At 42.7% G+C, this 70,441-nt stretch overlaps 2 protein-coding genes across 7 annotated transcripts; both read left to right on the forward strand.

Annotated features, from left to right (window-relative positions):
- Positions 1-4,540: 4,540 nt before the first annotated feature.
- Positions 4,541-36,610, forward strand: SHC4 (SHC adaptor protein 4). Of its 3 annotated transcripts, none has more exons than XR_003993285.1 (12): positions 4,718-5,918; positions 12,940-13,010; positions 20,013-20,076; positions 20,955-21,074; positions 22,707-22,760; positions 25,996-26,047; positions 27,335-27,461; positions 29,907-30,084; positions 31,443-31,503; positions 32,884-33,067; positions 34,398-34,651; positions 35,382-36,610. XR_003993285.1 is itself a non-coding variant. In XM_030498254.1 (12 exons), the coding sequence occupies exons 1-12, from the start codon at positions 5,340-5,342 to the stop codon at positions 35,535-35,537; spliced, it is 1,896 nt and encodes a 631-aa protein (XP_030354114.1). In that variant the 5' UTR covers positions 4,718-5,339; the 3' UTR covers positions 35,538-36,610. The 3 variants fall into 3 exon arrangements, 2 of the variants coding, with proteins under 2 accessions (XP_030354115.1, XP_030354114.1); XM_030498254.1 differs by having other exon boundaries at positions 32,884-33,063; XM_030498255.1 differs by lacking the exon at positions 32,884-33,067 and having other exon boundaries at positions 4,541-5,918.
- A 2,714-nt stretch (positions 36,611-39,324) lies between these two features.
- Positions 39,325-65,448, forward strand: CEP152 (centrosomal protein 152). 4 transcript variants are annotated; one of them, XM_030498057.1, is made up of 27 exons: positions 39,325-39,560; positions 40,798-40,917; positions 42,981-43,081; positions 43,322-43,388; positions 43,608-43,952; positions 44,501-44,669; positions 45,172-45,312; positions 46,221-46,360; positions 46,657-46,857; positions 48,299-48,446; positions 49,128-49,219; positions 50,022-50,185; positions 50,762-50,969; positions 51,847-51,960; positions 52,086-52,216; positions 52,402-52,530; positions 52,675-52,810; positions 54,028-54,207; positions 54,749-55,018; positions 55,507-55,638; positions 55,875-56,522; positions 58,100-58,274; positions 62,363-62,444; positions 62,541-62,647; positions 63,415-63,571; positions 63,826-63,929; positions 64,170-65,448. In XM_030498057.1, the coding sequence occupies exons 2-27, from the start codon at positions 40,831-40,833 to the stop codon at positions 65,171-65,173; spliced, it is 5,232 nt and encodes a 1,743-aa protein (XP_030353917.1). In that variant the 5' UTR covers positions 39,325-39,560; positions 40,798-40,830; the 3' UTR covers positions 65,174-65,448. The 4 variants fall into 4 exon arrangements, with proteins under 4 accessions (XP_030353917.1, XP_030353919.1, XP_030353918.1 ...); XM_030498059.1 differs by lacking the exon at positions 54,749-55,018; XM_030498058.1 differs by lacking the exon at positions 54,749-55,018 and having other exon boundaries at positions 39,460-39,560; positions 43,608-43,949; positions 44,495-44,669.
- The last annotated feature ends 4,993 nt before the right edge of the window (positions 65,449-70,441 follow it).

Below are 70,441 nucleotides of genomic sequence, written 5' to 3' on the forward strand. Positions count from 1 at the left end.
CCTTTGTGGTACAACAGATATCAAATGATGCTGGGTTTTGCTCATGACCGCTTGGCCTCCTTGCAGGCAGTGCTGAGGCAAGCCAGCAAGTGCTGCTGAATGTATTTTTAGGCTTTTAGTGTGCAGCTTTCAGAAAGCAGCGGTTAGGGTAATATGTTGTTTTGTAACGGCTTGCAGCAGCTCTGACTAGCTCTGATGTGGTTGAGGCTGGTTGAGCCTCATCCTTGTTGAGGCTCAGAGGCTGGTATCATCCACCTCACAGGAGGGACAGCTGGGGCACGGGTCTCCCATGCTGTGCCCTCCTCCAGTGTTCAGCTTTTGCTGCTTCTTAAGTGCTGAGATCACCTGAGGCACATGGGGTTTACCTTTAATGACTGCTTTTCCTCAGAGGTGCAAGGACTGGCGTTGTGCTGGCTGTCGAGCAACCTTCTGGCTCTGAATTTTGGGCCCTTGCTCAGGAGTTTCCAGCTCATTGCTCTTCCCCTGTGCCATGGGGCTCTCCTGGTGGAAAAGGCAAAGCCCAGCAGTATTTGAAGGAGAAGGTGGCCACATTGCCGGGCAAATAGGAGACAAAAGGAAAGGCATGCAGCATGTCTAGCCTAGCATGCCATGCTGGGTCCTTCTATGCCCATGCTCAGCTGCAGGGATGGGCCCTTTGCCCAGGCGCAGCCCTGCCTTCTGCTGCCTTGTCCCAGCACAGTTCTGCTGTCCAGTAGCTGCAGGTTTGGACAAAGCAATGTTGTGAATGGTTAAACTGGGCTGAGCAAAACACAGCATGGTGCCAAGAAGGAACATTGCAACTTGTCTGTAAGTCACACTGGGACTTGTTTCCTGGGATTCGCGCTGCTGGATGCTTCAGAGGTAGAACAGGAGAAAAGCGGTGTTAGTCTGATCTCTGACTCTGCTTTTCTGTCCAGAGTCGTGCTTTTGTCCTTCTCAAACCCATTAGCTCTCAGCTCTGTGTCTTCAGCCCATGCAACCCCCCTCTGACTCTCCTGCAAAGTAGTTGGGCTGCAGTTGTCAAAATACACTTGGTTTTAACTTGTTCAGAACAAGGGAAAGGTACCTGCAGGACATAAACCAGTGAGAATGAGTCAGAATGTGGGAAAATAATTTCTCTCAGTTGAAATGAAGCAGTGGCTGTGCATGACTTCCGTTAGTGCAAAGCAGCGTGCTCCAGCGCTTCCCGTAGGTACCTGCCACCACGCTGCTGGTTACGGGGCTTTCCTGCTGTTCTGTAGCACTTTGCTGATTTCTGCCAGCATCAGCGAGGCATGTCAATGAGGAAGGAAAGGCAGATCAGCTCGGTGCACCTCAGCACAAATTAACGCTGCTGTTGCTATTTATACAGGAAAAAATTCCCCTGTTTACTCTGTGTTTTAACAGAAAGGCCGAGCTCTGTCGTGCTGGTTGCAAGCAGCACAAGGAGCTTCCTCTGGGCTCCTGCAGCAGTGCAACTGCTTCTCGGGTGTGCTCCGGGTGGGCGACAGCTCTGCTCCCTGTGCTGCCCACGCACGCTCCTTGTGCGAGACGGATGAGCTGGCTGCTCTCTTCTAAATTGGTCCCCAATTTGCCTTGAGCTCTCCAGTTGCCAGCGAGCACCACGCGTGTGTCCCTGCATCTGCTTTCTCTGGCCCCTGTGCTGCAAAGGGAGGGTGGTACAGCAGTGTTAACTGTCTCCTAGACCTGTGGTCTCACAGCCCCAGATCTGAAGTGGTGTCACTCCCAAGGGTGCCTGGGGGCTCCTGGGGCTGGCACCACACCTTCCTCCACAAAGGTTCCCTGTGGTGGTACTGCAGACATGGCTGTTGCTACCTCACCTCCTTCTCTGTAGCTCTTTTAGAGGGGTGTTAGAGCTGGCTGCAGCAGGCTAACTGCTTGCTTCTGTTCATGTGTAATGGTGCTGCCCTGTCAGTGTGGTTACACCTGCCAAAGCTCCTGTCCCCTGTGACAACACATGACTGGGGTCACATCAGTTTTTCACGCAGCACCTTTGAAGCTGAGAGACTGTTTGGGGCTGTAAACAGGGTATGATGGAGGGTTTGGTGTGATGGGTCTGGTAACACAGTGACTGAGGGAGGTTTCAGTTTGTAACTGTGCACAAGAAGGGCGTTCCTACGTAGCCTGAGAAAACGGGCATGGCACAGCCCTTCAGCAGCACACACCGTCACATGTCAGCACCATGTGAGGGGCAGAATGACTTTTCCCTGTGTCTTGCTGGTGCAGCGGTGGCCAGGCGGGCAGCAAGTGGGGGCAGCTCCCTGAGCACTGAGGGCAACCGGGAACTCGAGCTGTGAGCAAGAAACACAGGCTCCTTTTAGGCAGCACGCAAGCCTGTAGGCTCGGTTTCGCCAGTGCTTAAAGGGGCTTTGTTCTCTGTGCTGGTCAAAGGCCAATTTCCCAGTATCTTAAACAGAAATCTTGTTTTTAGCCTCGAGAAGAAAGCTCTTTAATTTACAAAGGCATGGCATTTTTCTTTTCCCTCCTCCCCCTCCCCACAATGGCTACTATTCCTTGGACAATGCTGCTCTTTGCTGGGTTCTGTTCTCGAGCTTGTATTTCTTGATCGCTGCTGAAAACAGAGCTTGTCACAATTGCATTTTTCTCTGGAACTTGCTGTAAAACACCAGCTATTCTTCACCTCCCACACTGTAATCATGCTTGCCAGTGCTTGTGAGCCGAGGAGTGCTGGTTAATGTACCGGCCTTCCCTGCCTCTCTAGAGAAGCCCCTCGGCGCCTGGGGAGGGCAACAACTCTTCAGCCATGGGGCAGCGGGTGCTGCTGCCCTGCAGGGCTCCAGACACAGCCCTTGGGTGCTTAGGGAAGGACAGGCTGATGCAGAACTGTTTCTTTTTCTTAAAAATGTTCCCTTTCACCACATCACTGGTTTAAAGCCAGTCCTGTTAACCCTTTTCACCTGCCAGCTCTCTTAGATGCAGTGGGCCACAGAGAGGATTGCATCTTCCACAGGGCTTCAAGCGACCTGTCTGCCCCTTTTCTCACTCACACAGGTAAGGACAGCTCAAATTGCCTCCTGAGGAATGAGCAGCTGGCAGAAGGGCTCAGGAGATGACAACAGGCCAGAGGCAGCCCACGGCCTGAGCTAAGGTATGGGGGGGCATCGTAGCCACCACGCCACCCTTTCCTGGTGCCGTCATCTCTACCAAGGGCCAGCTGTAAGGCAGGAAAACCCTCACTGTGTGCTAGAGAAGAGAAGGTGGGAAGGACACTAAGGCTGGTCTCACAGGAAGGGCAGATTTGGTTTGTCTGGTTGCATGTTTTTCATGGCAGCAAAAAGAGAAACCAGGGATGTCCTCCAAGACAGGAGCCTGGGGCATTAGCATCTCCCTGAGCACTGCTCCTCATAGTCCCCTTCATGGCAAACACAGCTCGCACCCCCTCCAGTCCCTCCTCGTCACCAGTGAGGGCACCATGGCCTCTCCCTTCCATCCTGGAGGCTTCTTCCAGCCCTGTTGATGTCATGTTCTAGCATGGTATCAAAATGAAAGAGTTAAGAAAAATGTTAATGCTTGGAGAATTTCTGTGCTTTATGTACAATCAATAGCGCTGCTAATCACTTCTGAACATTTTCTATCCTTTTGTGCTCAAAGCTGTTGTTAAAGCTTCATGAGAAATTAGTCACTCCTTGTAACTTGTGCCTGGTCCAGGTTTTGCCTTCGGGTTTGAGCCCAAAAGTGTTCATTCAAAAGCAGCCGCTTCCACTCTGAGTCAGATTTCACTAGCAGGGTTGGGGTGATGGTGTCCCTACTTTACTGCAGAAACTGTTACATTTTCTAGGATTAACATCAGCTTTCATGAAAGAGGAAAGAAAAAAAAAGAGAAAAGCAGTGTCTGTGCTGATCTCTCTCCAGCTCTCTCTGCCCATGGCTTCTCCTCCGGCCCCAGCAGGGCCTCTCCTCAGCCACCAGTAGCCCCTCTCAGCACTGAGTGTGAGGAGAGAACGAGGCCAGCCTCGTTGTGAGCATGAGGAAGGTGAACTTGGTATTTAAAAGCTACCGTGAGGAGAGACCTCAGCAGAGGGTGTGAAGGGAGGCTGATGTGCCGGTTCTCCCCTCCTGGCTAGACTCCCTTGCTCCTGCATTTCATTTCCCACCATGCTGCCCAAGGCGTTGAAGCCCCTCATGGAGCCGGGTAACTCGTGCTGAAGGCCCAGATGTTTTCAGTGAGTGAAATCAACCCGGGTCGCTTCTTTCGCTGCCTGAGGTAAGTGCAGAGCCAGAGGCGGGCTTTTACCGCCGGAGCCGAGCTGCAGAGCGGGGGGCACTGGGACCAGCCTGTCCCTGCCGTGGTGCCGCAGGGCACCGCAGCCTTTGGCTCCGGCAGCGGCGGAGGAGGATGAAGGGGGGGGGGGCCGGGCCCCGCCGCCGAGAGGGGTTTGTGCGGGAATTGCGGCACCACCGGAGGGTCCCGCTCCCCTCCCACCCCCCACTTCGCCCCGCTCCCCGCGCGCCCAGGGCGCGTGAGCCGGCGGCGGGCGGCGATTGGCTGCGAGGCGCACCCCGGGGGCCGCCGGGCCGCGGCCGCCCGCCGAGCGCCATTCACGGCGTTGCCCGCCTGCACGCGCCGAGCCTCATTCACAAAAAACTTCATTCATAAAAGCGGTGGCGGGGCCCGCCGCGGCGGGGGCGGCTCGGGCGCTGCTGCGGCCCCGCGGCGCTGCGGGCACCGCGCCGGAGGCGAGGGGCGCTCCGCTGGGTCTGGATCGTGGTGCTGAAGGACTTTCCAGCAGGAATGAGCGAGGCTGACGCCGCCGGCGCTGCTCCCTGTTCATCTTAAAATAGCGGGTCTGCTCCCGGCGGCGGGCGGGAGCGGCGCGGCGCGGGGATGCTCTTCGCCTCTGGGGCAGCCGGCGGTGGGAATGCCGAGAGCCGAGCACCTTACGGGGCTCTTCCCGGTCTGTGTTTGAGCTTGTAGCTCGCTCTTCTTCTGCTTTGTGTGGAATATGCTTGAGCTTCTGCTGCAGCCAGGACTCCGCGCTTAACGATGCTCCAACTGTGAGTCTTCAGAGCTAGGTGGGATTTAGTGCCTGGCGTGAGGCAGGAATGAAGGCAAGTTTGGATAGCGGCTCTTCGGCTTAAGCTGCTGTACCACTGATGTGCTTTCCTGTGTGCTGCTTTTATTACTGTTTGCAAAATACCAGGTGTCCACGCAGTTTTAAGCCTTGTCCATTGAGAAAAATAAACCACTCGAGAGGGAGTCAGTAACAACATCCAGTAGGTTTCTGGTTTTAAAATTGTTTGACTTGCCTGATTTCCGTATAATTTATCTACAAGAGCCAATTTATGCAAGACTATCCAGCTACAGAACTGCCAAGGCTATGAGAGAACGCAGCCAGCAGAGCCTCGGTGGACACGTCCTGTATGTAGGGTTATTCCGACATCCAGGAATGCTGCACAGGGCTAAGTACAGCCGGTTCAGGAATGACTCGATAACATCCCTTGATGAAGGTACACAAAATACGTCTTTAAATATTAAAGGTTCTTCCTCCTCTTCCCATTCTTCGTCACCTAATTTACTTGCAGAAGATGTCTCCTTGGGGCCACAGGACACCTGCAGCACCCTGTGCACGCTGATCCCCCGCATGGCTAACATTAAACTTGCCAACCCATCAAATCTGCCGGGGCTGAAAAGCTTCTGTCTGGGAATGAAAGAGGTGCCACGGATTAAGCTCACGGAGTGTGTTACCATCCCGAGCAGCCCAACCTCGCCTGAGATCAGCTGCCTGTCGGCCTCCTACCCACAGCCTGACCTGGACAAGCTGGCCCTAATCCCAAAGGCAGCGGGTGACTGTGCCGTGCGGGGAGCAGAGGAGGCCGCTCCCATGGGCAGGCAGGACAGGAGCCTTGCACAGAGCCGTGAGAGCGTGGCGGAGCCGGGAACGACCTACAGCGTGCGGGTGAGTACTTCTCACAGGGTTTCCATTTTCTGACAGGGCAAACTGCTCAGGTGGCTGCAGGGTGACCTCCGAGTTCCCAATCCTGCAATCGGTGCCCCAGACCACTGACTTCTCCCATGTATTTCCTGTTTCCTGGCATAGGTAGGGCTGTGGTGTCGAAATGGAGGGAGTTAAAAGGACCACAGCCACTCCCAGAGGTAATACAACATCCATTTCCAAAAGACTATCTTTAGACTCTCTGAGGAGTACAACTGAGCTGCAGTTCAAACAGGGGTTACTCTGGCCTGAAATACATATTGGAGGGAGAAAGAGGTCCATGAAAAGGGCCTCCCATCCCTCACAGAGCAGCTCCCAGGCACTAGGTGCAGGCTGGTCCATGCCACTGTCATATTTGTCATGGAGGGTGTGGGAGACGTGCTGGAACCACTGCTGCTGCTCGCAGCACCTCTCCCCCACACCTCCTGCCCTGGGAGGTGAGCGGGCAGGATCCAAAAGCTGCCCTCCTCTGATGCTGCAGGGCTGATTTCCTTGGTAATGATGATGTACAGAAACCCCTGTGTGTTTCTGCAGAAGACACCCTGAAATAGCCTTTCCTCGTATTTGTCATGTTGTGAGCTGGGGTTGATGGGTATCATCTTCTAATTAGCAGTCAGTGGCCGAGAGGAGACTGTGCTTTTGCTCCCTCCAGCCCTGCCACACCTGGCAGCTTTCTCATTTTCTTTTCCTCTTCTTTTCTGTGGCCGGACGTCACCATTTGCTAGCCATTGCTTCCTTCTCTATGCTCTGAAACTCTGACCCTGTACGTTTTAGTGCTTACACTTCATCTGTCAAAAGCACTCCCAGACAAAACCCGCCTGCTGCTTACATGGAGGGAACCAGTGCAGACCATGGGGAAATGGCAGAGAAACCAGTCTAAACCTGCTCCAGAAATACTCATGTAATGGCTGGGCTGGCCAAGAGCTCCTGTAGCTCTCATAGCCCTTGTGCCTATCCCTGACATACAAGGAGGATTGCAGGAGCAAGCTGTATGGGAGGTTAACCAGCATCTGTTCCTCCTGGTGGGCTGCAGGCAGAGTGCTAAGAGTATGTGTGCGTGTAAGCTCTGTTCATTGTAAGAGAGGTATCAAAATGTGCCAGAAGGAGTAAAAGAGCTATAAGCCTTGCAAAATCTGTGTCTCCTTTGTGAGGTTTTGCAAGAAGGAAAGTCTAAAGAGAGGTGCAAGGCCAAGAAGAATCAATAAATCCCTTTCCAAATGCAGCAGAGGGCAGGCAAGCCAGAGGGGAGAAGAATAACATGGGGAAATAGCCGTGTTCACCTTTCCTCAGGCAGGAATGAGGTGCCTGCCTGGCATCCAGCAGTGATAGCACAGCTAGTTTGATGGGATGTTGGCTGAGAGGTGACGGTGTCCCAGCACGGCACCAGCCGCTGTGAGTGGAGCCACAGGAAGCCTTGAACATTCACCTGGGATGCAGCAGGTGGAGGGAGGAGATGCACGATATGTGTATGTTCTCTTTTCTTTAAATTCTAGTACTAATGTGAGCAGTTGAGGTTTTGACACCAGCAAGCTGCTAATACAGATGAATGAGCATGTAGGCTGTGGCTTAAAGTGGCAGTGCAGGGGCCACCGCAGCTCCAGGTGCTGCGCTCTCAGCCAGCTCGCAGAAGGCCTGTGCTGGTAGATGGTGTCGTGATGCCTAGTGCCTGCTGCCCAACGCAGTGCGGCTCATGAGGAAGGCTTTGAGGTACCTATAGAGATTCAAATACTGGAATGCTAATGCTAGAGGCACGCTTAAAGGATTCAGTTTCTGACAAGGGGAAGAGATGATGAAGCTTTGCGGGAATTTCCCAGGTTTCTGTAGTGGCTCAGCACGGACAGCAAGAGGCACTGAGGTGTCACCCACCGGGGAGCATGTGAGCAAGAAAGGCAGAAGAAAGAGCAAAAAAACCCGACTTGACAGGAAGGTTGTGTGAAGTGGGGAAGGGCTCATCACCTCCTGCTGCTCCCCAGGTTTTATTTCATAGAATCACAGAATGGTTTAGGTTGGAAAGGACCTCAAAGCTCATCCAGTTCCAAACCCCTGCCAGGGCAGGGACACCTTCCACTAGAACAGATTGCTTCAAGCCCCGTTCCACCTGGCCTTGAACACTGCCAGGGATGGGGCAGCCACAGCTTCTCTGGGCACCCTGTGCCAGCGCCTCAGCACCCTCATGATGAGTTTTCAGTATGGTTTTCTGCTGATCTTTCTGGAAATCAGCCCATTTCACAGGGAATGTCTCTGAAAGGGGTTGGGGGGTGGGGTGTCACTGGCAGGAGCCTCCCAACACAACAGGGAAATGTTTCCCTGGATCTTTCCTGCATCTTCCCTTTACTGTTGCTCCCGCGAGAGCCAGCCCCAGGAGAGCTGCAGGAGCATTGCTGATGTGTCCTGGCCAATCTCGGTGTTTTTTTTTGACTTCTAATTATAAGTAGATTGGTAAATAAGCAGCCTGGGGGTTTGGGGGCTTCAGCATCAGAGCATGGGCAGGATGCTCATTTCCGCAGGGACCATGAGCTTCTCTGAGTGAAGCCTCAGAAGGGCTGGGAAGCAGCCAGGGGCGCAGGGCTGCAGCGTGGCAGGAGTGCAGTGCAGGGGAATAGTCTTGCCCGAAGGCAAAGAGTGGCTGAGACACTGACAGGCTGGACAGTTGTGGGAGCTGCTCTCAATCCTTACCCCAGTTCTCCCAATCCTTATGCCCTCGCCTGTGCCATTTGGAGACATCTCCTATCCATGTGAAACTTCTTGTGCCCTGTTAAGGTATGGGTTTGTTGGGATCTCCACAGAGACTGTTTTAGGAGGAAAGTCAGGTCTATGTTACACAGACTGCTGCTGCCAGAGATCTTTGGCCTTAAAAGTTTAATTGGAGTCTGAAGAGGATTTGGCATTTATGTGGAGAGGATCCACAGTTATTTTAGAGGCAATAGTATGGTGAAGTAATGAAATGCCTTAGGGCAGAAGCTGTCCCCTACAGGCTGGGGTGAGGCAGGGATTGTCTTTCTGGGGTTGGTGTGAGAAGAGGTGATGCCGGGGGGAATCAGCTTTGGCTGTGTGTGACTGTGGTGACAGGGCACCTGTGTCACAGCCGTGTGTCGCCTGGAGGAAGCCAAGACACACATCAGCAGCTGCTCCCCAGGGTGCCCATGAGAATAACAGAGAGCCCAAGTATTAATACTTCAGTAGGATCCTGGGCAGCTCTGATCCCCACACTGTTACCTTTCAAGACAAACTGTATGCAGTTTGCTGCAGGATTTACAAGATGGATATTTACCTTGTCCTTGTTCACTTTCTACCTGCTACATGCCTTCCCACAATGCTGCCCATCTGGCACTCTGGTTGTCTCTAAACAGTGCCCATAGTAGCCACAGCACTTGTGTCTCCTGCTGGTGCTCATTATGGCTGTGACAAGCCTGAGGAATATTCCAAGAGGCACTTGCACTGTGTTCAGTTCTGGGCCCCTCACTACAAGATAGACACTGAGGTGCTGGAGCGGGTCCAGAGAAGGGCAATGAAGCTGGTGAAGGGTCTGGAGCACAAGTCTCATGAGGAGCAGCTGAGGGAACTGGGGTTGTTTATTCTGCAGAACAGGAGGCTCAGGTGAGACCTTGTTGCTCTCTACAACTACCTGAAAGGAGGCTGTAGCGAGGTGGGTGTTGGTCTCCCAAGTAACATGCGACAGGAGAAGAAGAAATAGCCTCGAGTTGCACCAGGGGAGGTTTAGATTGGATATCAGGAAATTTTTTTCATGGACATTGTTGTCAAGCATTGGAACAGGCTGCCCAGGGAAGAGCTGGAGTCACCATGCCTGGAGGTATTTTAAGACATGTGAAAAATTAGGTAGATGTGGCACTTAGGCACATGGTTTAGTGCTAGACTTGGCAGTTCTGGGCTAATGGTCGGACTAAACGATCTTAAAGGTCTTTTCCAACCTAAATGATTCTATGATTCCTGTGGGTGAATCACTGACTGTCATTAAAGCTGGAGCCACTAACTGTGTTATGGCAGGGAATGAAATGAGACGTGGGTCTGGATTAGAGGGTGCCTGAAAAGCTTATTCACATGAGCCCTGCCTTCACATCTCCTCCCACACAGTCCCTCATCCTGTTTGCAGTCACTCTCCATCACCTCTTGTAAATAGATGTGAAAAGACGTGTGCATCTTCAGCAACCACTCTGCTCTCTCCCATGTGGGGAAACAGCAGCCAGCCCCACATCACCCTCTGGATACAAACACCAAGAGGCGAAGCAGACCCTGGTGCCGATGCTCTCCCCAGCCCTGTGCAGGGAGATGGGACAATTTTGCGCATGTCGCAGTTAGAGCAGCAGTTCCTTTTCCAGCAGGGGCCAGTGAGTCTCTTCTTTCCCTCTTGAGAGCTGTTGCTTGCCCTGGCAAGAGCTTTCCATCCTGCTGCCAGCAGATCAGTGGGTCCAGCATCCGCTTTCATTGGCGATGTCAAGTTTTCAGCACTCAGCTTGTTTCAGTGCTGGCATTTTATTTTATTATAGTTCACTGAATTGCTGAATTCTGCAGTTGTATCTGTGCTTGTTGTCCTGGGCAGGTTACAGCACACTTGTGCCTGTGTCCAGCTTCCCCCAGCAGCTCAGTTAAGCCAAGTTGTGCTCCCTCTTTGGAAGATGAAGCCTCCTCCTTGGACACCACCTCTGAACCCTCGATATCTCTATCACCACGCTACAAAGACACCCACTGGACAGCCTGGGCTGGGGCAAGGGCTGTGCGCTGCTGTGGCTTCCTCTCCTGGAGTGCTTGGGCACAGGAGAAGTCTCTGAGGCGGGCGTTGTCCTTGTCTGCTGCCTTCCTCTTTCTTTCCTACACCACTTGTCAGACTCGGCTATGGAGGGGTTTTTCTTTTCCTTGTTTATTTGTTAATTATTTTTTCTTCCTTGGAGACTGTCTTTTGTTTTTTTGAACAGGCTTCTGGTACCCCATTGTCCTTTTATGTGCTCCATGGGTTTCTCTGCAGCTCTGTGACCCTGACTTCCTCTGCCTCAGTCCCGCAGGTCCCTCTGCCCTGGGCTCTGCTGGTTCTCTGTACCCTCCTGCTGAGATGTGAAGGTTCAGCCATTACTAACTGTGCTAGTCTGGATAACCAACAGCAGCTAAAATAAATGAGGGATGCAGCGAGGTGCCATGTTAATGCACTTCCCTACTCAGGCTTTTAAAGACAAAAAAAAAGGCCTTTTGTGAATCATTGATAAGTTCAGCTTCACTCAGGGTCACTTATGCAAAAACCTAATATTGATTTTTCATCTTTGCTTAGAGTAGCTTCCCACGCATCTGTTCAGGATGCAATGGGGACTCACTTATCAGCATATGACTCACCTACTCCTCTGAATCTTTCTTTTTTCAAGGATAGAGGAGCAGCCAACCAGCTTACAGGATGCTTGACCTTATCCCATAGGATCAGAGGTCACCACTCTGCTGCAAGCTGAGGCTCTAGACATATTTTGCACATTTGCTTTTTTCCCGTTAAGCAGGAATATCTTTAACAAGTAAGATAGCTCTCAAAGTCATTAAATGTTCATTAGGGAAGCAGTTCTGCTAACCCTTCAGATTCTTATTGATGTCCTTCCAGGTCTCTGACCTAATTCTGGAGTTCTCCCAGGGGTTACATTGCTATCTGGAAGGAAACCAAAATAGGGATAATACAATTGTTGTGGAATCCCTGCTTGACTGCACACATAATGTTCTCTTTTTAACATACACATTCGTTTCTGAGTGTCTCCAAAGCTGAAAGAGATACATAAATCCATCCCCCTCTGAATGGCCTAGCAGAAAAATCAATTCACAGGCAAAGTGAGGCAGAGGAGGTAAATACGGTACCTTTCTTCTGTCTATTCAGAACAAGAGGACAGAGCATGCATGTCCCTGCCTGGGATTTCCAGGTTGTCTGCTGTATCCTAGAGGCTTGAATTCCTGCGGGAGAAGGCTGCACAGGCAGCCTGTCACTGCAGCCTATGGGCACTGTGTGAGCACTGTAGGATGCTCCTGACATCCCTTTTCCCTCTGGGAGAATTCACTGTGGAAGAGGGGGATGCAGAGAGACCCAGACCTCTGCCAGGCTTGTGAAATGGGGAGATGTCTGAATGCTTCAACAGCAAAGAGATGGATGTCAACAGATATGCTGAAGGAATTAGGAATATGTTTTGGGAGAGGTAAACTCAGTGGATAGACATATCCTAGCACACTTCATTGAAATGGAAGTGTTCCATAGGTTAGTATATAACATCAAAGGAGTCTATGGGCTGACATGCCATCACATGCTTGATGTTTCTGAAAATTAGCCTTATGGAAATCCTAAACGAGTACAGAAAAAGCCTTCAGCTCTGTCCCATCCAATAGAAATGTGGGAGTCAGCCTCTAATTTCAAGCAGGTCAGTTAATAGTGCAGGCTCTTAAGAGCTGTTGCTATGAGCTGGAATTGCAGCTCTACCTCCTTCATCTTCTGCAGAGGTTATTTGTCATCAGACGTGCAGCAGCATGGAGCCAGTGGTTTTCCTCATGCCGAGTAATGCCTCCCACTGCGCTGAAGGGACATTCAACTGTTCTGCACAGGGGCTCTGAGTGCATTGGTCCTGTGGGGCTTCCAGAGCCCCTCTGCCCCAGGGGAATTTCCCTCTAATGTGCATGTATTCCTTCCAGCTCAGTGCCACAGGCTAATCACTGAGAATAAGCAGAATTGGAAAAAAGAATGATTGGATTTTGTGTCCCCAGAGGGCTTTACCTTTTTTTTGGTGCTTTGTTGTTGAAACCACTGGTATCTTTATTGCTCTTCTCTACACTTTTCACTAAATAAATCTATTTAGGAAGCAGCTTTAGGATGACTGATTTGATTTTCCATTTAGACTGTGGTTCTGCATATACTTAGTGGACTGAAATCACATTTGTTTCCTTCTGTGAGCCTCCTCTTACCTGTGTGCTAGATATTAACAAAGCCCTCCTTTCTCTCTGTCTCTGTTCTACCTAGTACATGGGCTGCATTGAAGTGCTGCAGTCAATGAGGTCCCTGGACTTTGGCACACGAACGCAAGTCACCAGGTAGGTGGTATCGAACTGAAATTCAGCCCAAGAGTGAATAAGCCGAGTGTATAAAGCCAAGGGTGCATGCCAAGCTCTGAGACACTTTGAATAGGAGTTTGCATGTTTTGTTTTGCTTTTTTTCCCAAGCGATGATTTGAATTACTGGATCATTACAATAGGCTATTTGCACAATAGGCTATTGCACTGGAAAAGGAATTGTTTCAGCCACAGACCTCATTTCTCTCTCAGTTCTTGTTCTGGATGCAGAGACCTGCAGCCGCAGGTCAGTACAGACATCCCCAGCCAGTTGGGTACTGGCAGCAGCCAGTCCACGCACGTGGGCTCAGCGCTGCCCGCGCAGCTCACCAAAGGCACAGGGTAGCCAAGGCAGCGAGCCTGGGTGCTCACAAGCCTCCCTGCCACTCTGCTTCACACCTGATACAGAAAGTGCCATTGGTCCCTCAACGCAGCAAGGTCCTCTAGTGAGTTTTTATCAGATGTATGACATTGCTTGATCCCATCTGCACCAAGGTCAGCCTCAGCTGGAATTGGAGTCATAAGGAAAACATGTTGAAATACAGCCATTGCTGCAGGCCTAAGTTTCCAGCCTTCAAATCAGAAAAAGATGAATGTTTCACTCTCAGATACAACTGAATGTGGTTTAAATGTGAAATATTTTGTGGTCTTTAGAGAAGTTTGTAACTTCTGTTTCACGTTGCTGCTGGCTGCTGGGTGTAGATGATCAATATATGCATCCATGGGGCCGCTGAAATGTCCACTCAGGAGCAGAAAAGCCCAGTTTTATTTTTATGTTTATCCTTGTAAGTCTGTCAGTGCAGGAGTGTTTAAGTTTTCAAAATAAGCACCCTCTTTCCATCTCGTAGTGCTGCGTGCTGCTGGGATGTACTCACAGTCCAGCAGCCAGGACTAGTGCTCTGTTGGGCAGCCCCAGCAACCACCCGGCACCCCACTACCTCCAAAGGCTTTTTGGAGGGGTGGGTGGGTGCAGAGTATTTTGGCCTGGCTTTAGACATGTTCCCTCCTCCCCTCAGCTATTTTTCTGGCATGGGTCATGCTGAGGATGCCAGGAGTGTGGTTGAGGCTTCCTGCGCCTGCCCGACTCTTCCTTCCTGCTGGTGGATGATTTACAGATGCTCTTTTGCTTCCTCAAGTGTTTGTATCAAAGAAATCATGGAGAAAGGAAAGGAACATGAAGAGATAAGTGTTACTTTGCTACCTATTGGCTCCCAGACTTACCAGCTAAAAGGAAGAAACTGAAAAAAATTGGTTCCTTAAATGCGTGTATACCGCACTCGAAAGCTGCCCGATTTGTTTTGTATTTAAAATCAGTGGTTGTTGACATTTACAATCAGCATAAGCACACACTCACCCAGTTCCTGCATGTGTATATGGAGAAGTGCCTGAGATACAAATATATTTCCCCCAGCCTGGTTGTTTACCGATCAAAAAGAGTCATGTAGTACACTTAGCCCAAAGCAGTCAGCCTGGAGCATTCAGACAAAGCCACTGTTTTCTTCAACAGCCTCAGCCAAGGAGCGAGGTGATCTCCTGATTGCAAGACACAGAAGTATGTATGTATGTATTGGATGGTTTGTCTGGAAAATAATGAGTATGAATTACTGTGTGACAAGGGCTTGACACCTTAAATTTGGCCCAAATAGCAAGGTTTTGTTAACCAGAGCTATGAGAAAACTTAACAATGGAAATATTTCCATCATCTAAAAAATATGCCCGTGCTGACCTTAATGGGCTGTTTTGTGCATGAGAAATTCAAAACTTAAACTGTTTGCAAACTGAATGCTGAAGTGCTGAGCTCATGCATGCAAACTTTAAAGTTTGATCGATTGCAAGCTGACTGGAGCAAAGATAACATTGATTATTCCCCTATTGTTCTCCCAGGGGAGTAAGTTTATAGACGGCATGCACAATGCACCAACCACGGAGTTATTGGAAATGATCCCATTTTAATCATCTTTGTTACTTGTACAGGGGGTAAAAAATATTTTTACTCCAATGGTATTTAATTAAACAAAGAGGCATCTTCTGTTTTAAAGGGATGTAGAAAGGGTCTCTAATGATGTCTGCTCCCTGCCTTGCTTTATGTGTATGTGCATTCTTAGTCTCCTGATCTCTAAAATTAAGATATTATTTACCTACCTCATATGAATGTTGGAAAGATCAACAAACTCCTGTTTGCCAAAGTGCCGTGAGTAAGGAGTCAAAAGAGATGAGCATGGAGGATTTATTTTCTGGTTTCTTGCTGGACTTCCATGTTCAGTTGCTTACCAGGCACAGGGGTGGGGAAGGCAGAAAATGGCCTCTCCAGTGCAATGAATGACCATGGGGTGCAGAGATACTGTATGGCCATCAGGCTGAATGACTGCAGCATAGCAAGGGAAGGGCCAGGCACTGAGGTGCTTTTTATCCTCAGCCGTCGTGGCTGTGAGGTGAGGAGGCTGGCAGAGGCGATTTCACTGCAGCAGTTTTCCCTTCCAACTCTCTGCCATTGCCTGCCTGTGACCCAACTCACATGCTCTTAGGACATCCCTCTCATTTTGCAGAAATTTGTGATTCCAAATTCCACGTAGATGACAAGAGTAACACCTAGAAATAACAATAAGGGTAACAGGCTCCTCTGCTTGAAAGGCTTTGTATTTTTCTTTTTTTAATGGTCTCCCATAAATGTGGTGTCCTTCTTGTTCTCGGTACAAAATGTATTTGGGCTTGTTCTGTGGCAGGTCCTGCCTTTGCTGGACCCTAATGTGCACTTCCCTTGTCCAGCCCTTCAACTCTTTTCCTCTTACACTTCTCCCGCTTCTGTTAAATCAAGCTTATTATTAGTCACTGTATTTGGGCATTTATGGGAAAAGGGATTCTGTATCTCAAATCAGGGCATAAACTTGAAAATGGTCGGGCACTGAGGGGCAAAGGGCATCTGAAACGTGCTGCTGGGGTGGGCTGGTGGAAGAAGGCTGACTTTGTTTGGAAGATTAATTTCAACTTTGTTGAGCCACACAATCCCTTTCTGTTAAACAGTGTAGGCAGAGTCCTAGATGCTTAAAAGCAAATCTTCAACAGCATGCTTACTTGCTTACATCAGCCCATCTCTCTTCTTTTACTCTCATTTGAGGGAACAATAAACAAAGTGGCTCACTGTTACTGCCAGTGCGGCACCCTCCCGCATGTGCACGCTTGGGGAGGGAGGAGCAGGGAGGAGTGTCGGCCGCAGGTTTCACGCCAGAGGTGCAGACCCAGAGTAAACCTGTAAACTGCACAGCTGAGCTCATCTGAAGACATGGATGCCCAAAATGGGGCTGTCCTTGTCGCTCCCTCCTGCCCCAGAGCTTCCTGATCCCTTGCCAAGCAGCCGCAGCCTGGCTGGGTGGCTGCTGCTAGCCAGTGGGCAGAGGGAGCAGCGCCCTGTGGGGCTCAGGGGCTGCACCAGGTTATTTTGGCAGAAAGCGAGAATTCCATGTGCTGTTGGCTCCCACAGCACTCCGCCATGTAGGGGCTGTGACACTGTCCTGCTTCAGTACATCTTGCCTAGGAGCTGGGGAGCTGCTTACAGCTGTGTGCTCAGGAATCTCAGTGTCCCAGTCGAAAAGAGGTGGTCCTGCTTCCCCACCCCACGTACTCGATTCCATAGAGGTGTGCTCAGGGACTCTGCCAGCCTGGATCCTTACTGAACTGGTGCCCAGCAGAATAACCCCTGGGAAAATCCCCCTGCAATGGATAGACATCTGCTGGGGGCAGGAGTGGGACCTCTGGCTCTGCAGTAGGTCTGCTGCTGGTGACAGCCCAGGGACCAATGTGCTTCAGAGGAATATTCGTCAGGATGGTGAAGAGAACTCTTCCATTCACTACGGAAAGTGAAAACTGTGTCAATGAAACAATGGCTAGTTTATGTAATCATGTGGGCACTGCAGGATGGACTGACAGGGACTCTACTTCAAATGGCAGAAGATGCCTGAGGAGCCGAGGAGCAGGATTTTCTTCACCTTAAACTACAAGAACAGTTTAAATTCCTCACAGCTCTCCCGATTTCATTGTGTGGCTCCCAGGGTTGAGAAGAGCTGCTGCAGAGTATGCAAGTGGAGTTATCTCATTCAGCATGATTTAAAAGAAAAACAAATGAAAATCCAAAGTGTTTTGTTTTGGGATGAATGACGAGAAGAGAAAGAAAAAGCGGCAATATGACTGGAATAACAAGGCCACTTTTTCTGCTACTGCCTCAGATTTGGAAGATATCAAAGGGACAAGCAAATGCCAGAACCCATAAGGTTGCCCATTCATCCAGGAATAAGGCTATGTCAGCCTTGCACAGGTAAATGCCATGCTGCAGATCTAAAAGCAGAGGCTTGCCTGAGCAAACTGTTTGAAAATGAATGCTGTAAGAATGAATTAATAGAGGTTTTCCAGCAAGAAAGCACAGATACAGTAAATCCTATTCCCATTCATTGTAGACGTATCCAGAGTTTCTTTTCTTCCTAATGTAACCAGTTTCTAATTCAGGTCTGCCTGCCCTGTGGAAATGACTGGAGAAGTGTTCAGTTGTAGCAGCAAGGTGTTACCAAACTGCTGCTTTTCACACCTTTAAAATAATAGCTGAGAAGGTTTGTTAGATCACCTGGAAAACCAGGCAGAGGTATTTTGCAAGAAATGTCTGTGAGAAGATGATTTCCCCTACCAAAAAGAAGTAACAGAAACTAGTAAGTAGAAATGATTTGCCTACTTTTTGGTTTCTGTTTGGAGCACAAGTGCTTCAGAGCGTCATGAAGTGGGCAGTCACTGGCTTGTACAAGAATGGGCTCCAATGCTGGCAACTTTACCTGCAACTCCTTATTCTACATGGGCTGCCTGAAGTGTGTGAGAATTCATTTAACACCAAAACAGATGACTTCCCTGTTTTTCCAATTTATTCTGTATCTGGTTTTCGTTCTAGGTAGAGCTAGACTTAAAGGCTCCAAGTAGTCTTAATGTCTTGGCTCTGATTTTAATTTCCTTTAATATTGAATGAGAAGATGAGCTCTCATTTTCCAAGCTGATTATTGGAATCTGCAAGATCATCCTGCAGGATGCCTTTCCCATTTTAATTTTTTTTTTTTTTTTTTAAGTTCTGGCCTTTCTGCTGGTAACAGCAAAAAAACCAACCCGGGAGCTAAACAATAAGGATATCAGGAATTCGCTTCAAAAGTGGATTTTCAGCTGTGTAGGGGGAATTGTTTTGCTTTAGAAGGCTGTGTTTCTGACCCATCTTGTGTAGGTCACCATAAGTCTCCTCTTCTTCCCTGCTTTTTCACTCAGAACATATTAATTAGATTTGTATTATTTTACCATGGGTTTGGTCTCCATTCATTTGACAGTCTCCAGGTTGAATTTCTCAGGATGTTGTCTGAGAGGAAGACTTGATGTAGCATCGCTGATCTTCAGTGCTTTAAGCGCATAGCCCATCAGCATAGCAATGTCCGTGGTACGCTGAGCAGGGGGCAGCAGCGATGCTGTGGTTCACTGGCACTGTGCTGGCTTTACTTGCTGTCTGATCTGCTCCCTGGGCACGATGCAGGGTCCTGGGCAGACCACACTCCTCACTGGGACACCTCTGCTTCATGAGACATACCTGGCTGGAGCATCTCATTGTTGTGCAGTCTCCTGATAATTTTCAGCCCTTCTGAACCAAACCTTCTCAGGAGATGAAGCCCAGTGACATGTTCCTCCCATGCACATGCCAGGGCTGAAAACAGACAAACTTTCCTAACCAGCTTGTTTCTTCATTAGCTCTTTAGATAATAATCCAATAGCATTAACAAATAATTAAACTAGCTAGTCCCATTCCCGTTAAGAACAAAACAAAATCCCAGCCCTTGAAAGCCCAAATCTGAATTCAGCTGTGGGAGAAAGGCTGAGGTTATGGCCTCAAAATGGGAACCAAAGCCTGAGAGGGTGACTGGGTGATGGTGGTGCAGCTCACTGCAGCAGAGGGCCAGGGCAGAGGCAGAGATCCCATGGGAGCTGTGGCTCAGACCGGGATGTCCAGGCAAGGTTAAGGAAACTTGCTAAGCACATCCCAGCCCAGTAAGTCGCCGTTTTTCCATTGACTTCAAAACAATAAGTATCACTCAGGGAAAGCTTGTGATTGCCAGCAAAAGGTGTTTTTACAGCTCTTGTGCTAACCTCGATCAGAGCAGTCAAGTGCTCCACTGTATGTCCAAACCAGTCACCTGCCTAAGAATATATCAGAATTTTCTTTGTTCAAGCGTGGAAAATAGGTGCAGTGGGTCACTGTATTATACTAAGTGTGATTTTGCTGTCTTTGATATATATCAATAAACACTGTGTGCTTTATGCCATACCTTTCTGCTTCCCTAACTGAGAGATGCCTAGAGAGAATAGCGGGTGGCTGGCAAGGTTTGGGAAATACCTGCCAGAGATGGAAAGATGTGAACTGAGACCTCAGACTTGAAAAAGAACTGCAGAACCTCATTACACTGCCTTTTTTCCCCCTCTTTTTTTTTTTCTTTAAGAAAGAGGAACCCCAGACACCAGAAGGGCAATCAGGACACCCAGCTGAGCACACTCAGCACACCCCAGCTGCTCTAAATAAGAAGGATTAAGGGAGGGAGGGGATCCTCCCTGCTAAGCAAGAGGCCTATCAACTGTACTGAGAAAAAGGATTTGAAGGCATTAGGTTGTTTGAGTTTCTTGTGCTTAGTTGATGGGTTTTTTAAAGAGCAAATTGTCACTAGGTGAAACTGATGTGTTTTATGAAGAAAAATAATCAACCCAAACCAGGCTGCTGAATCACTGTATTTTGTTAAATAGGTTGTTTTTTCTTTAACAGTGGGAGGAAAGAAGAAAGAAATACAGCTGTGAAAGGCCTTCCAGAAGATTAAAGCGTTTATTAAGTGGGACGATAACAATAAATTGCAGAGTTGCTGGCCCTGTTACAGATGATGCATGTGAAATGATCCAACAGTTTGTGCTGTATTTTTCTATTTGCAGGGAAGCAATAAGCCGGCTGTGCGAAGCTGTATCAGGTACAAATGGAGCTATAAAAAAGCGGAAGGTAAATACTGTTTTAGCTGAGCATTAAATTTTCTCTATCTGCTTTTGATAAGTTGGATACATGATTCCCTAACAGGCTTCAGTCCATGCTGGAGTTAGTGCACGTTAATCCATCTGAACTGAGTGTAACATGAAAGCATTTGTAGCAGGGTGTTTAGCCTGCTTGGTTTGGGGCTGAGGCCATGTCCTCTCTTATTTTCTTCAGGATTAGTGCTTTGCCCAGAGTTCCTGCTCCTACCAGCCTTTGCAGTGCTCAGTGCCTTACAGGTTTTAGGTTCTGGCTGGTAAAATGTCAGAGGGTTTGTTTAGCAAAAGGGAGCTCATTCACTGGAGGATTTCCTGATTGTTAGTTATATATATAAAAAACACAAGTGAAACGGCAGTGTTTAGTGGGCAGATCGCTTATTAAATAACTGGGATGTAATGAGGGCCAACGTCAATGGCTGCTTTTGGGTCATGTCCAATGGAACTTATTGATCCCCTTCTGTAACTGGGGGGCCCGGGAGGAATGAACTTGCTGCTGAAAAATGAATACATGAGAGATTTTCTTGATTTACTCAGAAACGCTTTATGCCCAGGAAATGAAGCGGAGTTCAGCAGGAAAATTACATGTTCTGAATTACAGAGCCAGCTATAATATTTGGCTCACTTGGATTTTGTTTAAAACCTTTTTTCCCCATTATTGACATAAACCCATGCCTACAAGTATTGTATTCAAAGCTGATATTTGTTAGAAAATCTATTTGCATTTGATCAAGCTGTTATCCTTGCTCCACTGAATTTCTCAATAAGATATCGTAAAAACTACTTGAGTTTGATATGTTTCTGCCCCTGACAGACTTGGCTGATGGCCTCTTTCTTTTCTTTCTTTGTTCATAGCCTCCAGTGAAGTTTCTATCTTCTGTACTTGGCAAAAGTAACCTTCAGTTTTCTGGTGTGAATATAAAGCTGACCATTTCAACAAGCAGCCTCACTTTGATTAATGTTGACACGCAGCAGGTAGGATACATATAAATCTGTGTCCTTTTCTCCATACTCCTGTATTCTCCTTTCACAGCATCTGAAGAAAAGGCTGGGTACTTTGAAGGGAAAGCATCATCCTTTAGTTGTCTTGTGCTAGTAAAGCTGAATTACATGATGCCTCTGAATTTAAAAATGCGAGCACTTTGGAGGAATTGGACATGCAGCACATGCCCTTTTTGTTTATGATGGTGTCTTCCATAGGGAGGGATCCTTAAGCACTTGGCAAACTGTTTCTCAGTGAGTGTCTCTGTATGGTACCTAATAAAAAAGCACCAGTCCTGACAAGCTTCTGTAAAAGTCCTAGAGAAAAAAATTGTGATATAAATAATGAGTCAGAGCTTGGCTTTGGTGTCGTTCAAAGCTATTTTACAGCTGGGTAATATATGTACACAAGCAGTTATACTATGCAAAGTCTCTGGGCTCCTTAGAGATGTGTTCCTGAGAGCCTGGATCTGCCCTGGAACTGGGGCGTGCTCCCTTCTTGGCAGATGAGCTGAGGAGCTTTGTCCTGCCCACCTAATTCCTCTGTCAGCTGTTGGCTTCAGCTTCTAGCACAGCCTTGCCTGGGGCCAGCAGGGTTTCACTCCAAGTTGGAGCAGAGGACCATCAGGGAGGTAGTTGTGGCTCACTGGCTCTGAGGAATCACTGCACTGAGCTGATGCCATGCTGAAAGTTAAGCCGTTCTTGGGGGTTTGCCTGCAGCACAGAGGTCTTCTTGGACCCTGTGCTAGGAGGGGTAAGTTTATGGCACCAGGTTTCCCTTCCTTTCAGGTACAGCAGCAAAGGGCTTCCCCACAGCAGTTGAAACTGGGCTTGGCAGCTAAAGTATGAACCTTTTATCCAGTTCCTGCTTGTAGCAGGACTAAAAGCTGTCTGGACAGATCTCCTTCCAAACACACTGATGTGTCCGGTCACCACACACATGGGCATGCAAGGCACTGTCTTGAAATTCTTACTAGGTCTTTCATTACTAGACCTTTGCAAATGGAAAATTCTATTTATTCTATTCCTGTGCCGGCACCACGTTTCATTGTGTTTACACCTGCATAATCTATGGCACTTGATTTTATAATAAAGAACAGTTTGTCTCCAGAGATGAAGTAATGTTTGAAAACAAGAAAAGTTGATGCTTGATTTGGCTAGTGAAATTTCTACCAGACAACAGTTTGGTGCTAATGGTGAGAGAGGATATGATCAGAGTTTCAGTGGGGTCTGTTTGTAAAACTCCACCATTATATACCAAAGCATTTAAATAAAATTGTAGGTAATTTTTAAATGAATTAATATCTGAAGACTTTGTAAATGCATCCAGTGTCTCCAGTTATTTCCCTTTCAAGGTCTCATTGAGCTTCATACAGACCCGGTTAGAAGTTGGTTGAATTAATTCTAAAACCCCTTTAAGGAAGATTAGTCAGGGATTACTAAGCATGAATGGGTAGTCTCAAAAATATTCCTATTTTTATCTCCTTCCTTCACAAATGATATGTGCATGTATTAATGGATTGGGTTGTCATGAACTTAATTGCTTGCTCAATGAAGATATATGCTCTGCTGTTTGCTAAGTGTGTGGCACATGAGCATGTTTAACTAGTTTGTCATGCTTTTCAGATTATTGCCAACCATCACATGCAGTCCATCTCATTTGCTTCTGGAGGTGACCCAGTAAGTATTGATTTATAAGATATACTTCTGCAGGTATAATGAAATTATTATGAGACTAAAAGTACCTGCAAATGCTTCGCTTCATCACTTCCTATCCACAAGCACTAACAGAGTACACCACTCTTCTGGATCATGACCAGTAATACAAGAAAACCGAGGAAGTGAGACTGGAAAGGAGACATGGAATAGAGACTTAGTGGATCTTTGATAGATTCATAGTTAATTTTCCTGTTGCCAATCAGTGAGCTTCTGTTCATTCAAAAGCCCTCAGACTTGAGGATCTAAAAATAAGAACACATGAACATAGGAATTGCATCAGTTTGGTGGTCCCTATAATCCAATACCTGTCACAAAAGCAGTCAGCACTGGTACCTCTAGATTTTTAGATGAATTTTGAGTCAAACAGCTTCTATGAGACAGATGCGACATAACCTCGTTCTTCCTGCAGATGTGTTCTTCTCCTACTCATGAAGTCATTAATGTTTTCAATAAGAGGTTTTCTATTCTCTTCCAAACTCTTTATTGCAATGATTGTAAGCAGGCAATTTGTCATCCATACACATGCCCTATTCCCTCTTCAAATCTAAGCAAGCTCAGCCCTGCCAGCACTCTGAATTTCACACTCCATGTGGTACGAGAACAGTATTTCTTTAATCAGTATTTCTTTAATCAGTTTTGAATTTTCTGCCCTTCAATTTTGCTAAATGTCTCCCTGTTCTTGTGTTATGAAACATGGAAAAGAGAAGGCTCTGGATCATGCTCTTGGTAACACTGGGGTGGAAACCAGATCCAGCTTTGATTGGAAAATGACATATTTGCCCCTTTGAATTTAGGAGCAGGCAAGGGAAAAGAGCTGGGAACTGGCCCTGTGTGGCTGATGGATCTCTAGAGGGCCATGTGGGTGATGTAAGGAGCCCAGTTGCTCTGCTCTGCTCAGAGAGATGCTGCTCAAGCTGCCTGTGAACTGGAGCGTTCTGGAGCTGGGCTGGGAAGTGGGGAGGCAGCACGTGTGCAGGCTCTGCGCTGTCAGTCCTCTACCCAGAAAGGAGGCACAGCACAGGGCTGGTGCTGAAGTGCTACATCCTTAAAGATCACTTTTAAAGCTTAAGGCATTTTGAAAGTCTAAGAAGTTCGAATTTCACCTTTAGATGCCTGTGCTGTCCTAATACACCACACTACGATACAGCCCTTGGGCTTTGCAGGCCCTTCATGATGTGGATTTCCAGGTAGCTCCAACTGCTGAGACACTGTCGTGCTGAGCATCGGTGTGCTTCATTTCCAAATTCCAGTTCTCTTGATAGTTAAACAATTTAAATATGTCCTTAAGATGACTTGGTTTTGAAGTACGTGCCATGTCCTAGATTCTGGCTGTCTAGTTTGTCTTTATATAACATTTCCAGCTTGGAAAATTCAGGGATGTGTTTTCAGACCTCTGCTCAGCAGGTGGGATGACTAATTCTCCAGGGCTTGTTTACCTTTTTTTAGTAGTTTTTATATTGTTATCCTGCACTGGTTCTATTTAGTGATTCTATCAGATCTCATGGGCTACACAGGGCTGGGTTTGGTCAGTGCTTAAATCGCAGGACAGCCAGGAGATGTGCTTGCACTTAGATGTGCTGCAGGAAATGGGCTTGCTGGTGTGGCTGGTGATACTTTTCTCACTGGGAGAATATATAATAAAACGGAGGTCTGGCTCAGCAGTGGTAACTATAAATCTAGTGGCACTTCATGTAAGGGGCAATTTTGGTGGCTTGTTCAGGTAATTTTCCTAAGATTCTCTTTACATTTAAAATGGAGGAGAGTTTCCACAGGACACATCTCTCCACCTGCCCTTGCATTCAGGGTTTAAGCGCAGTTCAGTGTTGCTCTGCATTGTTAAGAAGCAGCACTATTCTGCCCAAGGATAAAGCTTATTCTGGCTTTATTTTAAAGCCTAGTCATCCATGCATGTACATAAACATTACAAAGGTACAAAAATAGCAGATACTGCTCCAGTTACTTTAGTTTCTAGTCGCTGCCTAGATCTAATTTATTTTGAAAGTGTATCCTATAACATTTATAAACTTTATGAAAAACCTGAAAGGAAAAGAAGGGAAATTGAGTTCACTAAACACATAAGAAATATTTAGTTTAAATGATATTAACTTTGGAGATTTAAAAAAAAATATGTAGGACAAGTTCTGCTGGCCCTAAGACCTGCCTCTCCTATCATTCATTGTGAATTATTAAATGATTGTTCTTGTGCATCTTGCAAATGGGGGCCTTGTTTCCTGCCAGCTGATTGCATCTTCCCTCAAGAGAGCCATGCCTTTAAGCTGTGAATTGCAATTTCCTCATCCCGCCTTAAAGATCCAAAATAACAAAATGCATCTTTAATAATTAAAAGAATGTTATTCATTACCTCACCATTTTTACTATAACACTGAATTATCAAGCAACTATTGCAGTATGACTAGAAATGTTAATTCTTCTATCCCAGTTCCCTTTTCAGTTTGACTAGGAAAAAAATGAGGATTATTTCAATGTTGGCTGGAAGGAGAATCTGAAACAGACAACTGATTATACTGAGGTGGTCTGATCTCAGCAGAAGCCTTGAGATCCAGAGTAATTTAACCTGAACGTAGCCAGCCTAAAATCAGTCAGTAGCAATTGAGATCAGGAAGCTATTGTATTCTGCAATATTCTAAAGATCAACTTCTCTCTAAGATGCCTTAAAAACTCAATCTTCATTCTACAAATCAGGAATATTCGAACTTGTCCTTTGCAGTATTTTAGCACTGTTTTATCTTCCACTGATATTGATAAGGAGTAAAGGCTTAGTCTTAGTGACTGGCAGTCATGCAGCTCTAATGCATTACACAGGAGGGGCTTGGAGCTCCATGGGAGCAGTGGAAGAGAGCAGCACTGCCTGCTTATGAGGCACCAGTTCTGTTTCTACTCCTCTTGCAGAGTTTGGAATTGAATACACAGCTTATTGAAGACCCAAAGAGTGCCAGATACTCTAATGCGTTTATTTCAAGAAAAAGATTCCAGGTCAATTACTGTGTCCATAGCTACTGGTGTGTCACCGATGTTTCCCTTAGCCCACTTTGCTAGTACCTCCAGTTGTTCTCCCTGAAAGAAGCATGCTTTTTAAAGCTAAAAATATTTGTCTTTATACTCAGTTGCTTTGCTGTGTTTGTAGGGTTGTTCATAATGATAATTTTAAAGACATATGTTGTCTTCTTTCCTAAAGGATACAACAGACTACGTTGCATACGTAGCAAAAGATCCTGTTAATCAGAGAGGTATGGAGACAATTTTCAGATTGTTATACATGTTTATATGATTGCTTTACCTCTACCAAAGAATTGTTTGAATTTTAAAATAAGAAAGCTACTGAACAGTTCAATGTTCTGTACAACTTCTGACTTTCCTGTATGGATATGGGTGATGGTATGCAGGCTGTGGCTTTAAATGCCATATTCTTTGTGCAACTAAGTGAGAATCTGCACGTCAGGCTAAAGCTGTACTAGCTGCTGGCTCCATGCAGGGGTAGGAGCCCTCCCAAACTGGCTTTGCCTGGCAAGGAAGGGCAGAAGAAGGGCAGAGCCTGGCAAGTTACTCTGGGGCAACTTCCAGATGTGTGAAGGGTAGCAAATGAGCCTCCTTATCTAACCCAGACTTCTGGGTGTGTTGCAGGAAGGCAGAGTGGGGTATATGCTCAGGTGCATCAGAGCTTCTCGATATAAAATCCCTTTCCTTCACTCTCATTATTTGCCTACAGTACAAGAAAAACTGGCCTTTGGCTGCTTTCATGCCAAACAGTTCTCAGAGCAACACTGCCAATGGCTATGAAGTTGGTAGTGGCACTTCACAGGAGACCTCACTCTGAGGTGCTGTGGATGGCTCAGAAGATCGGGATGTTTTCTGGAGAAGCTGGGCCTTACAGTCTGGTCTGCCACCTCTCTGTACCTCCATCACTGCTGTTTGGAAAAACTTAGGGCAATCTGTGAGTTCACCAGTAAGTGCCGGTATTGATGCTGGGATGCGCAGAACTCGTGTTGCCTGGCAGCCTGCAGGCAGGGCTGGCAGCTGGCCCAGCACCATCCCTGAGTGCTATCTCATGGTGGCTCTGCAGAGGGGAGAGCCCATCCTGGGCAGAGGGCACTTGCTACTGGAGCGAGTTTCCTGAGGTGGTGTGTGAGAACAAGGACTGGTGAAAGGAGTATGGTCTTGCCCTGAGAGAGCTCTTGTGTTTTCCTGCTGTTTCACATGAAAACTGCACGCTGGCAGGGCTGCTTCTCTCCCCGGCTTCTGCTTACTGTCAGGTAGGGACAGAAAAAGAGATACAGGAGCACCCCATGCAGGAAGCATAAATGGAGAGTTTCCTTTATTGAAATATAAGTTGATACTATGATAAAAGAATGCTTAGAGCAATTTTCTTACCAAAAATCTCAGTCTATGTAATGTCCTAAAGCTATCTAGTTGTGTAATTTCATGCCCAGCTTTTCTGCTGTAAGCAAAATAGCTTATGTCTCTCTTTTCTGGTATAAAGTGTATTTACTTAATTAAAGTAACATGTCTCTTTGCAGCATGCCACATACTGGAATGTCCCAATGGGATGGCGCAGGAGGTGATAAACACCATAGGGCAGGCTTTTGAGCTCCGGTTCAGACAGTACCTGAAGAACCCCTCTAGCCTGGTTACGTCTAATGAAAGGTCAGCACTTTCTCAGTCACTTAACTGGGGGTTTCATTCTCTTTAGTACTTTTCAGGAAAACAACATACTCCAGAAAGTGATCCATAAATAAGATGCTTTGGATATGCTTTCTGGATATATGCTAATTGTAATATGTGCTGTATGTACAGAGTATAATAGATTAAAATTAGCTTATTCCAGTAAACTCCACTGATGTCTGTGACATCTGTAGAGGTGCGTAACAGATAATTTAGCTGTATTGTTCCTTAGCTAAAACAGCCCTCTCTTAAGTCATGCAAGTAAGCTGAACAAATGTTCAAATTACTCTTCCCAAGTAAGTTCAACTCTGTAAGTTCAGCGTAAACACACACAGAGGTCAGCCCTGATCCATGCCAAGTTTAAACATGCTGTATTTCTGGAAAGTGTGTGGTGGTGGAATAAAGCCATTGTAATTCACCTTTCTGCTATTCTGCTTGTGTCCTGGCAGTGGCCTCTCATTCCACCAGGCGTGACTTAGATCAGCCTCGTGTGCTGAAATAAACACAGCCACTGCTTAGCATTTCAACAAATGAAGCCCTGTCCTCTGCACATCGCTCAAAATATAGTGCCTAGATTAATTTCAGGAGCACAATTTCCCATTTCATTTACCCTTTTTCTGTTGCACCGGGGATGCAATTCTTGCTCTAATTTATAGCTCTCCTCATAGGTTAGCTATGCCTATTTTTCTCTGTCTTGTCTTTACTGTAACACCAAATTTGATTGCTTGCCACCTCCCACAAGTAGGTAAAACAGTAATGCTGCTTAACTGCATCCTGAACACCGGGAGTCACTGTGCAGGCGGTGTCCCTGGTACAGTGCCTAACGCAAGATAGCAGAACTGGTTTTATTGCATAACAGCAGCCCCAGCTCCAGTTTATATTTATTTCATTCTACAGAGTGGTTCTTGCCATTCCACTGCTAATACTGGTCTGTTTTCCCTAGGGACAATAAGCAGAGGAAAAGCCTTTCTGATGAAAGTGTGCTAGGTTATGCCACAAGTAAATCAGAGTGAGGAGAAATGGAACAGGCTAATTAAATTCCCTCCTTCAGCCTAACCTGTAGCCAGCCTCAGAGAACGGTCCTCAGGCAGAGAAGTTGAATATTGCTGTGTGAATGAGTCACTCCCTTCCAAACTACTATGAATCACATAATCAAATACTTGCACTGCATATCACATAATCAACTACTTGAACTTTATCTCTTTCCTGCTTGAGGCCTTTTATCCAATTATATTCTGAATTAAGATTTGAGATGAGTTTTTTATTTCGGGACCGGAGACAGTACAGGAAGCACCTAGTTGTTTTGCAGTGTATCAGCTGTACATTTAAACTATCATCATTCTGGTTTAGCTCAAGAAAAACATTGGGTGCTCTCCTTCATGTTTTCTTCCAGCTGAAACAGAACAGTTATATTGATTATGGTTATTAAAATCAGGGTACATTCAGGAAAACTACTTTTTTTTTTTTTTTTTTTCTGGTAGCAATATTTGATTTTCTGAAACAGTTGCAGGCTTTTCTAACTAAATGCCATGAGGTTTTCATTTTCTCTTGTAAGTGTTGCCTCCCCCTCACCCTGGATTTATAGAACTGAGACAAGAAGCCAGAGGAATTAGTTTTATGGTCTACATTTTGGACACCTTAATGAACAATGCTTTGGCACGCTTCTCTTAAAGTTTCAGTAGGTGGCTCTTATATTTTCAAGTCAAAGAAAAGGGATTTGGGCTGCCTGTTGCTAAGAAAATGAGTGTACCTCCCTGCACCCGAAACTCCAGTGACTGCTGGAGCGGGTCCAGAGAAGGGCAACAGAGCTGGTGAAGGGTCTGGAGCACAAAGCTGATAAGGAATGGCTGAGGGAACTGGGCATGTTTAGTGTGGAGAAGAGAAGGCTCAGGGGGGACCTTATTGCTCTAACTGCCTGAAAGGAAGATGGAAAGAGCAGGTGGCTGGCCTCCTCTCCCAAGTAACAAGTGATAGAACAAGAGGAAATGGCCTCAAGCTGCAGCAGGGGAGGTTTAGACTGGGTATTACGAAAATTTTCTTTACCAAGAGAGTGATCAAGCATTGGAACAGGCTGCCTGGGGCAGTGGTAGAATCACCATCCCAGGAAGTGTTCAAAAACCATGTAGACGAGGCCCTTAGTTACATGGTTTGCTGGTGGACTTGGCAGTCCTGGGGTGAAGGTTGGACTTGATGTTCTTAAAGGTCTTTTCCAACCTAGTTGATTCTATGATTCCATTTTTAATTCAGGAAGAAGTAACTGGAAAAATAAATCTCTGAAATTTCAGGCCCAAAGCCCTTTACAGCCTCCATATGGCTGATCTGTGTATTGTGCGACGTGCAAACACTGGGGACATTTGCCTACACTAGAAAGCAGTTGATTACATCAGTCACCTTTCTCCCTTTCCCCTCCCCCCCATATTTTTTCAGCGAGGCAGCAAATGCTAATGGATCAGCTGGGAATTCGCAGGAGAGGGAGGATCGTGAATATTACAACGAAATTCCAGGGAAAGAGCCTCCCACCGGTGGAGTATTAGACATGCGAATGAAAGTGCAAACAGAGCAAAGGGCTAACTGTCTTACACAGTGCAAAAAGCACTACTGCTTGGTAAGTACATCATCTTCTGGGATAACTGTTCACTGCCTGTTATGGGAATGAATAATAAAGTGTTACTGTGGTGTAAAGCATGGCATTAACATCAGAACCAGGTCCTGATTATCCTGGGAAAAGGTTTTTTAGGCTAGATTTAATGATGCTTAGTACATAATTGAATCCCAAAGCACTTTCTGAATATTAACTCGTTTGTCCTTAGAGTACTTTTAGGAGACCAAGTAATATTCCCTTGTTCTCTTGTTAGCTGTGAGAAGAAAATAGATACAGATTAAAATGGCTTGTCTGAGAGAACATCTGCAATATCTGGGACCTCCTGGCTCCTAATTCTGAGATCTGATAAATATTTCATCCTGTCCATTATGCTCTACAACCTATACATACAACATTAACTGATTGCAATGTATATACAACATTAATTACCCTTGAAGTATTTCAAGAGGCTCTGTTAAATCAGTCACAGCAGCAAAAGATGCATATATCTGTGGCTCTTGACTGGAATAGTGGGGAATAAAACCCAAGAAATCAGGGAGTAAAACCAGCTGAGTTCACGCTGACTGCACAGACTTCAAAGCCTGCTGTACGAGTTCTTGGAAACACCGGCATTTCCCCACTCAGGGAAGGAGGCAGCACTGCTTTGCTCAGAGGGAGTGCACTCGGATGCACCCGCTGGAATCCAGTTGGTGCTGTCTAAAAATTTGCTGCTCCCAAGTGTTATCTGTGTCGGGCAACAACTGCTCCCAGGTTCCCATGTGTTCCTGTGCTACATTTCCATCCACTTACTGCTTTGTTAACCTCAACCATATACCTCATCTTGGCTCTGGGCCTGCTGGTCTCCAACAGTTCTCTAAAAAGATGTTTGATGATACCCCAGGTTTGTATGTGAAGCTTGCCAGAGTTGTTGCAAGGGGTTACCCTGCAAATGATTTTTTTTCACAGGGTGTTACTTTCTTGTTTTTCCTCTCAGTTCTGATGACCTTTCAGTGCTGCACAGACAACTCGGGCACCATTTCACTTTCAAATCATGATGCTTGTACTTATTTCTCGTTGCTTTTATTGCAAGAAACATTTATAAGAAAATCTGAACTGTATTACCTAGAAGTTATACTGCATATACTAAATCTTAGATATAAAACTGGGCAGTTAACAGTCTTTGTGAGGTTGGAGTATGTCCAGTCATGATGCCCTATAGAAAGAAGAGTATCAGCACGAAATATTATTTGAGGAGATAGGAAGTTTTTGGTGAAGATACATTTAGTTACCTGTATTCCCATTAACAGGTGCATGGATGTTTTAAGTTACCTGACATTTCTAAGGGATTACTTTATGTGACTGTTTTTACAATTTTTGTACAGACAGGCAGCCCAACATTCATCAATATATATGAAAATTGTCCAGAAGAAAACAAAACTGTGGGTATGTACTCTCTTTTCATTCTCATGCATATGCAGAATTAACCAAGGCAGACTGCCCGCAAGAGTTACCCCTTGGCTTTTGATACAATGGAGAAAAGTGTTCTACTTAGTGGGCCATTTCTAGTTCCTTAGATGAAGGGTAGACAAAAAAGCCTTACAGCTTTTCTAAAGGCCACTAATCTGTCTTCATGTCTGCTGGCAGACTTACTCGGTTTACTTGTCATGATACTGTACAGTAGCTCTTTGTTTTTTATTCTTTCATACTCTTTGGTGTTTTATTCCCTTTCATACCATTTGAAAAAGAAAGATACTTCATTGCTTATCAGTCTCTGAAAATACCCCTTCCCCTACAAATGCTCAATGAGACCCAAATTATCAGCATTGAGTTGTTGTTCCAATGGAGCCCATGCCCTTGGTTCCAGAGTCACTGGCTTCTCAGTGTGACTGGGCCCTTCCCCTGCCTTGGGCAGCTTTGTGCCTGAGATCAATTTGCCTTTAGCAATATCTGCTCTCTGGGACTCCAGGAGATCATCAGCCTGCATCTTTTTCTGGACTTCCTTTGCTACAGCTGATGCCCTGAGCACATTTCCTCAGCTCATCTCTTTCACTGCATAATGAGGTCCTTTTTGAATTCCCACCTGCACTGCTCTTAAAGTGATCCATTACACTCTCTGCAGGGGATAGTTCAGTTTCTTGTGTTATTTCTGATTTAAGGAAAGGAGAATCAAATGAATTCTACAAAGACAGGGTGAATAAATAAAAGAATGAATGAATAGATCTATGAATAAAACATTTGCTAGAGCAAAACTATGTGTGCTATTTGGCTAGCTGAAGTGCTATTATTTTCATACCCTGCAGGGGATATTCTGTTAGCCTGTTCCTGGGCTTGGATCCTAACCTGACAGATGTGGCTTTGGCTCTCTAGACAGAGCCACAAAGTGCCAACCTCCTCCATCTTCCCTGCTCCACCAGAATAACAAGAGAGAGAATTGTTCAGCTTCCCAGAAGCTTTTTTTGTGGTGCAGAGGGGAAGGAAAGGGTTTTGCAACAAACAGCATATATGGCTTATGTCTCTGTGAAGTCATATGTATTAATTTCTTTTCAGTCAGCAGGGGGTTTACTGCTGACATTGATTGAAGCAGAACTGAATCAGTGTGTAATGCTTTTGAAAACTTCATTCTAGCTCATTTTGGAGAGCGTACCTTGTGCCTTCTAGCCATATGGAAAAACTAGTTCATCTGCCAATTTTTCTTTTCCTTCTGAATGACTTTAGTGGATGTATAAGAACAACAATGTTCCTATTTCAGCTTTTATAGTTATTTTAACTTGATTTAAAAAAAAAAAAAAAAGGAAATCTGTGCATACTATATACTAATTGCAGGTAACTGTGTTGAAAGATCACAGAAGACAAAAAAAGAGGCAACATTATTGAAGCCTGCCTACAAAACAGATCTTTTTGATGATCCGTGTTACATCAACACTCAGACCCTGCAGTCTGCAGTCTGTACAGCCCGCGGTACAGCAACAATACAGACCCATGGGAGCCCACTGCGTCAGGCCAGCAGGTCCCATTGCAATACCATATCTTTTCTCAGATTTGAAAAGAGGGGGTCTTGTTATCTGTGTCTTCTGTAGTTGACTTATGACAATAAATAGTGTTACACACACAATAATGAGCAAGTCTTTAGGGTGATATAAAAGCTTGTGACTGCACTATACCTCAGGGTATATGCTCAAGATCTTAACCACTTTAAGGCAGAAGTGGCCTCAGATGCCTTTGCTTCACAGGCAGTAGCACACAAAGTCAAAGTGGGATCATTATGACCATGTTTTCTCAGTTTTTGCATACGTGACCTTTGAATCTCTTCCAATAATTTCTAAGTCAAGCTGTTTGATCAGTAGTAAGTATTAAATGTATGTCAAATTAAGTCTTGATTTACAGACTCAAAGTGGTGGATATCCATTAAATGACTATATAGTTGTACTGGTTGTCCTCATTGAAAATACTTCATTTATTAGCTTTGTCTTTTATGGTTTCCCATTGGCTGTTTTCTCTGTCAGATTTGGCTCCACATAAGAAAGTGGGCAAAGGACTGGACAGAACTGCAGTAAAGGAAATCTGTGACCATTGAGATATTTCCAACCCGGGGCTGTATTATGCTCTAAAAGGAACTGGCTATATCCTGAGAAGTCTTAGGTTGCACAATTCCATTGAAGAAATGGTATCCTCTTATTTTCCTTAGAAAAATCCTGCCTGTGAATCATTTGCAGTCTGACTGGCTATATCCCAAACCACCCAGTTTTGTTAGTACATTCAGTAATTGTTCGTTTTTTCACAGCAGATGCATCATACTGTAATCCTTCCCTTCTGGCTACGTTGGCCATGTTGTCTTACATTCCTGCACATAGCTGGAGCCACTCAAAATGACACTCGCAATGATCCATGACAATCTCTTCAGAGCTTGTTAAGGAAGAAGGAAAAACTGGATCTTTAAAAAAAAAAAAAACAACCAAAAACCAACAAACCAAACAGTGGCTAAACCCCATCAAATATCTTGTTTTTATAGGGAAGATTTGACTTTTTAATACACCCAAAGAAATACAAACCCAAAACAGTAGAGCATCAGACAAATTCCTGTTTCCAATCCCTGTTGCCTAGCGACCCAAAGCTTTCCCATCTAAGGTACGAGAGGAGATGGTGTGATAATTTTACCTAATGCACTGGAGGCTTGTGAGCATTCATATGTGCATAACGTTACACTCTGTAAGACTGGTTTGAGCACAGCTTCAAGACTGCTGAATATTTTAAAAGCTAATAAGAAATACTGTCTTGCATCCTTTTAGGGTGAAGTTCTAGGTGGAGTGTCCAATACATTCCCTTTCATTTAATTTTAGAGTTACCGGAAGCTGTTCAGCAGAGTGCCACAAGCAACACAGCTGGTCTCTGTGTTCTGCCACAAATAAAGCAGCAGCTAAAGAATGAAGACTGTTACCATGGCAAATTAAACAGGAAAGCAGCAGAGAGCCTCTTAGTCAACGATGGGGATTTTCTGGTGCGAGAGAGCACAACGTCACCTGGCCAGTATGTCCTCAGTGGACTTCAGGGAGGGCAAGCAAAGCATCTGCTTTTGGTGGACCCTGAGGGCAAGGTATGAACATCTCATATGCTGAAATGTCAGGGCTGCTCAGATATTTCAGTCAAAATGAATGCATGGGTGCATTCCAGGAAGTGGAACTGATTGGATTTCATCCAGGTTAATTTAAATTTAGCCAGTGATTTCAGCAGGTCTGAAAGTTAAATTCAAGAACTTACAAGCACCAAAGTACCATGGAAATAGAAGTGAGGTACTTAAATGTTGTTAGTCCAGGTGCTGATAATTAGTGTATACACTTAATACATCCTTTGAGTTGTTATTATATTGCTAGAAAAATAACCCTAACATTAAGTAATGAATTTGATCAGTAACACACTTCTGGATACAGAAAAGGTAGAGCTGGTCACTTCAGTTCTACTGGATTCTGCTCAGGGCTAGAAGAGCACTCTTGAGTGACATCTCAGAGGAGAGAGTAAATCAGAAAATTAATCCTCAGTGGGATTTAGGGAAAAATATCTCTCTTATGGAGGTGGAGAGGAGCTTATTTCATTCCCCTTAGCAGAATCAGCCTGGTTCTACATTCAGTGTTTTTAACTTGGCCCTCTGTTTTTCATGTCAGCTAACGGTAGGTCAAAGGATAAGTCTGAACTGTTGTGTACAGCCTAATGATCCCGCTCTGGTGAGTTCAGTGGCTTTAATGCCTTTTGACTTTAATGCACTAGGCTCACGTCCAACCAGTTATAAGCACAATCTAACCATAAATATATTCTTTTGCTTTCATTAGGTGAGAACCAAAGACCATATATTTGATAGTGTGGGTCATCTTATTCAGTATCACATGGAAAATAATTTGCCAATCATCTCTTCTGGAAGCGAAGTGAGCTTGAAGCAGCCTGTAAGGAAAGACAGTAATGTGGGACACGTGCAGTATCACAAATAATCCCTTGGATCTCACAAATCCCAAGACAATTCATGTTTGAAAACTGTCTAGAACTTTCTATTATGAAGACAATTCAAAACAGTAGAGACTGCACTTTCTGCTGCTGTTCCAGAAGACCCTTTTGTGTGTGTATGTATGAATATATGTATATGTGTATATCTATGTAGATCTGTAGAGATCAACAGGCATAGTTATATAGATATATATAATCTTAATGAAATTACACCTTCAGAGTGGGAGATTCATTTGTGAGAAGGTATTTTAGACATGCACAAATGTCACTTTCAAGGTCATACTGAATCAGTAACTATTTAAAAGCACAATTAAACCTCTACATGCAAATGCTCACTTGAACGAACTGCTGGAACATTAGTATGTGCCTTTTAGCTTAGGATTATTGGAAACCAATATTATTTATACTGAATTAGTTTTGGGTGGTTAAACAAACATGTCTATGCTGTTAACTATTTGCCAAAACAAGTACAATTTGAATATTACTAAAATGTCATCTGCTTTCGATAGACACTAACAATTTCATTTTGCTTGTAACAGCACTTTACTAGCAAGTAATGTTTGAAATGAGTAGCATTCACAATACAGAAAGGTTGTCCGTTTTCTTAATCATTTTTTATCACTGTCTGACGACTCAAAGATTTGAGATTATGCAACATTTACAAAGTTGAAATTAATATATGTAATATAATTTTGGAATAGAACTTGTTAAAGGACAAGCATGCTAGATCCTAATATTTTTGTCTTGCATATGATTTTACTATTACTACCAATTAATACTGGAGACATCTCTTTTTAAAGGTAGCCTAAATATATTTTCATTGATTACATAGTTGTTTACAAACTAGAGAAGCGGAACAAAACTAATGATACATTTTGAAAGAAAACTATTTAAAAGATGTTTGAACTTTGCATGTGCTCTTATCCAATGTTCTTTCCAAAACAAGATACAGTTTTCCCTTTCTTCACGTAGAGTCCATTTGTTCCTAAACATGGTAAAAAGTCTTTTAAAGGAAACCTATGAATTGTTTTGCCACAATAAATAAATATGAACAATCCTATATTCAGAGTGTACCATGATTTCTTGGGCCTCCTGCTGAAGAAACAGTGATTTAATATGTAATTAAAGAAAGGCAAGGGAGATTCAGGGAATGAACTGGTCGTCCAGGTGACGGCCTGAGAAAGTTGTCCCCTTAAGATAAGGAATGTCTTCTGGCATGAGCAGGAACATTCTGTCTGTCTCCCAGCCCACTGTCTCAGTTCCATAAGGCAGACAATGATTGCGGACTTCAGCAGTTGCTGGAAAACTTGACTATAAAAAAAATAATGCTATTCTTTTGCCTGTGTTCATGTTAAATGGGACACTATAGTAAGAGCTCTTCCCATTAGAAAACAAGAGTGGTCATATACACATAAAATTATTGAAGACAAAAGCTTCCTTGCAGGGGAAAATATGATGTTAAGTGCCACACTGACTTAAAAAACATCTTTTTCTTATCCTCAGTTAATAGGCATAGAATATATTTTATTCCTTGATAATAACATGATTAAAATACTTAATTGCATATACTGAAGCAGTGAGAAGCTTTAAAACATGAGTAGTTTATTTCCTTGCTAATAGTCTAGCATTATTGATACCTCAATCCTCCAGACTATAAGCTCAAGCTTATGCCAGTTCTATCCTATGCAAGGTTTTCACCTATGAAGGAGGCCCCAGCAAGAGTTTGTGCTCGAGCTTTGCGCCACTGTGAGGATAGCTGGCAAGAAACTATAACTGCATAGTATCCTTTCTATTCTCACATCTCGCTAAACTTCATAATGTGCTTGACATGACGTTGTGAAGCAAAAATAGCTGCTTCTGTGGCATGTCAGGGGGAGAGAAAGACCTGCGTAGGGTGGTTTTGACTTTTGCATCACACGTGAGGTTTATGACAGGTCATAGAAGGAAAATGTGCAGAACTTCATCTCTATTTTTAGTACAAATCAAAGTTACTTGTGACTAGAATAATAATGCTTGGAGTTGTGATAGTATGAGATCAAAGTTTTATGACTTTGCCAGTCAAGATGCTGACTTAGGGACTTTTTTCACTTCACCATTTTTCACTTTACAAATGCATAAAACCATCCCAAGCCAGTGTGTGATGTTTGCATTGCAGTATGATGCAGTCTGTGTCTCCCTCTTTGAATATCACTAAGCTTAAAAAGAAGTAAGATCAGAAACTTTGTTTTGGTGCTGCTGCAGCAGCTTTTGTATGTGTCTGAAGCAAAACTGTGAAGGAAAAAGGGAAGGAAAGGGAGATAATTGGGTGCTAGTGCAGTAAACAAGTGTCTCAAAATCTCTTGATGTGAGAGAAAACAAAGAATCCAACTAATTACAGGCGCGATTCAAACACAATATATACATGCAGTACAGACAATGGGCATTTTCCTAGAATAAATTACATTCATACTTCTAGGAACTCAGTTTTTGGTTTCTGACACTTATGTGCCTTCACTTAGTTATTAATGTTGCTTTTAGCCTCTGTGGACCAGCCATTTCATGTAAAGTATACTATCAGCTCCTGTGTGAAAGTCTTAGAAGTAACAACTGTGCTAAAAAGAAAGTTACCTGAATTCTGGAAAGTTTTTCAAAATACTGTTCTTGAGAAAGTGAATATGAATTGTCAGGCACAGTTAGATTTGTTTGTTTGTTTAATGGTTTCATGCCAAATGCTGAGGAAAATTGGTTAATCTCTGTTCTAATGGTTACTAGAAACCCCTGAGAAAAATAGCTAATTCTGCCTATAATGTCCTATTTCATGGATAGCATGTTCGCTCTTTCTCAGAGCTCCTATAAATTTCACTGAAATACATTAGCACACGTATCTATTTGCTTCAGTCAATAAGAATGCTGTAACAAATGACCCAAACGCCTCTCCACTACCACAGCTTCCATTTTCTGCTGCAAGGTCAGGCAGGCAGCGTTATTACTGCTGAGGGAAGTGTCACCAGATGGAGCTATTACATATCTTCCTCATCTCGGAACAAACACCCATTGTTCAAAAAACCTTTCTGATTTTTTCTTTTTGAATGCTTGCTACAGGCAATTCTGTGGATGAAGTTAGTTTACTCAGAGAAACTTTTAATTTTTTAAATAGATTAACGTAAACTGGCAGTGTTCAAGGCCAGGCTGGACAGGGCTTGAGCAACCTGGTCTAGTGGAAGGACCACGGCAGGAACTGGATGATCTTAAGGTCCTTTCCAACCCAAACCAGTCTGTGATTCTATGATTCTAAGCTCTCGAAGCAGTGGCTCCCCGTGCACCCTGAGGAAGGCTGCCGGGGGGCCGGCCAGGCGGCTCCTTTCGGCGGGTGAAAGCCGCGTCTCCCTGAAGGGTTCCCCCGTGTGCCGCTCAGCCCTCGGCACTATGCACCGCATCCCCTCCACCATCACGGGGCCGAGGGGCGCTCCTCTGAGGCGGCTGCCCTTGAGGTGCGGTGCGGGCGGGAACCCGCTGCTCGACAACGACGGATGCCAGTGTCGTCCCGCCCGCTCCACCGTGACACTGCCGCGAGCACCGGCCGCCGACCACTCGCCCTGTGACCCCCCGAGGACATCCCCGCCCCAACCCCGCGCGTTGCCAGGCAACCGCCACGTCTCGCAGCGCGCTGACACCCCCCCCACCAAACCCGCGCCCGCCCCAGCCTGCGCGCGCACTCGCAACGTCACGGGGGAGACCCCGCCCCTCCGAGAAGCCCCGCCGCAGCCATTGGTCAACCGCTTAGCCAATCAGCTAGCCGGGCACGTTCCCGCGGCCGTGCGCGCCCGCTTTCGAACAGTCCGCGGAGGCGGGTTTGCGGCGCGGCGGAGCGCGGCTCCCCTCTTCCCGCCTTCCCGGGCGGTTCTGCGGCCGCCGGTTGGCTGCTGCCGCTGTCAGTCAGCGCGGCGGGCGCAGGGTTCGGTTGTCATGCGGAAGAGCGGCGGGCGCGCCTTTGTTGTGGAGGCGGGCGGCCGCGGCGCCGGGCGGCTCAGGTGAGGCTCGGTGCTGGGGGCCACGGTCTGTTTCCGTGCCTCCTGCCCCGCAGAGGCCGCGGCGGGAGGTGCTTCCCCGGCCGCGCTGTGGTCGGCAGAAATCGCCCCGCCAGCTGCCGGCCCCGCGCCGTCGCCGTGAGGGGCTGAGGTGGCGGCTGACGAGCTCCCCTTCCCTGCCGGCTCTCCGTGGCTGGCTGCGGCTCCTGGGGGCCATGAGCGAGTGAAACGGGGCTGTATCTCCTTGTCCGGCTCCTCGGCTAGTGGGATTGGGAAAGGGTTTAAGGAAGGGAAGAGAGGCGGACGGGGCGGGCTTCGTGGGGCAGGTGGTCCCCTAGAGCCGGTGTGGGTTCGGAGGAAGATGGCTGCTTCAGTCACTTTGGGAGATGTTGTAGACGGTCACACTGAGGGAGCTGGTGCTTTAGGGGGTGCCCAGAGACAGGTATTTGCGTTGTTTGGACTCCTGCTAACTCTGTTGGAGTTTCCTTGAATATCATTAGCAAGTAGGTCCTTTAAACATGGTAAAGTGGCACATGATGTCTTTCAACTTGGGAATAATGCTCCTGTAAAGCTTATTTTAAACTGAGTGAAAACTTCAGTATGTGCTACACCTGTATGCACAAAGAATGTGCCATTCTGTGAAATCTTCATCAGTCCTTTCTAGTTCATAACTGCCTGCCAGGAGTATCTCTTCATCAGGGAGTAACTTACCTTGCAACCAAATGTGGGCCAACACTTATGTGCTGTAGCTTACTGTGAACTCACTGCTCGGTGTAGACAAGCTCCTGGGAGTCTCAAGTCTCTTCATTAAGCAGTTAAATCTGGAACTGACACAATACTTTCGCTGTTTCCGTCATACTTTTCCTATTGTTCATACCAGAGCCACTATCCAAATGCGCAAGCCATAGCATGCTTCCAGTATTTTGTACAAAATATAGTTATTCTCTAGAAATAAATGAAGCAAGATTGAAAAGTGGGCATAGCTATCAGCGTATATCACAACATATGCATAACATACAGTGTTAGAACTTGAAGAAAATAATGTCTGGTTGTAAGTCAACAATAGTAATGTCAGCATATGAAAAGCCCAAATCTTTTAAATGCTAAATTCTTAGAAGCAAGTGGCATTGGATATACTGAGAAACAAAAGCTCAAGTGAATGATTCAGGGTGAGGGTGGCACTTTTTGGTCCCCTTCTTCACCTTTTACTCATGTGTGATGTTTTCTTATCTTGCCATAGGTTTTGCTGGATGCTCAAAAACATTAGAAAACAATGTCTCTTGACTTTGATAGTGCAGCTCTACAAACTCAACATGAAGATGAAGACTATGACCAAGAGGATTATGCAAGAGAACAAGAGGTGAAAAAGAGCATACTATTTGATCTGAAGGCTCGAGTATCTAGCTTCTTCCCATCTCTCTCTTTTGTTAAAAACAAAAGATCTATGCTGTCTTTGTTCAAGCAAAATAGTGCAAGCTGTGCTTTGCAAGAGTGGCATAAAAAGTAGAGAGATAATAAAGAGATGGAGAGATGGTGCATCTTAAGTGCCTTGCAATGTCATATGTAATGGCTGGAAGACTGTTACTCCTTGCCTGTGCAGTAGCCCAAATGCAAAAGGCTGTTATCATCTATATTTTGTATTTCTAGACAGCTTTTTTCACTTATTACAAATTCTTAGAGAGCAACAGCTCTCACTTGAAAATTTGCTTAGCTTAAAAAAAAAAGAGAAACCATTTTTAAAATTCTGATTACACACTTTAATCTCTAGAAAAACTATATTCAAATGTTTTGGGATTTCTTTGGAGTTGAAATACTTCAGATGTTTCTGTTCCTTTTGTTTCATAGAGACAATTGGCAAAATGTGTGTTTAACATGAATGTGCATAATGGTTTCTTACAGGGTGGTAAATCATGTTCATGTCAGGTAACATCCCCAGTATATACTTCAGGGATGACTGTCTGGAGAGCAGGTATTGTAGAGACAAATGTTCACAAAAATGTGTGGTAGAACAGTAGCTGTACCGATTGGAAAGATGCTGTTGCGAACACTGTAGAGAATGTGATATCTGTTCCAAAACTTTCTACCCAGAAAGGATTTTGTGCTTGTGCAGGAGAACAAGTAGTGAAATAATTGTGGGGTTATTACAGTGGGTGAGCAAGAGCGTGCACAGATAGGATTATAAGCTTCAACCTATGGTGCTTGAGTTGGTCCTTGGTTGCAAGTAGCGCAAAGGAAAGGAGATTTTCAGTGAATGATGCTGCCTTTCTTTTCCTGCTTCCTGGAGCTGAGATATAATGAACCTAGAGAATGCCTTAATGATAGGGAAACTTCTTCATGCCACTAGTGAATTTCTAGGAACAAGTTTTTGGTGCTCTGTTGTCCTGCAAACATTTAGAAAAGTTGTTCTCGCCTATCCTTTGGTCTTGGAGAGCATGTAAAATAGCATCTGAGAAAGCAGGGTATGTTTAAGATAAACTTTTTGTGGCTGATAGTTTTTGTGGGTTTTTGTTTGTTTAACAAAGAAAAGCTAGTAAGGTATTTAGCATGGGGCAGCTGATGTTTTGGCTTTTAAAGCCTAAAACACAGGCTTTGAGAGTGCAGAGAAAAATAGGGCTAGGGTTCAAAAACTGCATGTAATAACTGAATATATTGTGTAGTTCTCAAGTCACCTAATAAGAAGAAGAGTTCATAACTCAGATCTATAAGCAGCCCAATGTATGGCCCCATATCAAAGCCTCTCTGAAAACTGGAAGAAGAGGTAAAATCTATATGGGAATCATTACGACAAGTAAGTTCTGGTGTGGTTTGGGTTTGTGCTTGGTTTTGTTTTGTTGGTTTTGTTGTGTTGTTTGGTTGTTGTTTTTTTTTGGTGGCACAGCTATCTATTTTCTGAACTAGAATTGGTAGCACTTTTTTCTGTTCATGTCCAGTTGCTTGGTGACTTCATCTGAACACCTGAGCAAACCACTTAATCATTGCAGCGATGACCTCTTGCATCTAATAATGCTGACTGGCAAGTTCTTTTGGAGAAGTCTGGATTGAAATCCAGATAAGAACATGTTTTTACTGTCCAGTACCTCTCTTGCCTGGGATTTAGGGAGGAGAAACCCTGGTGTGATTCATTCGAAGATCATTCTTCAAAAGTAGTCTGTTGTGAGACATGGCTATCTGGTGGCATTTTCCTTACCTCTTTCTGGTGTGGCTCTTTTCTTAACAAGAGTTTGCCATAAATCATTTGCTTGGTACTCTAGTCTATTAAGCATTCTATATGATATAAGTCCCGCTGTGAATTCCAGAACTAAAACAAGAAGAAAACCAGGATTTTGTGCAAGTGGCCTATTTTGCCTATCTCTGTCTCTTTGGACTGAACTTGTATGCATTCTTTTGAAAAGCGCATAATTAATATTGTTTGTTCTGTTTCAGTTGCAACAACTATTGACAGACCTTCCCCATGATATGCTGGAGGACAGTGGAGACCAGCTTTCCAGCTATTCGGACTGTAGCATACACGAGACCGAGGAACAGTAAGGAATTTTCCAGAATTTTTTATTATTATGTTGTGCGTTTGAGATTAGAGCAAAATCTCAGCTGCAGAGGTGCATAAAAGTAATCCAAGTAAAAGGGGCGCTGTAGTGCAATTTGCAGTATGGTTTGTGTTCCATGAGAAACAAACTAGATGCTACTTAATTTAGTGAAGAGATGGTTTGTTTTGTTTGTTTTCCCGAAGTTGTAAGTACATAGTTAAGCTGCTTGTATTTCTCTAGATCGCATGAGCCCGGGAAGCATGATGGAAGGTGGAACGATCATCCCTTGATAAGTGATCCTCAAAATGTAAGCATGTATGAGCAGTCATGTAATTAGTAGGAACTGCTTGCTCATAATATGCTAAATAGTATTTTAATTCATTAGAGAAATACTTCTCATGTAGGTAATGTGTTTTGCTGTTAATTTAAAGTATTTCTAACTTAAGGGCTGGTAACCCTAGAAAAAAGGGGGTGGGGGAAATTCGAGTTTTGAGAGAGCAATTCTAAACCTGTTACCGATTCGTAGGTTTATGAACAAGGACAAAACCTGTACCCTGAACAATTCTTGTGTGACCAGCAAACTGATCATGTAGAAAAACATGGCAAGAATTGGAATGGCCTACATAACGACGAAGAGAAGAAACATTTATATGAAGTTAAAGAAGGTTACTGTGACCAGAATGGTCAAGAGGATCCTGATGATGTGTATCTTGGTAGAGAAGGGTTTAATGCTCCAAGTCGTTACCAACAGAACAATGTGTATCATCTTCCTGAAAACTTCAGGCCATATACAAATGGCCATAAACCAGAATTTAACAACCAGCAAAATAAAATAATAAATTTTCCAGATGCTCCAAAGGAACATCTTAAGGTATTTCAGAAGCTGATGCAGTGTTCTGTCTCTTCTGGGAAATTTTCACGGGTCTTTAACTGTTGGTAGTTTAATTATTGCTACTGATCGTAAAGCTCTTTTCCAGCCTAGTTGATTCTGTGATTCTATTCTATGATTCTAGTACTTCTAAATGCTTTTATTCTCTTATTATCAGTTTATACATTAATGGGAGGATTCTATAGTCTATTTAAAACAATGAAATGTTAAATAATTAGATTTACGTATATGCATGGGTTTTGTGGGTTTTTTTCCTCTTATTGACTAGGCGGAATTCCATGAGATAGAATGAATGTGATTCACTGAAGTGTGTACTTGCTCTACTGAAGTTCAGACTTCACTGCACTCCTAAAGTGGATGCTTTCACGAAAATTTCTGTCACACTGAAATGGAGTGCTGGTTTGGAGCCTGAAAATGAAGAGCTACTAGAGCTCTTAATATCACCCTGTAAAATCAAAAATGTTTTCATAGAGCAGAACTACAGTTGTAGTTTTAATTTATTTCCTCATATCTATATATTGTCACAACAGCAATTTGTTGCATCTGATGTTGTTGGTGGGCAATCGCCAGAATCTTACAAAGTGACTTACAAACCATACCAAAATGGCATTCATCAAAAAATGCCAGTACTCCAAGAAGGAACCAGAAGAAATGAAGTATTTGAAGATTTGCAACGTGAATTCTTGGGCAATGATGACAGTAAGTGTTCACTGTTTAGACTGGAAATAAACTTGTGTGAAAAGTCCACTGGAAATCAGCAACAGAAAGTCTGTTTGTTTAAGTAGATTTCTAGTAAGAGGACAACTAAAAGTATGTTGACATATGTGACTTTTATTTTGCTCTAAGCTTACACTGGGAGAGCCCTAACTTTGCGTTTGTGTGGGGTTTGTTTTTAGTTGTTTGCTTGAAAATTTATAGTTTCCACAAGACTCTGGTAATTCACAACATGTAAACCTTTATCTGAGCTTGCTCTTAGGTTTGAATCGCATTGGTGGTTCCTACAATTCTTCATCTGATTGCTGCCAGAGCAACTCAGGTGATGTGAGTCAAACGTGAATTAAAAAATGTTGCAATTTTGTGAACCAACTATGAATTTGGCACTGTATAAAAGAACATCTTGGGGCAGGAATTACTTAGGACAGTGAGTTTCTGGGTTAGTTGTCTGTGCTGACTTGTCTATGTGCTATTTGAAATTTGGCAGATTCTTCAGAAAATATGCAGATTCTTCAACTTCAAGTTCTAAATAAAGCAAGAGAAAGACAACTGGAAGAACTTACTGAAAAGCTAGAAAAGAGTGCACAGCAGATTAGGTATTTGAATCATCAGCTTTCAATGGTCAAAGGTAAAATATCTTGTCCTAATTCTTCGATTTCATTGATATCTAGCAACTCTTTTATTCTGAAACTTTGATTTAGGTAGTGTCTTTACAGGTTTTGATTTTATTTATAAACTTGATCTGGGATATACAGACCTAACCCTCTCCCCCCAATATTATTGTAAAGAAAGTTGCCTGAATTGGTGCCTGACGGCATAATGCTCTTTTACTTCATTCTGAAGGCCATCGTTGTATTCCAGAGTCCCCGTGTGCCAGGCATTAAAAAAGTACAGAAAAGTGAGAAGTTTGCTGAAGTAGTGTGTTAAAAGTACAAAAAAATAAACCTCGATAGAACTGTTTATCTATGAAAAAAGGGGGTTTTGGTGCTGTCTGGTTTAACAAGCTGTTTCCTGGACTGTATATAGAGAGAAGCTTTTCCCAAATGGTCAAAGCTGTAGTGGAGATGGTGGTTGTCTTGGTCTCCCTTATAGGAACAAAAAAAGAGTTGTGAGCTTAGAGAGTTAATATAATTTTTAGGAGGCAAAAGGAGCAAAGGAGAGAGAAAACTTAAGCTGGCAACTACTTTGCAGTGTCTTGGCTGTTCCTCCAGGGCAGTTATTTTGTTTCTTCCTTTAAATGATGTAAGGGATGGGGCTAGTTCCTAGTGCTGACGTAATGGGGCTTGTTTCCCCTATGGTTCTGAAGGTACAGTGTATCAGAAGGTACGGTGTATGTTTCCAGCTACCAGAGAGTGAAAGTCATTAATGGATGGAGACTGAATGTTTTTGTTCTGTCTTCTGCTTCTTGGCCACAGTGTGAGACAGAGGGATCATAGCGAATGGTTCTGTAGAGCAGGGATACTCAATAGTCATGTGCCATGAAGTTGTTGGGTGGCTGGCCACATTCTCACACAATTATAATGTCTCTCTCTTAAGATGAAAGGGATGGTTTGGCTGTTAGTCTTCGTGAGTCTCAAAAACTCTATCAGAATGGAAAGGAACGGGAAGTGCATCTTGAAGGTCAAATAAAGGCACTTGAAACTCAAATTCAGAATCTTACTACCAATGAGGAGCAGGTACTGTAAATATGTTTAAACTCTTTATTGTGGAAGATCTCTATAGTTACATTTGTGGTGCATTTGCATTAAACATAAGTGCTAGTCTCTTGAAACACTCTTCATGATCATTGCAGAACCTGAATATATGATGAATAAATAGGATGCGTTCGTGGAAAATAGTTTATATTAAAATCCAGGCATTATCTGAGGACTTCTAGCAACTCTTGTGCAAGACATCCTCAACTGACATACAGAATATTGGAGCAAAAGTAAAATATATGTAACTGGGAGCTGTTCTAATACTGTTTGTACAGATATTGAAGCAATCCAAAGTGGCGGAGGTAGCCATGGAAAGCATGCAGAAGCAGCTGTTAGAACTTCAGCGATCAGATGCCCTTCAGCGAGCCAGAGAACAACATGAAGCCATTATTTCAGCACTCAAGCAGAAGTATGAAAAGCAAGTATTATCATTAGAGCAGAAACTTGAGACTACAAAATCTGCACTCCGAGAGCAGGTGAGAAATTATTTTAGGACCCCGAGTACTGTACTGGAGAGGCTGTAGAGCTCACTGTGTTTCCTAAACTGCACTTTTTGACCTGTAATAACTCTTTCTGGAGGCAGCTAAGCAAATGGAAAGGAAATTCTATGTAAGTCTCAATATTACAGAGCCTATGTGGTATGTTTTTATAAACATCTCCAGGCAGTTGTGAGCTCAGATTGTGAGTTTATACATAGTGGATGTGGAGGAGGCAGGAATTCATTGTCTTAGTTTCTCTCCTGAGCTTTCATTCTGTGCACAATCTCTTTTTGAAAGAGTACTGGCAAGTAAATCTGGGAAAGAAAAGAACTAGTTAAGAAATGAGGTGATGTTTTTGCTGCAAGAACTGTTTATTAAACAGTTTATTGCCAAGCTTTAGTCTCAAAAATGATTTGACCACCGAACAGTCACTTTATTTGAGAAGTATGGATTTGAAATGAGAGAAGGGGGAGAAAAGGCTGGCTTTGAGATGGAGTTTGATGTGGATTGTGTCACATGGTTATAGACCTTATTAAAATTATTCTACCTGGCAAAAGCCCATTACACTATTAGAACTATTAGAGCAATGTAGTCAAGCCTTAATAAATTGTCCTCTTTTTTCACATAAGGGAAAGAAGATTATTTTTTTTAATTCTAGGCTGTAATTCTTGTCTCAGCATAAATATGCATAAAAGTAAATGGGTTGTATGTTTGAAAGTATAACTAGCACTTGCTTGTAAACAAGAATGTGCTGCCTAATTTCTGTCTTAGTACCACAACAAAGCTTACACAGCTTTGTCTCTACAGCAAAAAAGGTTTTTCTATGGGAGTATATTTGGGGTATTTAGAGGCCTCCTGTTTTTTGAGAGAAAATAGAAAAGTCAAAAGGCATAAAGACGAGGTGCTGTGCCTCCCAGGTCTGTGTAGGTAACTGTGAATAATGCCTTATGAAGGTCTACTTTGTATGTCAAGTGAAAAAACTACAGTTTCTCTTTTATAGAGCATTGGAACTTGAAAGCTTGGCTTAAGCTCAGTCAAAATAAACTAAGTTGAGTTAATCTGAGGCTTAATATAAATAACGTGAAGGCTTGATTTTTCTACAGTAGACTAACTATATGTGATGAATTATAGAGGATAATCTGACATGCTGGAAACTAACTGCTCTAGGAAGTTACAAATGGTTCGCATCCATGGATGTTTATATAGGAGTATACTTACTGTCTCCTAGTGAAAACTTAACTTTGATGCTGTAAGAGGTGACTTGTCAGCCAAGAATAGCATTTGATCAGTGATTGATTTAGCTGGCCTCTACCCCTTTAGGCATCAGATTGATTCTTTTTTTCCCCTGTGACTTGTATGTATTGACTCTTTCTGTATCCAGAACTGTCCTAGCTGGCTAGATGTTTGTAACACAAGTAAAAATAATCTCTCTTCCTAGAAAGAGCTGTGCAAAAATCTAGGAGAACATGTTAAGCAACTTGAAAAAATGCTGGAAGAAACCAAATGTGAAAAAACTGAAATAATAAATCGACTGACAAGAAGCCTAGAAGAAAGCCAAAAGCAATGTGCAAATTTACTGCAAACAGGTCAGCCTTTTACTCATACCTTATCTTTCCTTGCAGAAATGGCTTTGTTTGTTTGATGTATGAAATTGCACGTCTATGTTGTTACTGAAATAGAATCAACATCAAGCTAAATGTGTACTAGACCATTTCCTATGCAGTGCATTAGTCAGACTTAAATGAAATTTAGTTAGGTCTAGACTGAAGTGTAAAAAAAGCCCCAGTAAAAATAAAATACCCCACCCTCACCCCAGCCAAAAAACCCCACCAAAACCCTAAACAAGAGTTATACAACTTTTTATATTCATTTTGTGCTAAATATGTGTAAACTTAGTTTGGACTAAATAACAGCCTTTGGGAGCAAGCTGTAGGCACTCGACTTGAATTGCCATGCTAAATTCAGATCTCAGTGAGAAAGGAACTGTATTTGTGCATGGCGGCTGGTTCTTGGAAACTTACAGCAGTAGGAATAGCATGTGAAATATTCTGCTATTTGTGTATTTGACTTGTGCCTACCTTTACACATTGAAATCTTCTAATAGTAATGTATATAGTAGCTATTAGTGAGCTCAAGGAAATAGAAACAGAGTAATCCCTATTACCAGAATCAACGTTGCTATTTTTAAGTGATCTCTTTTCAGATTGCATAGTCTTTGTTGCACGTTTATGACTTGCTCTTTCTCTCCCTTTTCTTTCCTGCAATAGGCTCGATGCAGGAGACAAATCAGTTAAGGTTTCAATTGCAACAAGCTCAGTCTGCACAAATGATAAGCAATAACATGAACAAGGCTTTGCAGGTTAATTTTATTAAATATCTTTCTATTTTGATTTAAGGGGGGATGAGCATTATAGCTGAGATTGGTAGTTGAAACTTTGTATTTGTTGGGGAAACAAACACATCCTCTCACTACTTCATCTTCCTGTGTTGCATATTAGACCTCTCTCCTCCCTCCGTTAAAGCACAATGGGGCATACGTATCTGATATCATACATCTATCTAACCTGCTGATGGTAAAAGAAGACTCTAAATTCTGTGTGCTGGGAATATTGTAACTTAACTAGGCTGTGGGGTAGCTGGAGATAGAATTCTGAAATTTACTTTTTGCTGGCAAAAGGGAATGCTGGAAAGTCCTCTGTAAAATATGAGTGGAAGTCTGTGTTTCCAATTCAGTTCATATATTTGACTTAGGATTCATAATTTCCAAGATTATGAATCTAAAATACTAAGGTAATAGGTTGTTTATTCCAGATAGGTACTTTTCTGTTGTCATCCATTTTACTATACAAAAGCAGCAGGAAAGAAGTAGGAGCAAAAGCAATAATACTTCATATATAAACTGTAATAAGAACAATAGAATATACTGAGCAACAGAAAATATTCCCTAGCTACTTTGTGGTTTTAACATATGCTTTGCTAGAGGTATCAAAAATGATACTATAAATAAAACTCTGCTAGATGATTCAAGTAAATACAGCTAAATACAACTATATTGAGAACAAATAGTTCTATGTACTTTTTTCCTTGGAATAGTTATCATGGCCGGTGTGTTTGCTTGGAGTTTCTCTGCTCATAATTTTTTTTCTGTCTCTTCCTTTAAGGAAGAATTAACAGAACTGAAGGAAGAAATAGCTTTGTATGAATCTGCTGCCAAGCTTGGAGTATTTTTGAATGATGCAGGTGGAGAGGTGCCTATGAACCTGGGTGATTCCTATGTAGAGTTGGGAATTAAAAAAATCACTGGGAAGAAACCAAGGATCTGCAGGTATCAAGTGATTCTGGTTGAAAGAAAAATCTAAAATCCTCAAATTATGAAAGTGATGTGTACGAGATGGTCTTACTGGATCAGCATACAGGTTTTTTGGTACATACCTGAAATTTTGCTTGTATTGCCAGGTAATCTGGGAAACAGGAAACTGAACTAATACCATAAATTGGATACCTAACTGCTGCTTAATAAATCTTCAGAGATTATAGAGGGACTCATCGGATTGTATGGATTGTATGCATGGATATCTTTTTGCTCAAAGATTCTACGTAGTTATTTAATGCTAAAGCTGTTTTTTAAAACAACCAATTGAGTTGTCTAAAAAAACCTCACATCATGTGAGAATGAATCTTTTGGGGAAACAGCTGAATGAACAAGTTTTCTGTACATTAATTGCAACTTGATGCAAAAGCATATGGCTTCTGTATTCATATTCTCTCATTCTTTTTACTATTACCTCTTAGACATCTTTATTTCTGGTATTATTAGTTGCTCTTCTATTTGGTGCCACTACCTTTCAGATAAATGTGCTTTGTCGTTTAAATACTGAACCAGTTATGTCTTCCCTAATAGTGCAATGCAGAACAGAGACATGGATAAAGAGCTCTCTAAAGATGAAATTATTGTAGAATTAAAAGCCGAGCTGGAACGTTTATTGAGCAGTAATAAAATGAAGAGAAACCAGATTACTCAATTACAAAATGATCTTAAAGATTGCCAGAAGACTTTAGAGGAATACAAGCAGTTGTTGAAAGCAGAGAAAGCATCCAAAGAGTCAGAGGTTTGTTTGCTTACACTTTCTAAAAATTAAAGATGCACTGGAATTTAGTGAACTTCTTATGAAAATGGATGAAAAAATTTACTCACAGCTGAGTATTCATAGCAACTAAGTAAATCTGTCATTGATCTTAAGGGAAGTGTTGTCATTTAGATGATGCCTTGATTTGTATCTTTGGTGAAAAAGAAACAAACTGAATAGCGGAACTTGGACAGCATTGTGTGTTGTTATTTTTGTGTGTTAACAGTGTTATTAGGTGAGTACCGATACGACGGCTTACTTGCTTGATAGAACTTAGTGGCCACTCTGCTTTTTCAGAACTGAATTTCATTGGAGAAAATAGGTTTTCTTTAGCCAAAAAGACCTTGTGATTTCTCTGGGAAAGTGGATAGTATCATTAGGTTATATAAATGGAACATTAAACAGACTGCCTTCAGATGGCCTTCACTATGTAATTTGATCAATAAGGAATCTCTCTGATACTGTATTTCCACCCCATTATTACTTTCCCTCTATAAATTGATCAGACTTGTAACATCTGCTCTTGTAATCTACATATTATGACCTGGATGTGGGATAGGGATCTAATATGTTGAGAAGTGTGCTCTCTGTTGGATGATAGTAGTCATTCAGCTTGCAAGCTCAACATTAAGTGTGTGCTTTAAACTTTCATGATACTGTGAGTTTCAAGAATTCCTCTAGAATTGATGATATTAGATAGAACAATGATATTGTTCTATTTTGCACTGCAATAATTATCTTTTGTGTTGTTTATTTCTTCTAAGTGCAATTTTTATTTGGCAGTTTTAACTTCTGAAAGCATCAACATCGTAATCATATATATCTCAAAAGACATCATCTTCATTTTGTTTATTTTTAGCCTGTGGCAAATCTGTATGATACTTCAGTGGCCAGTCCTTCAGTTTCTGATAATCTCAATGAAGAAGTTCTGAGGCTCAGAAAGGCTAATGAAACTTTGCTAAAAGAAGTTGAGGTAAGACAGACGCTGCTTATCACTACAAAAACACACACATGCGCACACACACCCGCCGGTGCTAAAACCTGCAATTAGGAAAGGTTCTTTACAACCCACCTATTACCTGACGTTTGTTTGTCCAGAACTGTACTTCAACTATTGAAGAACTGAAGGAAAATGAGGAAAACCTGAAAAGCTTAAATCAAGATCTCTGTTGTCAGATGAGGAAGATGGTTCAGGATTTTGATCAGGATAAACAAGAAGCCATTAACAGGTAAGTCTGTTAACTGTGTTTAGTTCCATTTATGGGCTTTTAGCCTGCATGTATAACCTTGTGCCAGCTAATCTGGTACAAGGGGAGATCAATATTAGAAAGCTAGTTTCTTTCGTCAGGAAAAATTGAACCCTGTTTAAAAGGGGAAGAAAAGCCTAGGTAACTTTCCTTTCTTGAAATTATAGGTGTGAAAGAACTTATCAGCAACATCATGAGGATACAAAAGCACATTTTGAGAAAGACCTGATGGAGAGGCATGCTGCAGAAAAACAGCAGCTTATTAAAACTTATGAAGAGACAATCTTGCAGTTAAAGTAAGACTTACCATTTTTTTCCACTTTACTGAAACTTTCACGTTTCCTGTCTGGCCTTCAGTGCTAGTTACACTTTTTTAAATGCAGCATTGCTGTGCTGTGAGTGTAAAGAGTAATTCATAATAAATAATCTGTCCTGTGAAGGGCTAACATAGAGGAGCTGAACAGAGAGATGACTGCAGTGAAGGAATGTTACATTGGAGTCTGTGGGGAGAAGGACAACTTGGAAGCTACTTTAAGGCAGAAATTTGAGCAAGAGCAGCAGCTGAAGGAAGAGAAGGTACTAAGGGAAATACCTATAAACTGTATCACTTCAGACTGTTTTCAAGATGTGACATCGATAAGTGTATTCAACTTTGTAATTGTTAGGGGAAGATACTTGGAAGGCATGCAGCTATATCATAAAGTTCATAAATATGACCTGTTGGTGGCTAAGATAATATACTAGTTTCCCAGGGTTTAAAATATTGTAGAAATAACCTTTCAAATAGCTATTCGTTTTCATGTAATCAACTTTCATAATTCTGACGCTTGAGGACTGCTCATTCAGCAATGTGAGGTTTTACATTCATGAGACATTTTCCAAAACACTGAATGACATTACAAGTTTTCTTCCTGTGTAAAACAACTGATCTGAAGATACTGTGGTTATTTTAAGTGGTAATGAATTCTGGCTGTTATATTGATTTTTCTGAAGATATCAGTGTGAAATGACTAAAGTAGGTCAACTATCTTGCTAAGCAAGTACAGCAAAGAGGTGCATCTCAAAGTATACTGAGAATAAAGATGCCTGATGAGAAAACTTATTTTAGAGCAATAGCCTATAATAACCTATACATTAGGGACTGTAGTGGTAGGACAAGGGTAACGGCTTCAAACTTAAACAGGGGAGGTTAGATTAGATATAAGGAAGAAGTTCTTTACAGAGAGGGTGGTGAGGCACAGGAATCGGTTGCCCAAGGAAGTTGTGAATGCTCCATCCCTGGCAGTGTTCAAGGCCAGGCTGGACAGAGCCTTGGACTATGTGGTTTAGGGCAAGGTGTCCCTGCCCATGGCAGGGGGGTTGGAACTAGATGATCTTAAGGTCCTTTCCAACCCTAACCATTCTGTGATTCTATGTGAGGGTGCTGAGGTGCTGGCACAGGTTGCCCAGAGAAGCTGTGGCTGCCTCATCCCTGGCAGTGTTCAAGGCCAGCTTGAATGGGGCTTGGAGCAAGCTGGTCTAGTGGAAGGTGTCCCTGCCCGCGGCAGAGGGGTTGGAACTCTACGATCTTTAAGGTCCCTTTCAACCCAAACCATTCTATGATTCTATATTGTGCTTTAAAACACCTCCTTTTGATAGCTGAATCTCTTGTCCAGGTGCCATCAGGAAAATCAGTGCAGAGGCTCTAGAGCATTAATCATGTCTCTTACACATTCTCCTCGCTTGGTGCCAGAGCAGTTCACTATGCCTTGGAGAATACTACTTTTTTATTATCTTTTTTCTTTCCCTCCTAGCTCAGGAAACAGCTTCTAGAAGAAAAAAAAGACTCTCTTAAGCTTCTGAGGAACGAGCTTGAAGAGAAACACCGCAGTTCTATGATAGCAGCAAAGAGGCAGTGGCTGGAAGAAAAAGAACAGCAAGTTGAACAGGAAGTTGCATTAGCCAAAGTTCACTGGGAGAAGGATGAAAAAGAGGTGTGGAACTTAGTTCAGGGGTGGTTTCGTTTGTTTGGTTTTTTTGGTTGGGGTTTTTTTTTCTGTTTATTTTCAGAAAGAGAACTATGTAAATACACTTGCGTACTGTTATTCTGCCATTTGAAGTGGCTTTTAAGGGTCTGTCACTTTATGAGCCCGTGAAGAAGTCAGTAGGTATCGCAGATGCTTAATATCTCGGAAAAAAAAAAAAAACCAACCACCTACAGCTTGTAAAGTAACATGCAGAATGTCCTGAATGTCACAGCTGAAAATATGCTGGAGTTTTCCACCCTGATCCCTGGTTGAAGGGTTATACTTTCTACTGTTTCTTTCAGTTACCATATAAAAGTCCTTTCTGTATCCTATCCCAGGGAAGAAAGCTGTGATGAACTGCTAAACTCTCTCCTCTCTTAGCATGGTTTTGCTCTTCTTCTGTTAGGGAAGATTATTAGTGTAAAGAAAAGTTTTGTTTGTTAAATACAGTAAAATTCTAGTTATTTGGGCACTGGGAAGATTTTCTTAAAAATATTTTTTTCCTTAGAATAAAGAACAAGCCTTTGCAAAAATAGAAAGAGAATGGCAAAGTAGGCTGGAAGAAATGAGAACTGTAGTTGAATGTAATGACTGCAGCAGCCAAACTGAGCAAGTAACAGTTGTGGATGAAGTTTCAACTAAAGAGCTAGAAGGGATTGTTGAAGACCAGAGGCTGCAGATCCAGAAGGCTCTGAAAGAAAATATGGCCTCTGAAGAGGCCTTAAAAGAATTTGAAATAGAACTGGAAAATAAATACCGTAAAAATCTTGCCAGCCAGGTAACAAATAATTGTTCTGTCTGCCTGGAGCCTGTGAAACTGCCGTGTTGCAACTAAGTCACAAAAAAGAAGTGTTGTCTTCCACTAACTTTCTCTTAGGCTCAGTAGTTGACATTTGGTATATTAGAAATATATTTGTAAAAGAATTCTGAAGAAGCTATAGCATGTTGCTTGTTTTTTCTACCTTTTAGTTTTTGATACAGTTGGACAAGCTTTGCGGGAGTTTTGAACAGAACCGAGCAATACTGACTTAGTTTATACCACTTTGTTAAAGATAAATTTAATATTTATCATTTTGGTATCATTTTTGCATCAAGAAATGTATCAGATGCTGCTGGTCTGATTTTTTTTTTTTTCCCTAAAGTTTCTGTAAACATAGGCAATCCAAACTGAAGTCTGTTCTTTCATTGCTACATGAAAGTAATAATAAAATGTATTTGATGGTGACTGAAGTAGGGTGTTTTGTTTTTTTTTTTATCTGCTTATAGGTAGATGCAGCTTTAACCCAAGCTCATGCCAGGTGGCTGCAAGAACTAACAAACCTCAAAGAGTACAAAATAAATCTAAAGATAGAACAAGAAAAATGGGAAAAAGAACACAAAGAGACTGCAGCAAAGCAGGTAGCCCAAAATACTTGTATATATCTGGGGAATGAATGTAGACATTGGTGGGGAATCATTAACAAAGACATTTCTAGTGTACTCTGGTTCTGATCTTTCTTTTTTTTTCTACATAGGATTATACTTTCATTAAATAATTTGAGAATCATCTCCAATAGATAATGACCCAAGGTGATAGTTTATGTATTTATAAATGCATTGATATATTTATAATGCCTGTGTTATGTATTCACCAGTTAGCCCTCGTTCTCTCAGCTGCTGAAGAAAAATGGAAGAAAGAATATGAGAATACAGAGAGATCTGGACCAAGGGTGAAAGAACTTGAAGAAAAAGTAACTTCTCTCAAGAAGGAATTGGAGCTAAAGAAAGAAGAAATCCCTGCAGCGATCAAAGCAGAACTAGCAAAAGCCCGTGCTCAGTGGAACAAAGAAAAGCAAGAAGAAATCCTGCAGATACAAGAGCAAAATGAGAGAGACTACCGATCATTCTTAGATGATCATAGAAACAGAATTAAAGAGATACTTGCAACAGCAAAGGAGGATCTTGCAAAGCAGAAGAATGATCTCTCCATTCAGAAAGAAGCAGAAATAAAGATGTTACTAGACCAAAAGCAGCGAGAATGGGAGGCTCAGGAAACAAAGAGATTGCAGGATGAAATTAATCGGTATGAGGAGAAGACTCTGGTTGAGCTTGAGTACTTGTTGAGTGAAATCCATGAAGAACTTGTCAAGTGTACACATAGTAAGTGTTCTTGGAAGAAGTGTTTTGACATTCATGTTCAATCAAGCCATCAATGCAAAGACAAGCTGAAGGCTTGCTTACAGAAGGCCTATAGAACCTCACTTTACACGATTCTGGAAAAGAGAGAGCGAGAATGGAAAGAGGTAATATTTCTGTAAATTATAACTGACAATCAGAAAACAGATTTGGGAAGTCACGCATATGTGTTTTCTCCCAAAATGAAATATCCATGTCATCCTGAAAATTGGAGAGTCCAACATTTGAGTTCATTGATAACAGTGGTCTTTTAAAACTGCAAAAGAGGGCTAAATCTATCATCAGCAAGGGAAAAGGGATGGGTGTAGCTCGAACTTCTTCAGTCTCTGAAGAAGAGAAAGCCAGGTTAGGAGTGTCATTCTTTAATGCCAAGATTCATAATTAAGGAGATGAATCCACCATCGTAAGTTTGAGAGCCTGGTGAGGGCCCCTTGTGACCTCTTGGGTGGAATTTCTGCATAGCTGCTTTTTATTTTTTGTTTTGTTTTTTAGAAATGTAGCAGTTCATAATGGTGACTGGAGAGTAATTGTGGATCATGTTACTCTATTTGTATCATGAGGGGAAGAAAAAAATTAAAGCAGTAAATCCTTTCTGCAAATTATCTGTAGTAGAACTGAATAACTGACAAACTAATCCATCTTGGGAATAACAGTCGTGCTTTACTTTATTGTAGCTCTAGGAAATACTTTTCAATGTGCCTGCCCAAATGAGGAAAGACATCCTACCCTCTTCTAGAGGAGTCTGGGGCTAAATAGGATTCTGTATAAAAGCTTCTGTTTTCTGTTTTGTCAAGTTCCTCTTTTTGCAATGCTTATGCTTGTAGTAATTTTTTGGTTATGGGGAGCACCCCACTGAAAATGCCATTGCCACCCAGCATTTAGCAGCTGGGGAATTATCCAAGAATAGGACAAAGATACCATCCTGGTTTTCAAGAAAAGGAAGTGATTTCTCATAACAATGTTAACCGGGTTTTAGTGGTAATATGATCCTGTTCAGAATGTGGTCCTTTCAAGTTTTATTGGCATGAGTTATTTTCACAATGGTAAAGAGAATCAGAAGGTTTTTTTTCTATGCCTGATGCACCTTCTGTAATAGATGTGAATCTCTCGTGGTAAACTGTTTTTAAAATGCCTTTGAACTTCAAAACATTGGTTGACTTAAACCACTTTATCTAGTGAAATCTTTAATTTCTTAGTAATGTCTTCTCTTATGCTACCATAATAACAATAAACAAAGGAGTTCCATTTATCTAGATGATCCTGTCCTTCTACTACCCATATTTGTGCAGAAGGTCTAAATGGGTCCAACCCCTTTTTCTGTTGGATATGTCTTTTAAAGAATAAGTTGGCATCAAGTATTCAAAGGCATTGCATAGTTCTGCAATGTAAAGGGCTACTGACATTTCCAAAATACAACTTAAGATAGCCAGGTACTGCTATTGCAGTGAATTAGGCCACGTAAAACTTCTATATGCTAGAATACATGTTTTCGTGCTGATTTGAGCTGCAATCTACAGTTCTATTGCAGGTTTAAAGCACCTGCATTACAGTTACTAAAGCTATTTAGTGGCCAGGGTTGCTTGTTTTTATGCATAACATACTACTTGTCTACTTTAAGATAGTGAGGAACACCTGAGGTTTTTGCTGCATAGTGGGTTTTCAGGAAGTGTTTTTTTAATTGCAGAAATATGAAGAGCTAGTGAGTAATGTAAATAAAGAAGCATACTCATGCCTGCAACATGGTGAAGGAGAAACTGGGGACATGGTAAGACCTCCTGTGTACAGTGCTGGACACCAAGCAGAAGCGCAAAAGAGGCGAAGACGACAGCTACCCTTGCAGGAAACTGGAACAGACAAAGGTATTGGGTTTGGTTTTAATCTGGCAAATTACGTATCATCAAGTTAAGCTTAAGTCTTTAATAGTTGATGTCTTATCGATGACTCTAATGCAAAGTTAATTAGTGAATATCTGGGTGATAGAAGAAGATGCGGTTCGTCTGTCTGTAAGGTGGTTTAATGTTGCATAAGCTTGTACTGTGTTACAGTCGGAAGCTGTGCAGCGCATGGTACTGGTCTCCAGCTTACTGATTTAATGCTAGGCTTTGAGGTTTAGTTTTATTAAATGCTAGTAGCTTTCTGTATTTTAAAGCCACCCTTCAGGAGTGAAGAAATAGCTGCCATGTCTGCGGCAGGTATAAATACTCTTTGGAGGTTGTGAACATGAGCGCTAATACCTTTGGTGTATAACAGCTCATAAGCAAGCCAGTGTTGATCATGATGAGCAGGGTATGGTCTAAACCATGAGTGATGCTAAATCAGAACTTTGAAGATTGGATTATACTACTTGCTCTTGCCATTAGACAAGACACGGAATTCTGCACTGATGTAGAAGATACTGTTGTGTCAAGAATTATACTTCACCTGGCATGGTAGTATTTTCTGATTCTTTTGATCATGAATGTAGTTGAAAAAATGCAAATCCCTGGGTGAGTGTTTTTCTTCCCCCTTCCCTTCCTCCTGCCCCCAGTACATATTTCAGCATTGTAGCTCTTCCCAGAGCTGTCATATGTACTATATGGCAAAGCTGGAGACAGTCTAGCTGGGGAAAAACTTCATGGGAGGCACAAAAATCTCTCTGGGGCTTTCTGTTTAGTTTGAGTTCTCATGCAACAGAAAAACATAAAGCAAGAAAACCCAAGAGAGTCTTTGGCTTTATGCCTATAGTGTGGCTTGAATTCCTTCAACACCAAAATAACAAGCCATCTATTAACACAAAACAATACAGCAGCGCAGCGCTTCTGCCTCTAGAGCTCCTTGTCCTGTCTATAGAGAGCAGTCATCGTTCTCCAGGAAGTAGCCCAGTCTTTGTGAATTTCTTAACTTAACTAGACTGAGCTGCATGTGAGGCTTCCCAGCTGGGAGAGTGTCCCTCAGCTGACTCCAACAGACCCTGCTTGGCAGCTGTGCTTTTAAGAAAACAATGAAAAACAAAAAATTCAACCTACAGGTCTCGTGGCTGAGTGAAGACTCAGATCATCACTGATGGGAATGTGTTGAGGCTGTGAGGGCTGAACTGCTTGATAGATGCTGCTGCATTTTCTATAACAGGGTTGCAGCCTCTTAGATTATTTTAATTAAACTAATGTGTTATATGATTTCCAGCAAGAGGGAGACTAAGCAGAGCACAGGAAATAGTAAGGTTGAGCTTGATTCTTTTCTGGGGGGTCCCATGGTTGATGTATAACTCTTAGCAATTACTGTTGCAGGTGAGAAGTGTACAAAAAGGAACGTTGGGTCTCAGGAAGATTTTTGCTGTGAATTCTGCTGCCAGGAGCTTAAAATAAGAGAGGCTATGTGTCAGGGCTTGAAAAGCAAGCTGGAGATAGCTCAGAGCTATCTCCAGCTTGCTGTGAAGGAACATGTAGCTAAGTCAGAGCAAATCCAAGATTAGGATTACTAGTCACCTAAAGACATCTTTGAATGGCTCTGCTTTGCTGGCTGCATGAGTATAGCTGTTGCATGATTTAGTTTTCAGTGGATGGGGTAGGTTTGTGCATACTTAAAAAAACGATCAGCTTAGTCAGTTGCAAATTATCTGACTTGATATTGCTACCTACGTTTATTGTGGATGCTGCTGCATCATGTATATCTGTCATCCTTTCAGGATAACAGACTTCATCCTTTATTGCTTTATTTAACTTGGTGGAAGTCTCTGGCCATAGTAAAATCTGGGCTGACAAGGATGAAGAGCCTTTGGCATACCAAACCCCTTTGCCATACCTGTGACTACTCCTGCAGTTGGGTCTCCTTCTATGGGCCTTGAGTGTAGGCTTTTCACTCAGAGCAAGTCATATTGATTCATCTGTCTGATAGCAACAAGAATTCCTTTTGTCTAGGTTTATTTCTGAGAGGATTTGTAGGACGATTGCCTGCTTTCTTTTGGTCCTATGCTCAAGAACTTTTTCTTTCCCAATTGAGCATAACGTACCATATGGAGCACAGTTCTCATTCAGTTGGTATCTGAGGAACTCCATGCCTTTATTCAGCTGTACCGAAGTCAGTAGAGGCCTTTTGTTTTCAGGATCAGAACAAAGAGAATGATGTTTTCTCTGAAGGAAAACATGTTGACGATTGAATAAGAGGATCATTCTCCCTGCAGTGTTTTAATCAGTTGAAGCTGTACACAATAGTGTTCAGGGCATTTTTTTTTAGGATCTCCTTAAGCATGGCAGGAATTGGACTTGCTGAAGGTTCTGCATTCTGAGGGTCAGTAGCTCTGTAGAATTGTCTCTGTAACAATTCTACAGTAACTGTAGAAAAGTCTCTGTGGCTGCTGGAAGCAGGTTTGACAAATGGTGAGCTTGGAGGGAGATGATGTGGGATAGTAAGTTGTACCAAGTGACTAAGTAGCCTCAGTTGCCAAAGGCTGTGATTTGTGTGCGGGGTGGGTTTTTTCCTTTTTTTTTTTTTTTTTTTTTTTTTTGGTGGGTTTTTTTTTTTTTGTTTGTTTGTTTTTAAATGAGAAGTCTCATTTGCCTGCTGTGGTAAATCTTGTGCTCAGTGAGGAGGAGTAAAATGCTGTATGCTGGTAAGTGAAAGGTTCCTGCCGGTTTGCAGATGTGTGAGCAAGGTCAGGTGGGTGAGCCACACAGATTTGCCTAATATTATTTCTGTGCTCTTTCTGTTGACAACCATACAGTGTGTAAACTTCCCTGGGGGCTGGAGGGAAGATTGAAGGATAATAGGAGGCCTGCTAGTGAAAACAGAGGCTACTGGTCTCACAAGGTCATCATGGATACAACTTGCAACTGCTCGAAATGAGACTTAAACCACAAATGAGGATCCCTGAAGACCACGAATTGCTTCTTTCTGTGTTCCAGGATGGCTGTTTACTTCTTGCTTTTTTCCGCACACCATCCTAGAGAAGGAAGAAAGTCAAACTTGTCCATGCCTTTTCCAGGGCTCAGGTCCTCATAGTCTATGCATGAAAGCCTTGATTCTTCCAGAAGGAAGACTTGTCTTTAAGACATGCCCTCCATTGTGTGGTGAAAGTCTGTTTTCATTAGGCCATGGTTCATGTGAGAACTTCTGTGGCTGAGTGCAGTGGAGGTACCTTCACCATTCATTGTAGGTATTCAGTTCAGTTCATGTTGGTTTTCTTCCCTAAAATGGGAAAGCTAGTAATCAACTGTTGATTTTTATAGGTCTATCCAGCAATTCTTCACGTTATAGTAAATACCTATACCCTTTTTTCAAATAATCATTTGCTTGAATTAAATTACATAGCTAATGCACAGGTTTTAAGGTTCTTTAACTTTCAGATGACTCACAGATGGCTTATCTGTATGCCATGATCAACAGTCTTCAGTATCAGCTTGAAGTCCTACGCTTTGGGCTTTTTCAGCTCCACTGTCTTCTCATTCTCATTTTAATATTTATATGCTGCTTAGTAGCATTGAGCACTGTTCAGCATGGAAGTCCAGCCTTCCTCTGTAATACTGGCTGTTGGCTATTGAAAACCCAAACCAAAAAAACCCATCAACAACCAAGTTTTATTTTTATCTCTCCAGCCCAAAGAATGCACAGTTGCTAACCCGTAAACTAATAATTCTTTTTCAATGTTTGTCAAAACAACCCTAATTTTTTTCCCCTGTCCTTTCTCTATATGTATACCTGGTACCTCTGAAGTTTTGCCTCCAGCATAGTGTTAGTAATGGCATATGAAGGCTTTATTTAATTACTGTGTGAGAACTTTTATATCCAGGCTTCATTGAAATGTATTGTGATCGATTCCTAAGTGCTTGCTACTGCAACAGCTGTACATTTGCTGATGATGCTTTGTGATATTGAGCTCTTATACCAGAAATGGCAGTTCATGTAATAACTTCTGTCAAACTCAACTTGAATTTAGAAATGTGCAGTGAATTATGGTTCATCACTTTTGTAGAAAATGAGAAGGTTCTAGAGGCTCTAATTGCAGAAAACTCTGGGATGAAGACTAAACCGAACGACCTGGAAACACCACCAAGGTAATTAAAAAAGCTAAATGAGCTGTTGGGTTTTTTTTTTTTTTTGGTAAGATGTAAGTTGCTTTGTTTGTGCAATATGACTTACATGCATTTCAGGTCACTGTCAAAGGGAGGCGTCTCAAAACCTTGTACATCCTCTGACTCTGTGAAAGGGCTGGAAGAAATGCGCGCTCAGTACATTAAAGCTGTGAGCAAGATTAAGTGTAAGTACTGAAGTCTTAGCTAAAAAGTTAGGAGAGCAAAATAATTTACTTTGTCACTTCCTCCTCCTTCAGCCAACTTGCACAGGAATCTGACAGCCAAATTGCATGAGAAGTAAATTTTTCCTTCTTACTAGAGTGAATGTGAGAAATGGAATTGTCACCATAATCTTAGACAAGATTAACTGCGATGGGTGAAGCCTTGTTATGCCACCCTTGTTTTGTTGCACTGTATTATGTCTTGTAAAGTAGTAAACTGTATTTTGAGAACTGATTTTGTTTCTCCAGCAAACAATTCATCTACCCTGCAACTTGTCCTGAAAGAGAACCTCCTTTTTTCTTCTGCTATATCCTGCCATCTGTCTTGATCAGCAGCCTTCTGGCTGGAGAGGGTTAAATGTAGCACCGGGTCTTACTTGAGTGCAGCAGGTCACCAAAGCCACCTGTACTGCCACTGAAGAATTCCTAGATCTGCATTTTACCAGCCAATATTCCTCCCAAATCCCTGTGCTTAGTGTTTTCTATTGCTGCTTAAGATGCAGAATCAGACAACTGAATTTCTGTCTGATGCTTCATATTGACCCACTGTGGTCTTTGGTGGCATTTATCCAGTAGGCAACACTTGGCACAAGGATTCGGGTGGAATGTTGGCAGGTAAATCCAGGCTCTTGCTGACTTGCTCCAAGTCTGCTAGACAGTCCCAGTTTGTGGTGTTGGCTTTTTACCTCTCTGGGGGAAAACTGGTACTAATGAATGAATTGTGTTGGTAGGTGATATGCTTTGTTATATCCGTGAAAGTAAGGAGCGAGCTGCTGAAATGATTAAAGTGGAGGTTTTAAGAGAGCGCCAAGAGACTGCAAGGAAAATGCACAAATACTATTTGACATGCCTTCAAGAACTGCTTGCTGATAATGGGAAACATGAAGGGTACGTTCAAGTATGTTTGGAAATTACTGTTGGCTTTGAAAGAGGTGTGTTGGAGCAAATGGTGTCTGACCTGAAGTCTTACCAGTCTGCTCGGATTGGCATGGGGTCACTGCTGAGCAGTCTGGCATACTGTCTTTTCAGTCTTTGACTCTCGCCAACGTTACCTTGAAGTAAAATGCAGAGATGAAAAGGAATTACCCTTAAAGTTTAATTTTTACTTTTTTTTTTTTTTCATGTTCTGCAATTCTTGGCAGAGCTGAAAAGAAAATAATGAATGCTGCCAGTAAGCTTGCTACAATGGCTAAAGGACTTGAAATCCCTCTTCGACACATTCCCCAGAGCAAATCTACCCGGTCAGGTATGTTGGATTCTATAGTTGTTCTCTTCTTGATCATATTGATTTAATGCATGTAGTAATGAAAATGCAGATGCAAAGTGAAGTACTATTTATTTATAAGCTTGCTAATGGAAACGTCAGTATAAGCTGCTTGTTTTGACAATGCTTACAATTCTTTATTAAAAACAAACAAACTGAAGAACTTATTTTCTGGCATTAACATTTCCTTTAATTAATCTATTTCCTTTCCTCCTCTCCTAGCTCTGCTGTTAAATTCTGATCTGCCACCTGGAGCTGAGTACACAAAAAGAGATCGCGTGCTTCAGACTAGGTCAAACCATATGGAAAGCAAATCATGTGGCGAAAGCATTACCGAAAAAGCCGGTGATAAAGTTGTCCAGAAACATGTACCACATGACTTGAGACAGCAGTTTGATGCAATGCAGGCTGAAACTCAACATACGCTTCATGAAACAGTGACTTCAAATACTCAAAATGGGAATAATTCTAAAAATCTGGATGGTGCTTCAAGAGATGCTGTGCCAGAGTTTTATTCAAATGAAGATGGAAGAAGAGAAAAATACAGCCCCGTTGTAAATGCAGACAAAGGACTCTTGTGTGCTGCTAGTAATATAGCACACCAGAATGCTTCTCCATCTGCTTTTCAAGTAACGTTAGAAAATACACATGCACCTAGCTTTACAAATGGCCATACTATCTCTGGGCCAACTCATATGCTTAAGAGCAAGGGTGAAAGAACAGTCTTGAAAGAGGATAAATGTATACAGTCATGTGGAAAATGGATAACTAAATCTAAAAGAACTCAGGAATTTGATTTTCGAGAAACTCCAGAAAGAGATGAAGGAAGCTGCAGTGAATGGAGTTCTGTGAATGGAAGCCTGGATTGTAGTGACACACCTTTCTTGTATCCTCAACAAAAAGTCAGTACTAATGTGCAAGCGCAGACTGCACACCGTGGGGAGTTTCCTCACATAAGGTCATTTTCTCCTGTAGATGAAAGTGTTACTTCTTGGAGAAACATTTCTAAAGGCAGTGGCAAGATTCTTAGCACAAAAAGCAGCGCTAAAGTTTCCAGTAGAGGCCACCTGACAACTAACCCAGAGCATTCTTCATTCCTCAACTCTGACAAATCAAATTCCACTGTCACACAACTCAATGTGTTGCAGGATTCAAATGCAGGAAAATGCTGCAACAAATGCTTGGAAAAAAATGCTGTGGAATCTACAGTCTCTTCAGCAAGATAGTGGTTTTGATATCCCGCTTTCTAACCAAACCCAGTAGCAGCAATGCCTCCTTTGGAGGAGGAAACAGATAAGGATTTTTTTAAATAAAAGTGTGAGGATTGGGGAAAACCTGTTCTACTGTGTCCATTTTGTGATCGTTACACAATTTGAAGAAATCCTATAAAGTTTCTTGAAATATTAATGCAGACTTTTGTTCACCTTTGTAATAACACTTTCCTAATTTTTATAGTGTATTATATACAAATTTATTAAATAGAATCTATTTTTATAGTAAATTTTGCTTGCAGTGCAGTGTTTATCTAAAACAAAGCTACTGTAATTTGTGGTAATCTTTTTAAATGGTTATGAAAATTCCTTCAGAGCTCAATGAGAAATGTTTTAGGATTTAAGTCAGTATTTTAATTGACTTTTCCATTTTGAAGGACCCCCCGTAAGCCTCTATGTGTGTCCCCAAAATAAAAGCAACCATACTTGCATTTTTTCATTAAATTATTATAACAAGTCACATTTCAATTATTTTTCCCTTTGGTACAGCAAAAAATAGCTGATACTGGGCAGCAGAAAGGTATAAAATAGAATCACCACATTTGGCAGGTGTTCCTTAAATAGCATAGGTTTATTAATGCAAACTGAAGATGTAGCAATGCTTAGAAATTTCTGTTTTAAAGGCCTGCTCATGTCTTGAAGAGAACTGTACAATGCATTTTTTTTTCTTCTAGACTATTTGCTTTCCTTGGGATGGCATTTCATTCCTAGTGCTTCTGTGAGGAAGAGGTGGTTTATTGCTTGTTTATGCAGGGTGTGATTAAATCATACTTGTTGGCCAGCAAGTCACATCAGCAGTAATATGGAAGATGTAAACAAAAAGGTTTTGCTCGCTATTCTGTGGTATTAGAAGAAGAAAAAAGACTAAATATTCTCTCAAAGATGAAGTATATCGCTCTCATATGTAACATTTAACTGCTGTAAGGATACTCATTTGGTCTTTGAGTTGAACAGCGCAGTTTGGTCTGAGAACCTTTTTGGTTTTAAGAGGAAAATAGTACAAGATTCAACAGAAATCTTCTGAAGAAAAATGTGTTTAACTTCCTTTACAGAAACGTCCTGCCTGTTTATATTTCAGGCCAACTGGCAAGGCAGAATGCATTACGGCTCTTGGTACGCAGGACTGCTTTGCGACTTGAGACTCTCTTGGGCGAGCTAATGAGAGACTTCTGAATTTCTTGGTGGCCTTTAATGTTGCCCATAAATCCAACCCCATTTCCTCTTTAGTGAAGGTGGGGTTTGTCATCGTCAGTGGGAGCAAACCAAGGCCATGAGAGACTGCTTGTGCCTAAACAAACATGGGCAGTGGTTAAGTTCAAGGGCCAAATTCCGAGCTCTTAGCTGAGGAAATAGCTGTGGCCTTGTCTGCAGAGGAAAGTTTTTACTAGTTGTCCTCTAAGCCCCACGTGGAGGCTTTTTTTTTCGATGATGAGTGGCTTTTTTTGGTTAGCTTAAACATTTTTCCCAAATTGCACAAGGTAAAAAAGCAGCACATTTATTCCTGCGTGAGAGGTACTTGTACAAGTGTTTAAACCAATACACCACATTAATTCACTCCTTGGGCAAGTCCAGAAACCTTCCCCACATGAAGAAAGCTTGCATCTGTAAAAGTAAACATCCATCTCCTCAGTGTGGACCAAACCTAGTTTTCCAAGTAATTATTCATCTGTGGTGTGGGCAAGAGCTGCTCAGTAGTTGCTCCCCAAAATGCCATGCTCAGTGCCTCTGTGCAAACTGCTTTTAAAATGTTCCGAGAACATAATTTTCTGCAGAACACTTTATTTGATTTGTCACCTTGGTCAGTGTTGTTTGTGTGCAGAACTTACTGTCAGTTCTCTAGGTTTAAAAAAATTTCCTGTGTTTAAAAGCTCAGTGGTTTCAGTGCACAGTGAAGTACTTTAGTAATTCTAGTCCTGCTAAAGCTTTGAACAGCTGATCATGTTTGTGTATTTAATTTAGATGCTGGGGTTCCACAGTGTGGAGAGGGGATCTTCCTCATTGCTGACCGCTCTGAAGAAAGCCAAGGGTGCAGCAGATCCCAGCTACAGTGAGGAAACCAGGGAGTTTTCTTCAGCAGCTCCATAACCTGATGTGAGCACAGGTTCTCTTGTGAGGGTTTTTCCTCTCTTGTGGAGCAGGAAGATGTTATGCTCGTGGGGTAGAAGAGGGAGGAAGGGAGAAATCTTTCCAATCCCAGCTAGTAAAAGAGAGAGTATTTAAATATAGACATTAGGTGCCCAACTAGATTTGGTTGCTGTTTCAGTTGTACCTTACTACATCACAGCACCAGGGAACTTCAGTGACCAAAATTGCAATGCATGTGAGAAGGTGGATGTAGGTAGAGATTCAGTTAAATCCTTGCTCACCTAATGTTTATTGTGTGTCTTGTTGCACTGACAACTCCAGAGAGCTTCAGACCTGCCAAGTTTTCCTTAATGAGAATCAACTGCAGAATCCTGGAGGGAAGATCCATACCCAAACAGCAGCAATCATTCCCTGGTGAGTAAAGTTTGAGGAACAAGCAGATATTTAGCCCAAGAATCAACAACTACTCAAAAGCATTCCTTAGCCCTCCTTCCAACGTCAGTAGGAAAGAATGAAGCAATAACAGGCTAGCAAAGGGGGTGGCAACTCCTGAAATTGGACAGCTGACACCAGTCGGAAAGGGGGATGTAGTGTTGCAATATATGCGGTTGGACTTGTATAGTTGAGCCAAGATTGTGACAGAGCCACTAAATGAATCTCTTGCAATAAGTTCGCCGTGTTTTTTTCACCCACTAGGTTATGCTGCTGAAAGAATTTACCTGTTTTAGTCAAGAATTCATTACCTGTTCTCATGTCTTTGATTCAGGTAATTCCCTGGTTTAATACTGCATTTGTGCTGTATGAGCCAGATCTAATTTCATTCTCGTGATGTTGCAGCTTAGCTTAAACATTGTTTAACCACACCCCACGTCCATCCTCAAAGTAGCAGAACGCAGCAGTATTCTTTTCTTGATGTACTTTTATTTGCTTCAGCTGATTTATTTATATCTTCAGCTATTTATCTATATCAGCTTCAGCTGATTTATCTATATTCCTGCTTAGAACAGCCTCTTTGTAAAAATGTGTCACTATTTCCTACTAAAATATGATAGAACTACTTTTGAAATTACTTTTTAATGCTATGTTTAAATGGTAATTAAAATTTACATTTTATGAACATATTTTATAAACATCTTATGTACAATTAGCTATATATGTGATGTACAGAACAGGAATGCACTAAGTCATGCATGTTTTGAGTAATGAATATGTTAACTATTGGTCTCAGATGCTAATGCTTTAGCTTCTCTCTTCAGTGGCATCTTTCAGCTGGAAAGAGCAGCACCTGTAGCTATTAATGAAGAAAATGAAGAATAGGTCTTGCACAAACTGAATTCCCACATTCTTTATTTCTGGTAGACATATGCACATCTGAAACTTTGTCTCCTATCACAGCAACTGGCTGTGCACAAGAACAGTTATGTGAGCAGGAATTGAGGCCATGGGAGGTTAGGTGGCTTGTTCAGACAGTTAGGAAGCCTGAATGGGGAATTAAACCCAGTTTTTTCTAGTACTTTGAGCTTAATGTTGATTTAAGAGGTGTGTGTGGCTCTCCCCATCTTCTTCAGCCTTTGCTGGTGGGAAATTGATTCATCTGTATGTATCTCTTCTTCAGAGTGACAGATACCATTTTTTCTTGTGTTATATGATTCATCATATTATGCGATATTAATGAATTAGAATTTACATGTAATCATAGGTCTTTTACAGGTCTTTTCCACCTTTACCTAAGAAAGTCACGCAGTCTGTTTTCCTGCTGCAAGGCAGAATCACCTGTGCTGATGTTGGTCCTAGTGGATGTTTGTCCAATGTGTTCTGAAAGATCCAATAACAGAGACTCTACAACTGCCCAGACAAATGCATTCCAGTATTATCCTTACTTCTGGAAGGCTGCCTCCCCATTCCTTTTGTGTCTTACCTGAACTCTTCTGCTGCAATTTAAGCTCGTTACTGCTTCTCCAGTGTACCAAAGACACGGAATAGGGATTTCTTTTATGTCATGCTTCAAAATTACTATTCTCCTCTTAAGTTTTCTTTCACTTAGGTAACACCATTGCTTTCAATCTTTTTTCCATACATCAGCTTTTAAGATGCATAGGTCTGTTGTTGCATGCAAATGTGGAAATAGTCCAAAGGACAGCAAATGGTAAATAGAAAAAAATTAGATCCAACACTCATGGTCCTGCCATGCTTGATCATTTTCAGAGTGGTTCGACTGGTTGTTCATTCTTCTGCAGAACTACTACAATCTTTGCAAAACACCCTATCTGTTGTTGTAAAAGCCTTTCAAGACTGCTGTGATTAAATCCAGCTTCCGTAAGCATAACCTGTGGATATGCAGCTAAGGAGAGCTATGGCTTGCTCGCATTCCCAGGCTTTCCTTAATACCTTTGGCATTGCATATCTCACTACTCCCTTACCTCTTATTTTACTTTGTAGTTGGTACTGTCCGGTGAAGTTTGGAGATCTACTTACTACTGTATAGTGTCCCTTTTCCCATAAAATCTCAAGCTGGGTGTACTTCCCAGAAGTATTAAGATACACAGTGATATATATATATTTCAGTCATTTGTCCTTAAAATTCGCTGTCAAAGCCATTCTTCTGCTGTTGGAACTGTGTTCTCATGTTTCCCTTTGTTCTGTGGGAGTTGCTAAGATTTCCCATTGAAATTTATTTTAAATGTTTGCTCTTTTGTGCAGATTCACTGCACAGTCTTGTCTCCCACAGTGTAGATGGGTTACAATGGAGACGATGGTAACCTGGCAGTGATACAGGAGCACATTACTTGCAGCTGTAGTGAGATTTCACCCAACATTCTGATGCAGAGTACTTCACACTTCCAAATTAATCATGCTTCTCTCTCTGTTCTTGTTGCTTGGGTAAATATTTCACTGTTGTGTAAACCTGGGCAGTGATCTATGTGAGAACCAAGGTTCTTATTTTCCTTCCTCTTGTACACGCTTACCTACCAAGCAAGCTTTTAAGCCTGGTGCCTTTTTCACACTTGATAAAATGAGTCTGTTTCCATCATGTAGCGTTGCTTCTTTATAAATCTCAATACAAGTAAAGAAATTCATGTCTATTGCCAAATGTTCTGGCTGAATGCCACCCCTGGTGTTCTGGCTTCATCCAGATGA

The sequence above is a fragment of the Strigops habroptila genome, chromosome 9 (genome assembly GCF_004027225.2).
Source record: "Strigops habroptila isolate Jane chromosome 9, bStrHab1.2.pri, whole genome shotgun sequence".
Classification (NCBI taxonomy): domain Eukaryota; kingdom Metazoa; phylum Chordata; class Aves; order Psittaciformes; family Psittacidae; genus Strigops; species Strigops habroptila.

Bases quoted from the DNA above. Each gene is read 5' to 3' on its own strand.
- SHC4 (XM_030498254.1), top strand. From the start codon at position 5,340: ATGAGAGAACGCAGCCAGCAGAGCCTCGGTGGACACGTCCTGTATGTA. The intron at 5,919-12,939 runs GTGAGTACTTCT...TGTTCTACCTAG, and splicing joins GAACGACCTACAGCGTGCGG to TACATGGGCTGCATTGAAGT. The intron at 22,761-25,995 runs GTAAGTATTGAT...TCTTTCCTAAAG, and splicing joins TTGCTTCTGGAGGTGACCCA to GATACAACAGACTACGTTGC.
- CEP152 (XM_030498057.1), top strand. From the start codon at position 40,831: ATGTCTCTTGACTTTGATAGTGCAGCTCTACAAACTCAACATGAAGAT. The intron at 45,313-46,220 runs GTAAAATATCTT...CTCTCTCTTAAG, and splicing joins TCAGCTTTCAATGGTCAAAG to ATGAAAGGGATGGTTTGGCT. The intron at 49,220-50,021 runs GTTAATTTTATT...TCTTCCTTTAAG, and splicing joins ACATGAACAAGGCTTTGCAG to GAAGAATTAACAGAACTGAA.